The 64,876-nt window shown below is 62.5% G+C and overlaps 4 protein-coding genes and 1 long non-coding RNA gene across 7 annotated transcripts in view; 2 read left to right on the forward strand and 3 right to left on the reverse strand.

The window, feature by feature from the left end:
* Positions 1-7,014, forward strand: part of TCFL5 (transcription factor like 5) — a 16,170-nt gene extending 9,156 nt beyond the window's left edge. For 2 of the 3 annotated variants that reach the window (XM_047068819.1, XM_047068820.1), the window contains exon 6: positions 6,244-7,014. In XM_047068819.1, coding sequence (XP_046924775.1) covers positions 6,244-6,366 — 123 coding nt within the window. In that variant the 3' untranslated portion in view covers positions 6,367-7,014. Of the gene's footprint in view, positions 1-3,629; positions 4,698-6,243 lie in introns of those variants that run through there. The other variant, XM_047068821.1, reaches the window with a different exon arrangement.
* A 527-nt stretch (positions 7,015-7,541) lies between these two features.
* COL9A3 (collagen type IX alpha 3 chain) lies at positions 7,542-14,536 on the reverse strand. The gene is made up of 15 exons (XM_047068822.1): positions 14,407-14,536; positions 14,268-14,321; positions 14,063-14,107; positions 13,905-13,958; positions 13,769-13,822; positions 13,251-13,304; positions 13,070-13,141; positions 12,118-12,153; positions 11,623-11,667; positions 10,497-10,529; positions 10,206-10,352; positions 10,017-10,071; positions 9,393-9,575; positions 8,391-8,468; positions 7,542-7,779 (listed from the first exon to the last, which is right to left on the reverse strand). Exons 1-15 carry the CDS (start codon positions 14,455-14,457, stop codon positions 7,589-7,591), a joined length of 1,152 nt encoding a protein of 383 aa, XP_046924778.1. The 5' UTR covers positions 14,458-14,536; the 3' UTR covers positions 7,542-7,588.
* A 14,622-nt stretch (positions 14,537-29,158) lies between these two features.
* On the reverse strand, positions 29,159-39,260 carry OGFR (opioid growth factor receptor). The gene is made up of 9 exons (XM_047068607.1): positions 39,143-39,260; positions 37,589-38,054; positions 37,028-37,225; positions 34,517-34,585; positions 33,813-33,891; positions 32,915-32,993; positions 31,815-31,881; positions 31,124-31,272; positions 29,159-30,395 (listed from the first exon to the last, which is right to left on the reverse strand). Exons 2-9 carry the CDS (start codon positions 37,712-37,714, stop codon positions 29,486-29,488), a joined length of 1,677 nt encoding a protein of 558 aa, XP_046924563.1. The 5' UTR covers positions 37,715-38,054; positions 39,143-39,260; the 3' UTR covers positions 29,159-29,485.
* LOC124503519 (uncharacterized) lies at positions 38,600-39,117 on the forward strand. The gene is made up of 3 exons (XR_006960193.1): positions 38,600-38,763; positions 38,891-38,951; positions 39,071-39,117. It is a non-coding gene; the product is annotated as an uncharacterized LOC124503519 (long non-coding RNA).
* A 1,646-nt stretch (positions 39,261-40,906) lies between the features above and the next one.
* Positions 40,907-45,609, reverse strand: MRGBP (MRG domain binding protein). The gene is made up of 5 exons (XM_047069391.1): positions 45,436-45,609; positions 44,762-44,883; positions 42,715-42,796; positions 42,327-42,401; positions 40,907-41,896 (listed from the first exon to the last, which is right to left on the reverse strand). The coding sequence occupies exons 1-5, from the start codon at positions 45,581-45,583 to the stop codon at positions 41,715-41,717; spliced, it is 609 nt and encodes a 202-aa protein (XP_046925347.1). The 5' UTR covers positions 45,584-45,609; the 3' UTR covers positions 40,907-41,714.
* Between the last annotated feature and the right edge of the window lie 19,267 nt (positions 45,610-64,876).

Here is a 64,876-nt window from a genome sequence, read left to right on the forward strand (position 1 = left end):
CCGTGCAGGACACGCAAGCTGCGGGGAACACAGGGAAGGCCCGCTCGCTTAGGTTTCAGGGGGGGATCGGGGCGGGTCGTTTGGGGCGGCAGTGTGCTGGAGAGGAGGGGGAGTCAGGGTTTGGGGCGGTTTCTGGCTCCGGCAGGCAGTGGCCGGGGCAGGGGGGCGGGGGCGCCGAGGCCTCCCTCGCCGAGGCTGGTCTCACCGGGCGGCTGTGGCGCCCGAGCCCCCGCCAAGGCGCCTGGCTCTGTCTCGGGGGGGTCTCCTGTGCCCGTCCCCACGGGCGCCATCTGATCGACGTTTCGCATGGGGCCCGCCATGGGCCGGTGGGGGCGGGGGGGCTCTGGTTTGTGTGGCCAGATGAGGGTGCTGCGGCCGGGGCGGCCTCCGGCATCTGGTGCAGACGTGCGAGGCTTTCAGCGCCCAGGAGGCACCAAGCCGCGTCCAGAGGGCGACGGGGAGATGAGTCTGGGGCTCCATCAGCAGACACCTGGTTCCCTCGCCCCCTTTCTTGTTTCTTCGTAAATTTATTTCACTTCCGGCGTAGTTACCATACAGTGTTGTGTTGGTTCCAGGCCAGTTTGTGTTGTTTTTCTAACGAACATACACGCAGTACAACGAACACCTCCGCGCCCGTCACCCAGGGTCAGCGTTTACCGTGTTTACGTCACACACTCGCGTGTCGGCTGCGCAGTTTCAGAGACGCTTCCAGGCGTCGTGTCTCCTCACCTCTAGATATTTCTGGACGCGTCTCCTGGAAAATTCTCCCGCGCAACCCCCGTGCCGTTACTGTGCCTTACGAGGTTGATCGCCATGCTGTCATCTAATGGTCCATCTTGGCATTTCCCCGGAATGTTTCAAATGACTTTCGTAGCGGTTTTTCTTTTTTCCTCCAAACCCGCACCCACCCATGGATTATGTGTTGCGTTTAATTACGCTTTTGAGTCTCCTTAAGCTGCAACCACTCTGCCCCACCTCACGTTTGCTTACGATGACGTTGAGGTTTGGGGGAGATGAGGTCGGGTGTCTGTAGAACTCTGAATTTAGATGATTCACTTTATATGGGGGATTTTGGTAGAATTTCAAACTTCGAGAAAACTTGCAAGATTTGTACCGAACTCGGCAGGTGCCCACCAGCCTCGCTCAGAGTCACCAGTTGCTAACGTCATAGGCCATTCGCTCTGTCATGCTTGATCTCTCATTATATACTTTCCTGAACCGTTTAATAACGACTTGTAGATACCTCAGGACTTGTGTATTTCTGAAGAACAAAAGCCTCGTCTTACGGAACCGGGATACGGTGCTCAGACTCAGGAAATGGCACTTCCGTACAAAACTGTTGTCCGGCTCAGGGGTAACCTCTGGATTTGCCTGGATTTGCCCGTTCTCCCGATAATGTCTTCTGCAGCTTCCCCACTGGTTATGAGGAGCTGTCGAGAGAGAGGACCGGGAATCTCAGCCCAGCCGCAGGCGGCCCCTCCCTCTGCACCTCCCGCCCCCTCCCCCCCCCCCCCCCCCCCCCCGCCCACTCTCCCGGCAGCACCAGCACTTGGTGCTGCAGGAATTCCTGCCCCCACGTCCGCCCGCCTCTGACCGGTTGGTTCCTGTTTCACCAGTGATGGGCACCCTGAGTTAGTCCGTGGCCCTGGGGGTGACGGCTGACAGGCTGACGGTCTCCCCAGTTGGTGCGCAGCATCCCCCAGTCCCCTATTGACTGGTGTCCCCCCCCCCCACAGACCCCTCCTTCAACCTTCCAGACAGGAACATACCCCCTCTTTGGCTCTGAAGGCGAGGACAGTCACCTGGCCTGGTGGGTGGGCCCTGGTGGCCCCGTTGCAGCTCTGTCCCCCCTCTGCTCCTTTGTCACTCTGAACCTGGGTGCCTGTGCCCGAGTCTCCGCGAGCCTTGGGGGACGGGCAGAGTCAGTGGTGGTATTTTCGCGTTTTTTCTTTTTTGAGAAAGGGGCGCAAGTGAGCAAGAGAGAAGCGGGGCTCACCCAGTTCGGGACCCTAACTCACGAACCGCAAGATCATGACCTGAGCCAAAGTCAGACACAACCGACTGAGCCACCCAGGCACCTGATCATGTTTTCTTCTATCATAATTTGCTTTTATGTCCGTTATTTCAAAGCGTTACCTATTCTGTCGTTTTTTTAAGGTTTTATTTTTTTCTGTCACACTGAGGTAAAAGCATTTGGTTTTTTACTTTTTCTGTTTTTAAAGCAGAGGTCTCTGGCTACTTTGTGTTTTATTTTATTTTATTTTTTTAAATTTTTTATAAGTTTTCTTTATTTTGAGAGAGGCAGAGTGGGGGGCGTGCAGAGAGAGAAGGAGACAGAGAATCCCAAGCAGACTCCATGCTACCAGCGCAGAGCCCGACTCAGGGCTTGAACCCACAAAACGTGAGATCGTGACCTCAGCCGAAACCAAGAGTCAAATGCTCAACCAACTGAGCCACCCAGGCGCCCCTGTCTTTCACGTTTTCGTATTACGTTGTCATCGATGAAGATGGTCTGTACAAAGAAACCATTTTTGAAAGTTTGTTGAGACTTCCATCGTGACCTCTTCGTCAGTTTTTAAAAGTTTTGGATTTATTTGGAAAGAATGTGTATACTCCATTCGGTGAATTCTGTGTTTGTTAGGTTGAGACTGTTCGTGGCGATTCAGACTTTCCCCTCCTGCTCTGCTGTGTGGCACGCCTGTCCCTGCCCCAGACAGGCGGCCGGTACTTTCCCTTCCCGACTTCCTGGTGCAGCTTCCTGATGGATGCTCGGAACCATCGCCCTCCTTCCTCTTAAGAAATACGCTTTGTTTTTGTAAGGTTATTTTTGTTTCTATAATCTCTACACCCAACATGGGGCTCGAACTCACAGCCCCAAGGTCAGGAGTCACTGGCTGTTCCTTACGGAGCCAGCCGGGCGCCCTGAGAAATGCACTTCTTGTGTTTGGCTTCTCTTGTATTTGCACACTCTGGCCAGACGTCATCAAGGTGTCTTGATGAGCTGTAAGACTCCCTTGAAACTCTGCCGTTTCACTTAGGTTTTGTTGAAGTAGATGCCGACTGAGAGGGGAGAGTGGCAGTCGCCCACTAACTTCTGGCCTACAAGGAGGCCTGGCGATCGCAGCCACCCCAGTGCCTCGTGAGTGAGAGCTGGGACCCCGTGGGCATCCAGGCCACACCAGCTTACCCGCTGCCCGCACAGATGCCCGGCACAAAGGCGGAGGCCCAGCACTAGTCTCGCGGCATGGACACTGGTCAGGAAATCTCTGGAGTGCTTTCTTACATCGGAAATGATTGTTTCCTTCTTTGTGGCTTTAATTATTCCCAAAGGGAAATTCTGCCTTCTCAGTACAGGCAGATATTTTCTATTTGGGCTTTGGGTGTCAGAATATAGGAAACTGTCAAAATATGGTTCATCTTAAATTGTATTGAGACCCTAAAACCTTTTAAAGTTTGGGAAGAAAATTAGAGATATGTGCAGATGTAGCAGCTGCTGAGTGGGATAGTCGTTAGAAATGACAGGTGGCCTTGGTCAGATGCCACTTTGAAGGTGGACAGGTGGCGTGCCCCAGCCATTCCAGATGGTTCCAAAGTTAAACTCGTTCAGCAGAGTACTTCTTCCCTTTCAGGACGTGAACTAAATATAAACCCACTACAGCCCAGCAACAAAAGCAACACAATACAAAAACAAAGGATTCGAGCACCTTTTTCCAAAGAAGGTGAACACATGGCCAGCAAGTACATGAGAAGATGCTCGCCATCTCTGACCATCAGGGAAATGCAGATCAAAACCACGTGCAAGTACCACTTCTCACCGTGACGTGTGGCTGTTACAGACAAAATAGGTGCTCACAGGAGGTGCAGAATTGGAACTCAGGGCTGCTGGTGGGGATGTCAGATGGTGCGGCTGCTGTAGAAAGTTGTCTGACGGTGTCTCAAGAAGTTAGCCCTAGAATTACCGCGCGATCCGGCAATCCCTCTTGGGGGTTATGCACCCGAGAGACTTAAAAGCAGGGACCCGGATGGACGCCTGTATGTCAGTGTTCACAGCAGCTCTGGTCTCAGAGGCCAGAATGTTGGAGGCGGGCCCCGTGCCTGGCAGCGTGCGTGCGGAGGGTGCTTACTCAGCCGTAGGCAGAGAGGGCGCGACACCTTGCTGCAGCACGGGCGTGCCTCGTCGCCGCTCTGAGTGACGTGAACCAGTCACAGGAGGACAGACACCCCGTGGGTCCACTTCCGTGTGGCCCCTGAAGCTGTTCCATTCGTAGGGACAGAAAGTGGGATGGCGGGCAGGGGCTGCGGGAGGGCGAGAGTCATGTTTGACGGGGGACAGAGTGTCCGTGTGGAAAGATGAAAAGCGGTGGCGATCACGCGACACTGTGAAGGCAGTTCGTGCGCCGGATAAAACCACATACAGCGGTTAAAACAAAATGTCACGTTATATATTTTTTACTGTAACAAAACCTTTAAGCCTAGACTCAGCGGCATAAGAATGCTATGCATAAAAAACTCGTGGAAATGTGTCCGTGCACAAACGTGGAGAGAACAGAATACCGAGCTCCTGTGTTCCTGTAACTCTGCTTCAGGGCCAAGATCGCCTGTCTGTACTCCTGTCCTGCCTCCCTTGTGGGACTCTTTTATTTTATTTTATTTATTTATTTTTTTTTTTTTTAATTTTTTTTCAACGTTTATTTATTTTTGGGACAGAGAGAGACAGAGCATGAACGGGGGAGGGGCAGAGAGAGAGGGAGACACAGAATCGGAAACAGGCTCCAGGCTCTGAGCCATCAGCCCAGAGCCCGACGCGGGGCTCGAACTCATGGACCGCAAGATCGTGACCTGGCTGAAGTCGGACGCTTAACCGACTGCGCCACCCAGGCGCCCCGGGACTCTTATATTTTAAAGCAGTTGCAGACCTAACATTTTAATTTAATTTTTTAATTTACATTCAAGTTAGTTAGCGTGTAGTGCAACAAGGATTTCAGGAGTAGGTTCCTTAGTGCCCCTTCCCCATTTAGCCCATCCCCCCTCCCACACCCCCTCCAGTAACCCTCAGTTTGTTCTCTGTATTTGTGAGTCTCTTAACATTTTGTCCCCCTCCCTGGTTTTATATTATTTTTGTTTCCCTTCCCTTATGTTTGTCTGTTTTGTCTCTTAAAGTCCTCATATGAGTGAAGTCATACGATTTTTGTCTTTCTCTAATTTCGCTTAGCATAATACCCTCCAGTTCCATCCACATAGTTACAAATGGCAAGATTTCCTTCTTTGTGATTGCCGTGTAATACTCCACTGTATGTATACCACATCTTTAGCCATTCATCCCTCGATGGACATTTGCTCCTTGCTCTTTATTTCCTGAAGAGACGGAACACTTTGTCCATGGGACGTCTGCCTTCTGCGTTGTGCAGACCCACGATCCCGTTTCCCAGAGGCTGACAAAGATCTGGCTCTCTGCACTTGCCTTCTTTTGTGAGCTTGGGGCTGACCCTGTGCTCGGGACAGCCAGCCTGCCCCAGCCACGAAAGCTGAGGCCTTGAAAAGTTCCTGGAGCAGGACAGCGTGAGCAAGGGCGTGTGCCGACGGTACCACGGGAGCCAGATTTTAGTCTTACGGGTGTGGAGGTAACCCCTGACCCCAGGCCTGCCCCGGAACACTTGCTGGTGTGTGTGGGGTAGGTCATGGGTACGGTGTCTGTGTGGGGTGGTGGAAAGTTCTGGAGATGGATGGTAGTGATGGCTCTGAAACACTGATGTCCTTAATGCGGCTGATTGGACACTGACACGTAAAGGGGTAAAGTGTTATATTATGCTACGATAGGAAATCTGTAAGTATGGCTGCTGCTTTTAAATAAAGAAGGCTTTATAATATATTCAGGCATTATGAAACTCTATTGGAAAGTTAAAAATACGTGTTAATGTAACGGAGAAAAATGTTTGAATCCTTTTTGTCCTGTACACCCCCTTACGAGATGCGACATGAATTTGTAGATGACGCCTACATATCTTGAAGTAATTTAGCTCATAATTTCAACCTTCTTTGTTTAATTTTTTAAAGGTTTTTTTCATTGTAAGTACTCTCTCCGCCCCACCACGGGGCTCGAACTCACGGCCCCGAGATAAGAGCCGTGCACATTGCACCGACTGAGCCGGCCAAATGCTCCCCCTAACACACAACCTTTTGTGTTGTGGAGATAGTTTCCGTGTCTGTAAATTCAGTGCATTAACGGTCATTTCTCAACTTCAGGAATTTGAGAGTGTGTTTTGCGGTAAGACTGGCAGAAGGCTCAAGTTGACCAGACCGGACTCCTTGGTGACGCGTCCCGCACAAGAGAGCCTACAGAGCAGCCCAGCCATGGACGTCAAGTGACCGGCACCGACCGCGAGTTCCCGGCAGTGGCGGCTGCCGCCCGGGGCCCCCAAGCGTCTGTGCAACCCAGGAGCCCCGGCGGTTTGACTCTAGGGGGACGCAGGTCAAGTTGATGGGCCTCCAGTTGGGGACGTTAAAGCACGTTGTGTAAAGATGTTTGTCTAGAACAAAATACTTACTAGTCATTCGTGTCCTCTTAGACCATTTGGGGATGAAGACGTTGCCAATTGACAAGAAACTTCTCAATTACCTGCCTGATTCCATCATGTTTCTTAACATGATAACTTTGAAAATTAACATCTTTTGTAATTTCCTTAGTCTTAAAAGGTATATTGCTTTTTACTTACTTTATCTGCATTTTAAATGTGCCCGCTTAGCAACTGGAACAAGTTAAATTTTTCTTAATTAGAAGTAGTTTGGAAATTTCACTCTTTTGTTTCTCCCTCCCCTTGTACCGACTCCATTCACACAGGACCATGTTGTGAGATGTGGTCCATTTCCAGCCTTCCCGCTGGACATTTTCCAGACTCCCTTTGAAGCCATTTTTGTCCATAAATGAAATATCGTCACAGTGGGTTACTTCACACCCTGATTTCCATATTGAGAGTCCCTACTTTCTGTGTAATAAACTCTAGTGTTTGGAACTGAGTTTTTCAAATGAGTGGCTTTATTTATCACAACAGGTAATAGCAGTAGACTTTCGTGCAGTACAAAGTCACCTTCAATAAATACTGTTAATTGGAGACGGTAAAAGTTTGTACACAAGAAAAGCGGGAAAATCAGACTAGACCATGTGTAGTGGGGATGCCGTACGTGAACTTCTTTATTTGTTACACTGTGGTCATTAGATTTCATAGATCGTCTCACCGGGACCATGTCTTCGTCCTTCCACAAATGCTGTGTAAACAAGCTGAATATTTTCTATCTGTGGAATCGTACAGAACTGCGTGTGCGGCCTGTACCCCCAGATGCCACGTCACGTAGGGCCTGGGCTGAGGTACGACGTTTCAGCTGTAAATACATGGGAGACAGAACACGAGGACAGGGCATTGGAGGACGCTCTCAGGGACCCAGTGTCCAGTCGCTGCTGTCGAGGACACGAGGGCCAGGCCGGGAGGGCCTCGGGGGACGTCACAGCGCGGCCCGAGGTCTCTTCTGGGACCTTCCGGAGCTCCCTGCTTGCAGCAGCCTCATCTTCTCCCTCACTTCCTTCAGTTGCGTTTTAGGAGCTTCTAGAACCGGATTTTTCCCCGCCCCCTGCCATCACGGCTCCTTGGCAGGCAGAGGTGTCACAGATGCCGGGGGTCCCCTGAGCACCAACAGCACCAGGGAGGCCGGGATCTCCCGGAGGCCCGGGCTCGCCTTGGGCCCCGTCTCGGCCGTCCTTGCTCACGCCGGGCACGCCCTGCGGTCCTGGAGACGAGTCGGAGCAGGAAGGTGAGTGTGGACGGTGGGAATGGACAGCCATTCCACCTGCCCCCCCACTTTGGTCTTAGAGCTTATTCCCCACTCTGGAAGGGCCCAGGGGAGGGGAGGGGGTGCGGGGAGGAGGTGAGGTGCAGTGAGAGGTGCGTGGAGGTCCGGGATCTGTCCCAGGGGTGGCGGCTCGGACTGGAGCTGAGCTCGGTCTGTGGTGAGCCAAGGGGGTGTGCGGAGTTGTCTGGTGAGCAGGGACGGAGGTGACTGGGCCCCCGAGCAGGTGGAGGCAGAGTGGCCGCTGCCTCGCGGGCAGCCCCAGGTGTGGGGGCCGGCAGGCCTCGGGCCCCCGGCCCCTAGGGCGTGGGTGCAGGTGAGACCAGGCCCGGAAAGCCTCCTGGGAGGCCCCTGTCTCTCCACAAAGCATCCAGGATACATACGGGCCAGTGAAGGGATTCTGTTAGAATTTAGCTGAAATAGATGGTGGGTGGCCTGCACTAAATAGATTCTCCTGAATGAGAGAACCCGTTCCTTTAGAAGGCCGTTCGTCGCCCAGGCACGCCCCGCGCAGAGTTGGAAGCAAAGCCGACAGCGGCCGGCACACGTACCTTGGAGCCCCTGGTCTCCGTCAGGCCCGTCCAGACCCGCGCCCGCCGAGCCTTTGTCTCCTCGGTCTCCCTGGGTCCCTGTGGGAAAGCAGCGGATGTGAGCCCCAGGTGCGTGACCCACCTTCTGACGCCCAAAGTGACACGCTCAGGAAAACAGCCCAAGCATCACAACCAGTCAAGGTGGTTGACGCTTGAATGCATCTCGGTTTGGGGACCACGGGCACTGGCACGGGGCGGGGCAGGACTCCGGGCCGCCCGCAGGGAACCTCGGGGGTTCCATCGGTGCGGATGGACAGCACGGCGTCTGGGAAGGGGGAGGAGGTGTGCGTGTCCGTCTCCGGGGCTCGGGTGGTTCGGCGTGAGGATGAGGGAAATGGCACCGCTAATTTTGGAATACTTTACGCTTCACAGATGAAGGAAGGGATTTACAGATTTAAGTTTCCCTTGGAAGTATTTTTCTTAGGCTACTTTTCAGAAACAAAATTATTGGATCAGTAAGTTGGAATGGACTGGAATCATGAGCGTGATCTCCCTCGTTTGGGCCGTGAGGCTCGCTGGCGGGGCCAGCCGGCCATGGTGGCGCAGCTTAGAGTTTGGAAATGGGGTGAGTGTTCGAGGCCGTTTTGGAAAAGGTTAGTGCCCACCCACTCACACACACGTGAGGCTCCGATCATGGGCACCGAGCACCCCGCCGCCAGCACAGGCCGGCCCCGGGGCCCATGGGGGGGGCGCGTCTGTGACTTGAGCTGGTTCCTAAATTACATCTAGTGCATCGTCGACCTTTAAAAGGGAGTTCCGTACAGTTTTTGCCTTTTGCCACAGAAACGTTCACGTGTCGGTTTTTACGAAGGCACATCCTATGGTGTATAAAGGGGCTTCTGTGTGCTTTTCACGTTTGTTTATCCTTCCCCCCAGATGTTCTGACGGTATTTGAGAAAAACATCACATTAAAAAAATGTTGCAGTGCTCGTGGGAGACAGAGGAAATGCGGGGGCCACTCACCTCTGGGCCCAGGGTCTCCCAGCTCTCCGGTGGGACCACGATATCCAGGGGGCCCTCGCGCACCGGGGTGGCCGATGGAGCCGGGGGGCCCCGGGGGACCTGGGGGTCCGGCTGGACCAGGCCGGCCCGCGGATCCCGGCGCTAAAGGCTTCCTCAGGTGAGCTGCTAACTGTGCAATTTGTTCTTTTGAAAAACAAAGGGGCACGCGTTTATTCAAAGCGGATTAGCGGAAGTGTTCTATGCCGCGGCTAAAACGTCAGGGCTGCCCGCCTTCCAGAAGGAAGTTTCACAGATTGAAAGTGGCCCGAACTTGGTGTGAGGGCACGAAACTCTAGTGCTGCCAGAGTACCGAGCAGTGAGTCAAGGCCCAGAAGGAGGCGCTCCCTTTGCGCGAGCTCCTTAAAAGCCCTGTGAATCAAAGTGGCCAAAAGATGCCACTTAGTTCGGAAGGGCTGAAAGGGCACAGTCCCCGTCCCTCATGACTGATTCTTTGAGCAGACGTTTAGAGCGCCTGGCCCGGTGTTAAATCCCGGGGGAGGGAGCCCCCACCTGGTGCACATGGACAGAGCGGACCCCCAAGGACCCCAGGCAGCTGGGCAGGGAAGGGGGTGGGAGGGCACTCACCGCTGAGCATCGCCCCACACAGCTCCCGGATGTGCTGCTCGCTGGCCTCTCGCCCCTGAAACGCACCCCGTAAGCTGGTCAGCGGACAGGGGGGCAGGCCGACACCTCCAGAGGCACCCCGCCATCACTCTCGGGAAGGTGACCCCCGCCCCCGGACGCCGACCTCAACACAGGGAAAGAAGCACGTACCGGGACTCCGGGCTTCCCAGTGATGCCAGGCACGCCTTGGATGCCCTGGAAACCCACGGGGCCGGGCGGGCCTGGGACGCCATCCACGCCGCTGGTGCCGTTGGGACCCGGGATGCCCTTCGGGCCCAGCTCCCCTCGACTGCCGGACTAGGGGAGAACGGGACCAGTGCCCAGCAGCCCCGCCACGCACACTCCTCCCTCTTGCCCTGCTTCTGGGCAGAGCCAGCTTCGCGACCTGCAGGCCTGTGTCTCCTTTGGGCTTTACTGTCGGGACGGCTGCCAGCCACTTACCTCTCCTTTGGGACCGACGGGACCACCGGGACCCTGCGAGAGAGGAGCCGTTGCGTGTGCTGCTAGGCAGGCGGGCATTTGCTTCCAGAGAACCAGGCCAGCACGTTACTGGTCAGGGATGGCCTCGAACAGCCGGGAAACTACAACTTGACCGCTTCAGGATCTCTCGTAAGTACGTTTTTATCTCGCTGGGGTTGTGTTATGACCACTGATGTTTTTGTGACTTAGTTTTCCTAAAGGGTGTTTTCAGTAGCTGCTTCGTACTTTTTCTCACACGTGTTGACTTTGCTCCTGGCCGTCATGATCATTATAATAAATGACGCTAAGCTGACAGTCTGTCCCTAAGGTTCCCTTTCCCCAGCTGTGTCCTCCTCAGGAAGCTTCCTGGCTGCCTGTGAACAGGCACGTGGTCCCAACCAGACAGCAGATGGCCCAGGACCCATTCTGCCATGGCGCCATCGGCGAGAGCAGACACCTCTGGGCTCCGCAGCCGGCAGGAACTGCCACCCCCATCAGATTATCAGGGACGGGTTCCCAGGGTCCTGCTGGGTCAAGGTCATCCGGGAATTCCCCAAAATAAACCTCGAGCGCGCGCGCGCACACACACACACACACACACACACACACGCAGCCCTGACCACGTCCTGGCTACTGTCACAGGGCTGTGGGCTGTGCCAGAGACGAGGGTCCCCGGGGCCGGGTCGTCGCCATCTCCCCCAGACACCTCGACAGCCTTAGTCACTGAACTGAAACCCTGGCCACGTGGCAAAGACCCTTCCCCCGAAACCCCACGACCGTCGTGCCCCAGCCTCCAGGAAAAGGTCCACCTGTCCAGGAGTTCAGTCAAGGATTTTACTCTAAACATAACTTGATTTTTAGCTCTGTGGAGGCAGAGTTTCCTTGAGTTTTATCTGAACCGTGCCCCAGTTCCCGCCGAAAGTCACCGGTGACGTGACTGCAGGCAGTATCACGTGGACAGGAGCCCACAGGACCCACAGGGACACATGGGCCCAGCCCCTGGCCTCCACGTGGCTTCCCCCACTCCCAGCAGAGACTGGCCTCCCCCGGACGTGGCTAGTTCACACTCAGCTGTTAACACAAGTGAGGCAGACTCGGTCACACTCACCAGCTCTCCTTTGTCCCCAGGAAGGCCGTCAGAACCTGCAATGCCCTGGGAACGACACGCCCCAACGTTAAACCATGTTCTCAAGCCTCGGGAGCTGGTTCGCGAGACCCCGGACGAGGGGGACGCAGGCTGACGTCCCTTATTGACCTGACACGAGGCTTTCTTGCCAAGCAGAATCCTCAACCAATATAAAGAGGACCTGGGGCCACCTGGAGGTCACAGGCCCAGCACCCTAGCCTTTCCAGAGAGGACAAATTTTTGACCTACAAACAGGCCTGGAGCCCAGATGCCGCCCTTGACGAGCTCACATTCCCAGAAGGTCCGCAGGAACACCCCCTCCCCCGGGGGCCCCAGGAGCCGAGCCGGGGAGTTGGGCTGGGTGTCCAGAGCGGTCACCTCCACTCAGAGGGAGCAAGGAGAAGCCAGTCATGAAGACAGCGGGAGGGAGAGAGGAGCTCCAGCCTGCATGGACGGGACCAGCGGGCGCCCACTCACCTGGTCTCCCTTCGGGCCTGCGGCTCCTCCGGGGCCCTGGCAGAGAGAAGGCTCGGCCTCAGAGGAAGCCCAGGGCCCCCGGGCGCGTCCCCCAAGTGTCTTAGGGACGCCAGAGCATCGCAGCACGTGGGGTGCCGTGGGTGTTTAATGGGCCTCTTTGGGTTGGGTGTTGCTTGTGCCACCAGTGACCGTGCGGGCAGCTGGCACCTGTAACCCTCGGGTGGCGTCCCGAGTGGGACCGGACGAGTCTGGGGAGGTGCAGGCTGGGGTCGCCCCGAGAACGGAGGACGTTAAAGTAGCAATTGTCCGTCTGCTCAAACAGCAGCAGGAGCCAGGGCTGCTTGGGAGGGGATGGAGGAGGCCGGGGGGGCAAGGTGGGGGGGAAGGCGAGGACCCTCTGTGAGCACAGCCCCCGCCCCCCCCCCCCAGAGGCCCTGGCCCCTGGGGTTTCCCACCCGCCTGGAGGCTGACGAAGGGCCGCCTTCTCGGCCAGTGGTTTCCGTGGCCCCCGCCCTGCCCTGCCCGCCTCCCCGGAATGAAGCGAGGTCTGGACGGCAGCTCCCGGGCCTTCCCGTCCGCAGGGGTGATGGCAGAGGCAAGCGCGGCCTTGGCAGGGCCTGGGGCGCGCGTCCAAGTGGGGCCCGGTCCTGCCGCGCCTGGGCGCTCTGGCCCGACCGTCCCGGGACCACGGGGACCCACACTGAGCCCACCGTCACAAGACCGCTAGGAAAGTTAGAAGCAGTGACGGTTGACGGCAGCTGTGGTTTTCACACTTGTCTTAAAGCAACGTAACCCTTTGTCCGACCCTCAGCTGAAACCCGACGGGCGCCCACGGAGCCAGGAGCACCGGCCTGCCGGCCACCGGCAGCATGTGGTCCTCTCCTGTGGGTCCCGGGGACTGTGAGCAAGGGCGGGGCGGGGTAGGGCACCCCCTGCCGGGACAGCCACTTACCCGGTCACCCGTGACACCTCGGAGGCCCTGGGGGCCCGGCAGGCCGGGGTCTCCCGTGTCGCCCTTCCGGCCCTGCAGACAAGGACGCAGCTCGTCAGCACCCACAAAGGAGCCCAGCGGGGACCCCTCCCCTGCTCAGCTGGCCCCCCTGGGCGTAAACCCCGCCCCAGATCTCACCCACCTGGAAGCCTCGGACGCCAGGGGCTCCAGGAGGGCCTTGCGGGCCCAGAGCCCCCTGAAAGACAAAAGGAAGGTGTGGGTCCAGCTCGCCTGCCCCCAGGGACGCCGGGCAGACACGGGAGCTGGCCCGCTCGCCGGGGACAGAGATGGGGGGCGGCCGGGGGTTTTGGGGGTGAGGCGTGCCCTCAGACCCCACGCGCCCGTCAGCCTTGGGAGCCAGGCACCCACACCCAGGGCTGCCCGGGGCCCTGTGGCCAGTGTCCCCACGATCCCATCTATCCACCTACTCGGACGTGAGGGGTGGGAAGCCCCCACTGCACCTCACGGAGCCTGCGGCGGGCGCTGTGACTTCCTCCCTCGGCAAGGATGGGACGGCTGGGCCTGGCCCTCGGTGTCTTTTGGCTTTCGTGGGCTCAGCTCACTGACGTGTCCCAGATGCCTCCCCAGCCCGCACGGCGACATGGCGGTGCCTCCCTGCCCTTCCCCCCCCCCTTGCCAGGCTCCACCCGCCTCACTCACCGCCGAGCCCCTGTGGCCAGCCTCACCGCGCTCCCCAGGCACGCCAGCGTCTCCCTGCACGAGGTCGGGGGGAGGGGGACAGGGGTCAGCAGGGTCCGTGGACTTCGGGCAGGGAGGGGGTACGGGGGACACTTACCGGGATGCCAGGCTCTCCCGAGGGTCCGGCCTCACCCAGCTCTCCGGCTCGGCCCTGCACGAGAGAGAGAGAGAGCCCCGAGTGTGCGCTCGTCCCTCCCTCCGGGGCCCGGGCACCAACCCCACCCCCACCCCCAGCAAGATGGAGAAGCCACCTACCAGTTCTCCCTTCTCGCCCTTGGACCCTGCTCGTCCGGGGAGGCCCTGCGCAAGTCAGAGGTCCGGGCTGTGAGCCCGTGGCAGAGCACCCCCAAAGCGGGGCTCCCCCTGCACAAACTCCCGCTCGGGGACGCGCAGAAGACCCCGGTCCCCGAGGCCCCACCAGCGTAGCCCCGGCACCACCGAGGGAAGCCCACACGCTCACCGGCAGCCCATTGGGACCCTTCTCTCCTGGGGCACCGTTGCGACCGGCCTCTCCCTGCGGGAGGTCGGGGGACAGGGTGCTGAGGCCCGGGAGGCCCAACCCCCACAGACCCCTTCTCCCCTGTAGGCCAGATACCAACCTTCTCGCCATCGAGTCCGGGCACGCCGTCCCGCCCGTCCTTGCCCGGCATTCCCTGGGGATGGGGGGTGGTGTGAGGCCTGGGGCGCAGCGCGTCTCCCGTCACCCCACCCTCCCTCCCCAGGCCGGTGTGTCAGTCCCCGCAGGGGGCGTGCGGAGAACGCCGCCCTCCGCGTCTGCCCGGGGTTTTCACCACGCCCACAGCCAAGTTCCGTTGCGGCCCGTTTTGCAGATGAGAAGACAGAGGCTTGGGGGCTGGGACGTGGGCCTTCCCGATCCCACACTCTGGACCGATGTGGGAACAGAGAGCACAGCCCGGTGTTGGGAAACCAGCAGGAGGGCAAGCTTTCAGAGGAGGCCCCCAGGGGCCCGTCCTCGTCCCCGTGGGTTGGGGCTGAGCAGGGGACCGGGCGGTGCGGGTGCCCCAGGACCCTCAGAATGCCCCACACCTGTGCCCACCGGTCTACCCAGCCCACCCTTCTGTCCCCTGCGGCAGATGCTCTGCCTCCTCCGCCCGGTCGGGGCCGCCCGGAACACGTGGCCCCGTGCCCTGCTCAGCCACTGCTAGGAGGCTCCAGACGGCGACAGCAGCGTTCGGCCAAGTGAGGGCCACACGCCGGCCGCGGACGGCCCCGGGCGGCTGAAGGAGAAGGGTTCTCCCGGGGGCAGACACTTGCAGAAGATGGGAGGCCAGCAGGGCCAGCAGGGGCCTGCTCTGTGCAGGGACACCAGGGACACCGGCCATTGTCCGACACCGCGGCAGCCGCGGGCACTCACCGGCTCTCCGCCCGGTCCGGCCACTCCAGGGGCTCCTTTGGGACCAGGTCTGCCCTAAAAGACACATAAGCCACTGCATTTGGGACCTTGAGGAAGAGGAATGCTCCCCCCCCCCCCCCAGACTGTGTCCCTGATCCCCAGGCAGGCTCAGGCCAGGAGCCCTGCACGCGCCCCGTGCCCATGACTCCCGGGCACCAGGGGCTGTGCTCAGGGCTGGGGGATGCCCAACCACGGGGGGAAGGGCTTGTGGACTCGGGACCTGTCTCAGCATCACGCGGCCGCCTCCTGGGCCTCTGGCCACGGGACTCAGCCTGGGGGACGACGAGGTTGAAGGCGTCTGCAGGCAGACGCCAGCTTGGGGCTGTCCCCTCATTGGTCGATCATCTCTCAGCTTTACTCACGGTCACTCGCTCAACCTGAGAGTCATTTTCTCTGTTATTCCATTTCACAGTTGGGCAACATTGGCGCAGGGCCCAGGGCCTCTGGCGGGATGAGTGTAGCAGCCGAAATGCGCCCCCAGGAGTCTGGTCCTACAGCCTCCGCCCCGCTGCTCCCGGCACGAGCTCGTCAGAGCCACTGGAACTGCCGGTGACCCAGCTGCTGGCCAGGGGCCACCCCACCCTCCCTCCCCAGAGGTCGGCGTGTCTGGAGGAAGGACGCAGAGAATCAAGGTCGCTTTACTTACAAGGTCGCCCTTGGGGCCACGGAATCCGTCTGGGCCCCTCTCGCCTCTGTCACCCTAAAATGACAGGGGGGAGGTATGGAAACAAAAAGTTAACTGCAGGGGGCGCCTGGGTGGCGCAGTCGGTTAAGCGTCCGACTTCAGCCAGGTCACGATCTCGCGGTCCGTGAGTTCGAGCCCCGCGTCTGGCTCTGGGCTGATGGCTCGGAGCCTGGAGCCTGTTTCCGATTCTGTGTCTCCCTCTCTCTCTGCCCCTCCCCCGTTCATGCTCTGTCTCTCTCTGTCCCAAAAATAAATAAACGTTGAAAAAAAAAATTAAAAAAAAAAAAGTTAACTGCAGAAGGTGGGAGGGCTGGATGGAGGGTCACAGGGGCCAGAGGGACGTTGACCATACCTCACACACGTCCAGAGGGAAGAATATCAAAGTCCCAGCGAGAACAGGCCCTCGCGGTAAACTCAACCCCCCCAGGTGTACCCACTCCTGCCCCCAGGTGTGCCCAGGGGTGCGTGCCCACAAGAGGACTCCGCTCCCGGAAGGGCCAGCCCGGCACAGCCCAGGGGACTGAGGGAGGCGTCTGAGTGAGGAAGAGGAAGGGTACAGAGAGCCCAGGCCTGCGGGGGGCCACCCTCCACCCCCAGACACACACATACCACTTTCCCAGGGGCTCCTGGGATCCCCAGCGGCCCTCGGAATCCGATGGGACCCTGTAAAGGAGGCGGGGGGCCATCCGGGGCCTCTCATCTGGAGCCTGGCCAGCATCCCTTGGAGGACGTGGCTCCAGCCAGAGAGACCCTGCCTCCAGCACCCCCAACAGACACCCCCAGCGGGGCCCTCCCCGGTCAGCCACCCAGGGGTCCCAAACCACCCCCCACCCCCCTTTTCCGAGGCCTCCACTCCGCTTGCCTAGGGCCCCTCTCCACCTGAGGCGGGGCTGACTTACCCGATCCCCGGGGGGCCCGGCCGGCCCCGGCAGACCTCGAAGTCCTCGAGGCCCCTGTAAGAGGAAAGCTGGAAAGGCAGGGCCTGGGCCAGCAGCACCCCCAGGACCGCACGCCCCCCGGGAGCCACGGAGGGCCCTAGGGCCTTCCCTAGAAGCACCTGACCTCGGGCCAGGTCCTGGAGGGGCAGGGCCACAATTCCTAGGATCTGCAGCCTGGCAGAGGCAGGACCCCGGCCCGGTCCCTCTTACAGGTGTCGGTGGACCGTCCCCTGCAGCCCTAAGCAGTCGAGGGGCTCTGGCCCCACATCCCCACCCGCGTCTGGCCCCTTCCCCTGCTCACCTGCAGCCCTACGGTGCCTGGGATGCCAGCGGGCCCGGGGGGGCCAGGATCACCCTGCAATGGAGATGAGGTGCCGTGGGCTGGGTCAGGCCTGAGCCCTCCCAGCACCTGTCCAAGCCCACTGGTCCCCCAGATGAGCCCGTGCAGCGGGGGCCGTGGCCCCGTTCACAGCTGAGCCTCTGCGGTTAGGGGGGTTCTGGCCTTCCTCTGGAGGGCAAGGTCCCTGTGGCTTCTGCTCCTGCAAGGCCCCCAGCCTTTCCCAGACGCCTCTGCCTGGCTGGCGTGGGCGCATCTACTGCCCGAGCGGCGACCTCACCGTGCCGGACATGTACCCAGCCTCACCTGGTGCCTGTGGGTAAGGGCAAGCCAAAATCTTCCGCAGCCAGGGGCCACGGGGGGGGGGGGGGTGGCAGGGGCCTCCAGGAGACCTCTCCAGCCACCAGCGGGGCCCGCCTGAGCTCAGGGAACTTCCACGTGAGACCAGGCAGGTGGGGGTTCGTCCAGGGACCCTGCCCCAAATCACTTGGCTCCGACTGGCCAGGCCCCACAGAGGAGGCGTGCATAGCGTGCCCCAGAGGCGGCCGGCACCCCCTCCCTGACCCACCGCCAGCGGGGCCCTGGCCCCCACCCCACCAGGCGCCCCTCCCTCCCTCCCACCCCCGCCCAGGCCGACGGCCCTGCCGCGGCCCACATTCACCTTCTCGCCATCCTTGCCGACCTCTCCTTGCTCCCCTTTGTAGCCGGTGGGCCCCTGAAAGCCAGTGGGGGCGAGGAGTCACAGCCCACCCCCAGCAGCCCTGAACAGAGGCCTGCGTGGCCGCCAGATCAGGTGGGGAAACTGAGGTCCGGTCAAGAGGGGACAAGGCCGGGCCAGGGAAGGGAGTTGGTGGCCTGACACCAGCTTCCCTGGCTGCAGCTGTCGCCATGCCGCCCGGTCCCGGTGGCCACACCGGTGCCCAGCCCGTTAACAGTGCTGAACAGGGGGGTGGGGACAGAGCAAGGCCCCCAGGCTGGGTCGGAGGCCAGCTCTCCCTTCCTCCTGGAGCAACCAGGGCGGGCTTTGTGGAAGCCACCTCCCCCCGAGTCCCCTCCGGATCTTGAGGCTCGGGTCTGAGTCACCCTGTGGCCGCCGCTCACCTTGAACCCTGGCATTCCTGGGGGCCCGGGAGGGCCTGGGGGGCAGATGGCCGGGCACTGTTGGAAAGCAGAGTGGTCAGAGCGGGACCTGCCTCTCAGGTCAACACCCAGGGGCCCTGAGACGGGCCATTCCAGACGAGTGAAGGGACCTCAGGCCACACCAGGGCCTCCCGGGGAGCCCGGACGGGCCCTCGCTCAGCGTGGCCGCCCGGGGTGGGGTGGGGGGTGCAGAAAGGCACTGCCCGGAGCAGGATGGCGGCTGCCTGGCCCCTCGCGGGCTCGCGCTGGGAGCCAAGCTCCCCTTTCTCCGTACTCAGCGCAGCGGCTTCACAAAGGGGCCCTCATCCCGTGTTCCCGCAGCAAACCTCGGGCCGGGGCTCCTGTCAGCGCACAAATGTGCTCTAGGAACGGACAGGTGTCCTGCAGACACGGATGGGGCACTCCGCGCCCAGGGCACCGTAACCCCAAGGGATGGCGCTGGGTTTCCTAGATCATTCCGCAGCTCATCTCTGCCCCTGCCTGGCCCATCGCCAGGGGCCCAGCCATTCTCCCGATTCTGGAAGGTTCTGGAAGGTCCCTAAACCCTCCCTCTGGGACATGCCCTGGTCAAACACTCCGGACACAGGGGTGGAGCCAAGGGCGCTGGCAGCGGGGAGGTCACATCCTTCGGGAGCACCAGACGCCGACCCCTCTGCACACATAGCGGAGAAGGACCTGGGGCTGCCCCAGACGCGGTCTTCGTTTTCACGGGAGCGACAAAGCTCATAGATAAGAGTGAGTCCCAGACGCTAGTCCAGAGCCTTCTCTGCTGGGGAAACCCTCTGTGCCACCCGTTGTAGCCGACACCCGCCGAGTGTGGCTGAACGGTCAGCGCCCGGCTGTGCCAGGCTACAACTGGATTCTGTTTCACTTCGATTCACATTCACACTCCTGTGAGCAGGGGGTGGGGGTGAGGGGACCCGGGGGCAGGAGCGTGGGAGGGAGCGGCTCATAGCCAGTGGGCAGAATTGGCGTGGCGAGGCTGTGCCCAGAGCTGGTGCCACCCACGCGGACCCAGGGGGTAGGGAACGAGCCACGGGGTCCCCGAGGCGGTGGGCTGGGCTCGTGCCCCCTCCCCCCAAGACAGGCAACCTTCACGGACGGCTGCAAGGGCCTACCTGCAGGTCAGTGGCGCCTTCAGGGAGGACCCCTGGGTGACCCTGGGACACAAAGACAGCTGCCTTGGATGCTGCCATCCCCCGCCCTCCCTGTCACCCACCACTCCGGACTCAGTCCCTTCATCCCTCCCGTGGCCAGTGCTGGGCATTAACAAGGACAGAAACCACCTGTCCTGAGCCACTGGGCCTGAGCCCTGCCTGTCCCCAGGTCAGCTGACCCGGCTGCCACTTTGGCCCCGGACTCCGCCCGTGTCTGAAAAGGGGATGGGAGTCCACGTGGGTGCGGCTGGGGGCCCCGGGGACAGGAGAGCCACGTCATCACTGCCTGGCACTACCCCAGCGAAGCCCTGGGGTCCCCTGCCTGGTACTTACAGGGGGTCCAGGAGGTCCCGGGGGGCCAGGGAGGCCCGGTAGTCCAGAGGGTCCCTGGGGGGTGGGTTATGACGTTAGGTGAGGGTGACCAGCGGTCTCCCTCCCTGTGCCCTCACGGGGACGTTGCCACCTGCCCGCCTTCCCCAGCCTGGCCTGTGCATGTGCCCACAGCGCATCTCAAGGCCTAGCCTGTCCTTGTCCCTGAATGTCACTTGGGGTTTCCATCAAGGGCCATGAGAAAGGAAATGGGGGAGGAGGAGGAGGAGGGTGGAAGGGGTGAGGGGAAGAGGGAGGGAAGGGAAGGGAAGGAGCAGAGGTGGGAGGAAGCCCTGGGGGTTGAATTGGGGGTGTCCCGGCGGACAGGGCTGCTCTGAGCAGGGGGGAGGGTCAGGGCCAGCCACTCACCGGGGGGCCCCGGAGGCCAGCTCCACCAGGGATGCCGCTCACTCCTGCCTCTCCCTGGGGGGGGAAGGACGTGAGAAACAGGGGTCTGCACCCACAGACCCACACAGGGCTGGTCTGCCCCCTCTGGAGGGACAGGAAGTCCGGTGGGGGGCGGCTGGCCCCAGCCCCGGTTTGGGACCTGGCAGCCCGCCTGGCCCGGAGTGTGGTGGGCGTGCTTGGGTGGGGCCGCGAGGGTGGTCAGTACTCACCGGGGGTCCGGGGAGGCCTTTGCCCTGCAGTGACAAGCACGGGGTCAGAAGGCGCTGGGGACAGCCCACCCCCCTCCCCCCGGTCCCCCCCTCCCCTGAGACAGGCGGGCTGTACGAGGGGGACCCCCAGACTCCTGGTGCAGGGGGCCCTCCCTGGGGGAGAGAGGACACAGCCCAGATGGTGTCCCAGGACCCCGGCCCAGGCTGGCTCGGCCCCGGAGGGACAGCAGGCAAGAGGGCTGGACGCTGCCTCTCAGGGCTCCCGAGGGCACCCCACCCCGGTCAGACCCTCTAGCTCCTCAAAGTCCCACGCGAGGGGGAAATGACACTCACCCCCAGCCCGGGGGGCCCCGGGGGGCCCAGACTTCCCTGCAGAAGGAAAGAGGGTCAGGAGTGAGCTGAGCCCAGGCGCCCAGGACTCTGTGAGCCAACCTGTCCCACCCGCCCCCCCCTCTGAAGTGGGAGCTCTCCGTTTTACAGCAGATCGAGGCCCCGGGGGGACCTCTGAGGCCCAGCGGCCCGGACAGGTCTTTGCCAATGATCTCGATGAGGAAAATCCATCCAGACTGTTGGAAATGAACGCAGGAAGCAGCCCAGAGCAGGCAGGACACGCCCCCAGGAAGGCCCGGCGCTAGGGCTGACCCGAGCCACACAGAAGGGCCCTGTGCCCACCTCTCCAAGAAGCCTTCCAGGGAGCCTCCCCCAAAGGTCACGAGAGCTTTGGCCCCTGCCCTTTCTGCCACTCCCCTGTACCCCGAAGACGCAGGACCGGCCCGGGGGGCCCCCGGCAAGAGACTCCCTACAGAAAGCCCGGAGCCAGCCGCCCTGGCGCGTAAGGCCGGTCGCCCCCGCCGGGTCTGAACGCTAGGACGGCTGCGAGCAGGGGCCCGTGTGTCGTCCCCCTGAGCCCACCTGCCCTTCTGTGGCCTCCACCTCACCGCACACGCGGTAGGACGTCCCAGCGGCCCTCAGGGCCACCAGCCTTGTGGACAGTGCTCAGCACCGGGGGTGGGGTGGGGACCTCACTCCCGAGTGGAACCCATTCAACTTGGGGCAGGCACTGACCCGTTCTCCAGGTGCGCCCTTGGGGCCCGGTGGTCCGTCCTGTCCTGTCAGACCCTGGGGAGAGAGGCGGGGGAGGGGGGGCGCGAGGGGTCACGCTGGGACGGTCCACCTCCCCCCAGAGGGCACTCTCCTAACTAAAATGGGTCCGGACACTGGGAAGAACCTTGCATGCGGCCCCTTCCTCTCCGAGAGCCTCTGGGGGAGGTGAGGAGCTGATAAGCCCAGCAGGTGGGAGAAGTCCCTTCTCAGAGCCCTGCCGCGGCCCCCAGGGTCCTGGGGCCAAGGCCTTGAGCCCCGAGGACAAACGCAGCCAGCCTGGGGCTCAGAGGGGCCCAGGTATCCAGAGAAACGAGAGCTAGGAGCATTTTCACCCCTGCCGCGCGAGCTGGCTGCGTCCTCTGCCTGGGCTGAGGGGTCTGGGATGCAGGCCAAGGGACCCCCGCTGGGGGACATCCGGAGACTCTTGGGACGAGCAGGCCCAGCCCCAGCGGGAGAACTGCAATTAAACTTGACTCCTGGGATACAACCCCTCGGGGTCCGGCTCAGGGGAGGAGAAGGGAGGGGGCTCACGTGAGGGGGCTCTCAGGAGGGGAAGGGGGGAGGGGGAGGAAGGGGCGGGCACACTCACGTCCACACCGGGCAGTCCTGGGAGCCCAGCCTCCCCTGGTTTCCCTGGCTTCCCCGGGGCCCCTTTTGGTCCCTGGAGGGAGGAGGGGGAGGGCAGAGGCGTGAGGGCAGGTCCAGCCCAGAGCCTTGGCCTTCACCAATAAGGCTTGTGTTTTCCAGCTGCGGCACCGCCCAGCAATTAGAGATTGGCTCTTCTCCACCGGAGGCCCAGCTGCCGGCTTTGCTGCAGACCCCCACCCAGCTGGGCCCGGCGCCCACCCTCACTGGCCCCAGCTGGCCGCCCTCTCCAGCCGCCTCCCCCCGCTTAGTCACCTCTGTAGGAAGTTCACCTGGATGCTTCGTCAGCCGCCCGGGCTAAGGGCCTGTGCGTCCCTCTGTGGGACCCCCGGTGTGCCCTAGAACCCTCAATTTCTGGGCCTGAACAGCTCTGTGAAAGCCCAGGGCCCCCTCGCCGGCTGTAGCAACCTGGCCTGCCTGGCACCGGCCCAAAGACCGTCTCAAAGCCAGCCGCCACCCAGGGACACGCTGAATCCCACACGCTCCCCTCCCGCCCCCTTCCCGCCTCTGAGGCCTCCTGCCTGGCGGGCAACCCAGGGCCCAGTGTGGTGGGAAGGGGGCGTCCTGACCCCTCGGTTCTAGGTCCACCCCTCCCCTCGCCGTAGCTGGACACTCACCGGGGACCCTGGCAGACCCGGAGGCCCAACTTCTCCCTGTAGAGGGGAAGACACCCACATGTGACCAAGCGTCTCCTGAAGACCCCGGCCCAGGGGAGCAGAGACCCAAGAGGTGACACGGGACCCCCCCCCACATGCGACCTCATCCACATCTAAGGGGCCCCCTCCTCTCTGGGTCCAGGCACAGGGACACACCCCCCACCCCTCCACCAGCCTGAGAAGCCTCGGAAGGTGGGCCACAGCCCCTCAGACTTGCAGAGGCCCAGGGGGAACGCCACCCCCGTGACCACTAGGCCCGAGACCCTTGGCGTGAGGCTTCCAGGCTTTTAAGTGGAACCCTCCCCAGAAGGAACGGCGTGACTCCCGAAGGCCTGGGGCTCCTGGGGGGCCGGGCGCCCGGCCCCAGCGGGAGGGGTGTGGGGGCCCTGGGTCCAGGGCCCAATGTGGCCACCATGACCCGCCCCGCCCCCACCCTGCGGGGCTGTCGCCGAGCACCCTGCAGGTCGAGATCAACCAGGGTTGGTGTGGATATGAGACTCAGGGCCATCTAGGGCCCTGGGGGCTCAGAGAGAGACTGAGGACTGGTCAAGGGGGGCTCTCGCGGGCGAGGAGGTCCTGGGGCAGGTCTCTGCTTTACATGGAGGTGGCCGGATGGGGGGGGTTCACCCAAGACGGTCCTGGGGGAGGCTGGCCGCGGGATTTCAGCTGCTTGGATTGGGCCACACTTGACCTGGGGCACCCCTGGAGACAGCATCTCTGGGGCGGAGCCAGCTCCAGAGCCCCCCCAAAGCTGGCTCCAGCCCGAGACCCTCAGGGGACAGCCCTGCACCTCCACCCCCAGGGCCTCAGGATACAGGAGCAAGGGCCCCTCGGGGACCCGGAGACACGCACATCAGTGCCCACATTCCCAGGCCAAAGACTACCGTGCACCCCCCACCTGCTCTGGGGACGGGATCCCTGAGGGCTGAACCCTGAACAGGAACAAGGACCGTCTTTGTCCCTCTTCACACCCCACACCCCGCTTCGCCCCAGCCCCGACGAGTGGGACTTAGTTTTGTCTCCATCAGGTCTAGAGGCTCAGGGAGGTTGCAGCCAGACTAGAACCCCACGGAGCCCTCCCCACCCGCAAACTCACATCAATGCCGTCCTTGCCCGGTTTCCCAGGTGGCCCTTGGGGGCCCGGAGGGCCTTGGGGTCCCACTTTCTGAAACGGAGAAGCGTCATCACGGAGTTGATCCCTCCCACCCTCTCCCGCGGGTCAGCCCAACAGAGCGTCCCCCGTTCCTGGGTCGGGAGCGGCACCGGGGGCCTGGTCCCGGGCCCCTCCCCGCCCAGGCCTGCCTCAGAGATCCCCCAAAGCCCGGGGCTGGCAGCGTCTGCTGCCTGGATCCTCCAGGAGGGGCCGCACCGCAGGGAGCCTCGGGGAACAAAGGCGACATTGTGCCCGTCTGGTGGCAGCAGCAGCCGACCAGGCCAGGCGAGGACAGGGCGACTCCTGGGCTCATCCACGAAGGGTCGCGCCATCCACGAGGGCCCCGTGGGGCGACCGGTCTCTGTGCTCCACGGCGAGGTGGGCGATGGGCCTCGAGGCTGCGCAGGCGGTCCCCAAGCGTCCCGGGTTCCGGGCTCACTCACTGGCCCAGGGTGGCCGGGGAGGGGGCAGGTCGGTCCCCCGGCTGTGCTGCTCGACGCCCCGTCTCAGAGCCCCCGGACTCCCACCCTGGCCGCCACTCTCCGGCCCGCGCTCACCTGCGCCTCGGTCACGGTCGCGGCCAGGAGCTGCCCGAGCAGGAGCAGGGCCAGGGTGGGGGCTCCGGCCATGGCTGCACTCGCGCTCTGAGCAGCGGCAGCGCCGGCGGCGGCCTGGGCTCGGGGCGGACGGCGGGCGGGGCGGGCGGCGGGCTGGACGCCAGTTCCCGCCCCGCCGGCTGAGCACAAGCCCCCCATTCAGCAGGGCCCACCTGGGGCTTCCGCGCCGCCCCACGCCTCCCCGCCGAGCCGGCCAGGGGGAAGAAAAGAGACCCAGTGGCATTTTTTGGCCAGCCTCGGAGTTAAAATTATCCCCGAGACCGATGAGTTACACACATATACCTTTTAGCAAAAAAGAAAGAAGTTCTTTTCACCCCTTGAGCCCGGAGCAGGGCGTAGAGAGGGAACAGTCCCGCATTGAAGGGCTCCTTCCGAGAAGGGGCAGCCCCAGCCCCAGCCCCAGCACAGGGCGACCTCCTCGGGATCCTGAGGGCGACCGAGGCTGCCCAAGGCCCAGCGAGACCCCCAGCGAGGGCGAGCATCCCTGTGCCAGGGGCCAGACCAAGCCACGCCTCTGGCTCCCGCGCCGTGTCCTGCCATGGGCAGAAGTCTAGGGCCATGCCTGCTCGGCCGGGGACATCGCCCGTGCCCAGGGGCCTCACCCCAAACTTTAGCAATCCTGAGTGGCCCATCCATGTTGCCCATCACTGGCAAAGGGCAGACTCTTACCCAGCGCTCCGCACCCCAAGAGAGGGCAAAGTGGCGGCCTCGGCCGAGAAGGAAGCCCCACCATGAGCCCGGGCCTGAGCACGAGTGGTGGACGGGCCCCCGAGGCTGGTGTTGGCTGTTCCCGTTTTTCACAAGATTCGGGCAGCTCAGGGCTCGCCAGATTTAGGCAACCTCTGCTTCCCCCTGGGAAGGCACGGGAACAGCACGGTAGGGGGCAGCACCTGGGGCCAGGGGCCTCCATGGCCACCCTAGGGGACTCTCAAAACTCCAGGTCACCCACAGGCCCATTGCATTTGCAGGATCTCACCCCCCCCCCGCCCCCCCAGGTGTCTGAATGTTTAGAATCCCCTAGGAAATGCTGCTTTAGGATTTAGGGTGTGCTGTATGAGCTCGGCTTCTCTTTCTCTTTTCTTTTTCCCTTCCCTCCTTTTCCCTCCTCTCCCCTCCCTTCTCCTCCCATTCCCTTTCCTTCTTTTTATTTTATTTTATTTTATTTTATTTTTTTAATTTACATACAAATTAGTTAGCATCTAGTGCAACAACGATTTCAGGAGTAGATTCCTTAGTGCCCCTTCCCCATTTAGCCCATCCCCCCTCCCACACCCCCCCCAGTAACCCTCAGTTTGTTCTCCGTATTTGTGAGTCTCTTCTGTTTTTTTTTTTTTTTTTTTTTATAAATTTTTTTTTTTCAACGTTTATTTATTTTTGGGACAGAGAGATACAGAGCATGAACGGGGGAGGGGCAGAGAGAGAGGGAGACACAGCATCGGAAACAGGCTCCAGGCTCTGAGCCATCAGCCCAGAGCCCGACGCGGGGCTCGAACTCACGGACCGCGAGATCGTGACCTGGCTGAAGTCGGACGCTTAACCGACTGCGCCACCCAGGCGCCCCGAGTCTCTTCTGTTTTGTCCCCCTCCCTGTTTCTATGTTATTTTTGTTTCCCTCCCTTATGTTCATCTGTTTTTTCTCTTAAAGTCCTCATGTGAGTGAAGTCATAGGATTTTTGTCTTTCTCTGACTAATTTCACTTAGCATAATACCCTCCAGTTCCACCCACGTAGTTGCAAATGGCAAGATTTCATTCTTTTTGATTGCCGAGTAATACTCCATTGTATATATATATATATATATATACACCACATCTTCTTTATCCATTCGTCCATCGATGAACATTTGGGCTCTTTCCATACTTTGGCTACTGTTGATCGTGCTGCTATAAACATGGGGGTGCATATGTCCCTTGGAAACTGCACCCCTGTATCCCTTGGATAAATACCTAGTAGTGCAATTGCTGGGTCATCGGGTAGTTCTATTTTTAGTTTTTTGAGGACCCTCCATCCTGTTTTCCAGAGTGGCTGCACGAGCTTGCATTGCCACCGACAATGCAAAAGAGATCCTCTCTCTCTCTCTGCATCCTCACCAGCATCTGTTGTTGCCTGAGTTGTTAACGTTAGTCATTCTGACAGGGGTGAGGTGGTATCTCATTGCGGTTTTGATTTGTATTTCCCTGGTGATGAATGACGTTGAGCATCTTTTCGTGTGTCTGTTGGCCACCTGGATGTCTTCTTTGGAGAAGCGTCTATTCATGTCTTTGCCAATTTCTCTAATGGATTATTTGTTTTCTGGGTGTTGAGTTTGAGGAGTTCTTTATGGATTTTGGATACCAGCCCTTTATCTGATATGTCGTTTGCAAATATCTTCTCCCATTCTGTCGGTTGCCTTTTAGCTTTGCTGATCGTTTCCTTCGCTGTGCAGAAGCTTTTTATTTTAATGAGGTCCCAGTAGTTCATTTTTGCTTTCGTTTCCCTTCACTCCGGAGACGTGTTGAGTAAGAAGTTGCTGTGGCCAAGGTCAAAGAGGTTTTTGCCTCCTTTCTCCTCTAGGGTTTTGATGGCTTCCTGTCTTACGTTTAGGTCCTTCATCCATTTAGAGTTTAGTTTTGTGTCTGGTGTAAGAAAGCGGTCCAGGTTCATTCTTCTGCATGTTGCTGTCCAGTTTTCCCAGCACCACTTGCTGAAGAGACTGTCTTTATTCCATGGGATATTCTTTCCTGCTTTGTCAAAGATCAGTTGGCCATACGTTTGTGGGTCCATTTCTGGGTTCTCTATTCTGTTCCGTTGATCTGAGTGTCTGTTCTTGTGCTGTCCCTTTCCTTCTTCCTCCCTCCCTTCCTTTCTTTCCTATACTAGTCAATGCGAGCGGTGGGGAAAGAGCGGCATGCAGAATTCCATCTGTAACTGACCGTGGACGAGGGGGAAAACTCACAACCTCCGGCCCAGCCTGTAGGAGCTTCATTTCTGTGGGTGGGAGCTCAGGGCTTGCAGGGGGCTGTCGGTTTACCCGGGAGCAGCAGGTGGGAAGCGAAAAGGATAGAGCAGCGAGGCAAGATGACTGCTCACCGCTGGGGTGGACCGGCCGCCCCTCAGGTGCGAGGGTGTGTGTGAATTCCATCCAGAAGGGCCGACAGACGCTCACAAGAGTTCTTGCCCCCCCCAGCAGAGTCTGGGTCATCCTGGGACCCCCTCAGACAGCAGGGTGGGGCTTGGGGCCAGCCCCCCCCCACCCCGGCCCCTGCTGGACCAGACTCAGAGGCAGCCCAGCTGGCCTTCACCCGGGTCAAGGGAATGAAACCCTGCTCCACCCTTCACCCCCAACCCATCCTTAGCTCCACTCAGCCCCCCCCCACCCCCCCAGCTGTTCCTGCCTTGAAGCTTGAACAGCCGCAGTGGGCTAGGGCTGGAGGAGGCCGGGCAGGGGGTGCCTCACATCTGGTATCACCAGGCAGAACCAAAGCATCACCCGTGTTTTGGGCCATCACTCTCCGTGATGCTTGGCGGGTCAGAGCCAAGCACGGACCCGCCCCCCCGGAGTTCCTCCGATGGGATTTTCCTTCCTCTCTGCGGTTCCAGCTTCCCCACCGAAACTTGCTCCATACTGGTCTACACTGAGGACTCTGACCCATACGGGCTCACACTCATCTTGGTGCCTTAGTTTCTCCCCTCTGTGGTGGAAACGGCATCACCGACCAAACCGGAGTTCAGGCACCTGGGGTCCTACCCCTCCCAGCAGATCAGGGGTGGAGGGGGGCGGGGAGGGGAGCCAGCAGTCCAGGACATACGCCTCCCCAACTCCAGCTCTGGGGAACATCAACTCAGGGGCCCTCCCTCCCAATGACTTCCAGTTTGTGCAGCCCTCCCCCCAGGACGGGAGCGGACCGTCGGCGCTTTTTGTGAGAATGGAGCCCAAGTCGCAGCTGGTAACTCTCGGGGTGAACCGTGCTCCCTTCTCCCGTCCCCAGGAGAACTGTGACCTTTGTCACTTTGCTTGTTCAAAGGCAAACGCGTGGCCCTCGGCAGTCTCCTCACCCCACTGGTGTTGGCGCACAGGAGCCAGCGTGTCAGGAAGGGGGATCCTCAAGGAGCGGGAGGTGTGCTGTGCCCACACCAGGGCAGAGGGTCCGGAGGCCCCGGGGAGGCTGCGTCTTGATGCGGAGGGCTACCAGGGTAGGGACAGAGGGCACGGAGCCAGAGAACGCCGCTGACCTTGCTCCCCGAGGCACGACACTGTGCCCCACATCAGCGTGGGCACAGGTCCTGTCTGGACCCGGGCCACGCCACGCCCCTGCTCCTCCCGCTCAACCCACCCAAGGGGGCGGCGCGTGGGTCCCCAGACTTAAACTAGTGACAAAAGGCAGCCAAGGGACAGAGCGCCCGGCTCCAGAGGCCCCGGGAGGCTGCGTGGTCAGGGTGCTCGTGTGTTGGGGGGCGCCCAGGGGACACCACCCCCGGATTCCCGAAGAGCAGTGCCCCTCCCCTGCCCACTCACGGGACTGCTGCCCATGTCCAAACACTCAAAGTCAAATGAGTTTATTCAGAAAAGGTTTCGGCACCAGACTAAGAAAATGAGCCCCCATTCCCACCCCCACCCCACCCCCCGACCCTTGAGGGCCAATTTACAAAGATGGGGGGGGTGGTGGCTTGGAGGAGGGAGGCAGGAAGTGAGCTGGAGGTAAGGATCCCCAAGTCCCTGGCCTTCCCAGAGCGGGGATCTGCTCCTTCCACGGCTGCGGTGACCAGGAGGGACAGACCAGTACTGCTCCGTGCTGACAACAGCTGACCACGTGGCTCCCCAGACCCGCGGCAGGACGGAGGGCAGGATGCCCAGGCGGCCCTTTCCCTTAAGGCTTTCTGGGTTTGGCCTCAGGCCCCGCCTCTGCTTCCCTATCTACCGAGGGTCCCGCGGGGGCTGAGCTCCCAGGGGCACCCTGCTCTAGCTCTGCCCGGCCACCGGCCTCCTCCACCCCACTATCCTTCTCTCTGGCCTCGGGGCACCCTGGCAGGGCGCAGCGCGCGGCGGGGGCTGGGGGCTCGGCCCCACCACCGGCACCCACCGAGTCGCCGCTCCCGGGGCCCTGGTCCACCTTCCTTCTCTTCCTCACCTCCTCCACCACCTTGGCCCCCGGGGGGGGCTGGGGGCAGGGCTGCTCGGCCTCCCCCGGGGCCCGGCCGCCCGATTCCCGGGTCCCCCCGCTCAGGCCGCCCTGGCTGAGGGCGCAGCCCTCCAGGTTCAGGGCGATCTTCTCCACGTCCGAGGCGCTCCGGCCGCCCCGTTCCCCCGGGGCCTGCTCCCGCCGGCTGGCGTCCAGCTTCCTCTTCTTGTTCTCCTTGGGGCTCGGGGGCTCCGGGCCCCCCTCCCCGCGGCCCCCCGCCTCCCCTTCCTGGTCCCCGGCCCGCCCCGGCGGCGGCGCGCCGGCCCCGGGGAGGGGGTCCGGGGAGCTCCCCTCCCCCTCCCCCTCCCCCGCGGGCAGGGGCGGCCGCAGCCTCCGCAGCTTGTCGTGCGGCCCCCACACGAACTTGCGGCGCGGCCGGAAGTGCTCCCAGGCGAAGCGCAGCAGCTTGCGGCGCTGGCGCGGGCAGCGCACGGTGAACACAAAGTAGTCCAGGGCGCTCTGGCGCACGGCCGGCAGCTCCCGGCGCACCAGCGTCTCCTCCAGGAAGAAGCGCGCCAGCGGCGCCTGGTAGCGCTCCAGGCCCAGCTCGCCCAGGGACTTGAGGATGCGCGTGATGCGGAGGTTGTTGTGGCTGTGCCTGGGGCCGGGAGGCGGAGGGGCGCTGGCGCGGGGGGCGGGGCGCCCCGCCAGGCCCCTCCCTCCTCCTCCCCCTCCCCTCCTCCTCCCCCTCCCCTCCTCCTCCTTACTCCCCTCCCCCCTCCCCCTCCCTCCGCCAGGCTCCGTCCCACCCTCTCGTCCCCCTGGCGCCCTCCCCCTCCCCCTCCCTGTGCCCCACCCCAGTCCTGGAGAAAAAGGCCTGTGTGCTGGACCCCGCAGGTGGGGATTCTGATGCATCTTTTAGAAGGGGGCTGCCCCCTGGGCCCCGAAGATCTCCCCCCACCCCCCTGCATGGCTGGAGAAGAGCCGGAGGGGGGACCCCCCCCCCCCCCAGAGCACGGGACCTGTTACCCACGTGCAGGGGCGCTGGTGTCGTCAGCAGACCCACCCCCTTTACCTCCTCCCCATCCGGTGCCTCTCACCAGGGAGGAGGAGGGCCGTGCCTGCCAAGGTGAGGGTGCTATGGGCATCCTGGCCCACACCCAGGCGGACCCAGCGAGCGCGGCTAGCAGTGAAACTGACCGGCTCTCACGCCCCTATCAGTGGCACCACCCCCACCCTGCAAACACGGAGGGTGTTCAGAGAGCCTTTAGTCACTTGCCCCAGTGGCCCTGGAGTCCCTCCTCCGCCGAAGTGCTCCCCCCACACCTGCCTGAAACCTAGCGGCCCCATCCTCCTCGGTTGTGGTGGGGGAGGGGCGGTCCTCACCAGTTGAGGTTCTGGAAGCGCTTCTGGTAGTTCTGTGCTCGGCGCACCTGACCCGAGCTCCTGTCTTCTAGCTGGATCCCGTAGAACCCCAGCATGAGCTCGTAGGCCTGCACAAACCGCTCCCTGACCTCCTTGCAGCTTTTAAATGCCTGGAACACACCCCCGAGGCCAGTGGGGAGCCCAGGGGTCGTCACCCATACATCCGGCTGGCCAGCGCCCCCCTCGGGCCCTGATTCTTCTAAAGGGCTGGACTCAGACTTTCAGGGTAAAACGCCAGGGCGCAGGAGCCCGGACAGGAGTGAATGATGAACCTCTCTAAGCTGCCTCAGAGTCTCTACTGGGGCCTGAGGCGCCGGCTTCACCCCCAGGGGATTCTAGCTCCTGGGAATCATGCGCCCCCCACCCCCCACCCCCGGGCTGAGCACGTGGCAGGAAACACGTCCTGTTCCCCCCCCCCCCCCCGACCCTCTTGTCCCCCCAGGAGCATCTGCTCCAGCCCCAACCAGGTGTGATGAAACTCCCGTCACCATGATTCTGCTCACAGCCCTGACTCTGGGCTCCCCGATTGGAGGCAAACTGCCGGAGAGAGCCAGATTTCTCTAGAAGCCTGTGAGAGCACCAGGGGCAGAGGCAAGGGCCAGCGCGGAGGGGAGGGGCTCCCCGGGACGGCTTCCCAGCGATCAGAGCTCACCTCAACCTCCCGGAGCGTGAGGGGCTTGGCATGCCAGTTCACTCCAGGTTCACGCAGAGGAAACAGCCTGTAGGAGGCACGGTTACAGGTCCGTCGGCGGCAGGCACGGGCTCCCAGCCAAGGCGCACACCCGCGGTCCCGGGAGGCTCACCAGCCTCTCTGGGTTCATGGCTCAACTCTAGGAGGGCCTGGCTGGCTGAACATGTGCGTGCGCTCTCACGAGGCAAAGCCGAGGCGTGAGGCGGGGAAGGCTGCAGGGAACCTGTTACGGGCCAGGGCACCAGATGGGTGCACACGCGACTAGAGGAGTCGTGCGCGTGCTCGGCAGCGAGCCGGTCTGCCAGTGCTGCCCAGGGCGTTCCAGGCAGTCCTCCTAATTCTTATGTTCTCCTTGCGTCTAGTCGTCAGTGCTGCACAACTATCCCCCACGATGCGCTGTGCCCAGGAAAAGGCCCCCGACGTGCCATTTTCAAACGCACACTGTGTTTGTGGGGCAGCGTCAAGGCTCTCCAAGGCAGCCATGCCGGCAAGGATCACCTCAGGCCACTGTTCGAGGCCTGTCACTGTCAGTGTCCAAGGGGCTCTGCGGGCCCACGAGGCCTCTTGGCACCGGGGCCCGTCCCGTCCCAGGAAGCCGGCCTAAGGCTCTTCCTGCGCCCCACACCCACCTACAGCCTCAGAGGCCGCGCACCACGGCTGCCCTGCGCCGCCGGGTCGCCTGCCCAGTAAACCCCGCCCCGCCAACGGTACCTGCTCAGTAAACCCCGCCCCATCGAGGGAGCCTGCTCAGTAAGCCCCGCCCCATCGAGGGCGCCTGCTCAGTAAGCCCCGCCCCATCGAGGGCGCCTGCTCAGTAAGCCCTGCCCCGCCCCGCCAAGGGCGCCAGCTCGGTAAGCCCCGCCCCACTGAGGGCACCTGCTCAGTAAGCCCCGCCCCACCGAGGGCGCCTGCTCAGTAAGCCCTGCCCCACCGAGGGGGGCCTGCTCAGTAAGCCCACCCCACCGACAGTGCCTGCTCACAAGCCCCGCCCCGCCGAGGGCCCCTGCTCAGTAAGCCCCGCCCCACCGAGGGCGCCTGCTCGGTAAGCCCCGCCCACTCACCACTGGATGTAGGAGTGATTCTCTTCCAGGACGTCGTAGTCCTCCCTCCAGTTCTGAAGAATGTCTTCAATGAAACAGCCTGGGGGCCCCACGGGGATAAGTCAGTGAGGAGCTGCTAGAAGTCCTCCCACTTTCCCTCCCCTCCTCTGTTGAGGACCTCGGGGCTCTGAAGCTCGTGTCTGTGTCATGTGACCGTAACCCCCCAACCGAAGCCCTCGGTTTCTTTGCAGTCCGACACGGGCTCTCCGTTGCTGCCTGAGCACAGACCCGAGTGAGAAAGGCCACGCTGGGCTCGTCGGGCCGGAGGGCCCAGGAGGACATGGGGTCCCAGACCCCCACCTGCCTTTGCAGAAAGGGGGCCTCACTGCCCCCTCCAAACCACGGCTGGTTAGCTGGAACCCGACCTCAGACAGAACCTCCAGCGGAGCCCCACCCCCCCATGGCCTGGCCTCCTGTAGGGCGGCCACTGTTTCCAAGGGCCAGTGACTCTCTGAGGCCACGTGTCCTCTGCTGCAATTGTGCTGCGTTGTAGTGGGAAGGCGGCCACGCCTGAACGAATGCGCGTGGGTGGCTTCCCACGGACTCTCCCTTATGGACGCTCACAGTTGAATTTCGTGTCACTTTCACATCACAGAACATTTTCCACCTTGAGTTGTTTCCAACCACTTGGAAATGGAACAATCACTCTTACTCGCCACTTTACACGTGCGGCGTTCCCACCAAGGCAGCAGTAGTGAGCGACACGGCCCTTCCCAGGGCGTCCCCGCAGCAGCCTGCAGGGGGCGCTGCGGGGCAAGCCGAAAACCGCGGGCCCAACAGGAAGCCGTCCCCAACAGGGTCCTAGTGGGGCCACAGACGCCCCCCGGGACAGGGCGCAGGCGGCCCAGCAGACGCGCACCGTTGGGCAGGAACCGGATCTCGTTTCTGTAGAAACTCAGGTTTGGCATGTCACCGTTGCCATCCCGTTCTATCAAATCCTGAAGAGCCAGAGAAAGTTGCCGGTGGAGACATCTCCAGAAATAGGCTGCCTCCGAGGGCCCCTCACACTAGAACGTTCGGGGAGCGGGCGTCCGCTCTTGGGTCCGTGAGCCTCGACATCCTGAAGGCTGGCGAAGACCCGAGTCCCCAGCCGGGGCCCCTCGCCCTGCAGGCGAGGACCAGCCTCCGCACTGGGAGGACGGCAGCTCCCTCTGACCGCCACCTTCCCTCCTCACCAGCGCGGGCCGGGCGGCAGGTCCCCTCCATCTGTACCCCTAAAGTAGCCTAGGGGTTGGCTGACACTCGCAGTGCAGAGGGCAGGGGCGAGGGCCACGGGAACGCCACCGACATGGGCCCCGACCCGCGGACCGACACGCGGGGCCACATGTGGCTGCGCCACTAGCTGGCGCTGCTCCCCTGCTCTAAAGGCTCCGAGACAGAGGCGGTCCTCCTCACCCCCCTCCCCCGGGGGGAAGGAGCCGCAGTCCCAGGTGGGCCATGGGACCTCGTCTGAGGAGGGGGGTGACGGGACGTCTTGTCCCGATGGCCTTCTCCCGGCGGAGGGCGGGAGACTCCGTCCCGGGCGGGCTGCCGAGGTGTGCGGGCGCCGAGGCGGCTACGTACCGGGTAGTGGTGCCGGTACCTGCGTGTGTCGCGCGCGGCTCGCCAGTTTCGGGACCCCGTCGTCCTGGCCTGGGGAGAGAGGAGATGGGTGAGACCCCTAGGGGAGGCCCACCCCAAGCCAGCCCCTGTCCCAGTAAGGGCAGCAAGGACGGGGTCGCTAGCAACAAAACCGGAAGGGACCAGAATGGGAGGAACAAGCCCTGCCCCCTGCTCAGCCCCTGCCGCAGCCCCCGCTCCCAGGATCCCAGGCTGACCGGCACGTTCTTGGGGCGCAGCACCGCCCCCGGGCCCTGGCTTCACTGCCTCCTCCGGTACTTGCCGGCTAACTCCATTTGGACCGCAGCCCCGGGACTTGCCCCTGGTCCCCCTGCCTTCGCCAGTGCTTTCTCTTTGTACGGTGCTCTAAGTTGTCACAAGGCTTGTGTCTCGAAGGGCCGTGGCCTCCCAGCCTACAGCCCCAGGAGGGGCCCCAAACACTTGCCTGACGAAGAAATGAATGACCAAGGCCCAGGGAACCAGCCTGGCCCCCGCCCAACGCTCGTCGACCAGACCCCGTGTCTCCGGGCCTCTGGCCCTATGGGAGAGCCTGTGCAGGGAGACACAGGGGCTCCTCGCTGCCCCCCAACACCTGCAGCCCCTATCTCTGCAGGCCAAGCTCCCCGGGTCCTGGGAGGGATAGAAGGTAACTTCACAGCTACGATGCTGGGTAAGGGCGGCTTCACCCACCCTCTTATAGGGTGGGAGGCGTGAGCGAGGCTGAGCCTGGCCTGAGGTGCGACAGAAGCCGGGGCAGGAGAGAGGGCCGAGGCAGGTACGGCTCCTGGGCGTGACTCCACAGGAGACCCACCGCTCGTCCCAGGGAAACACCTGGGTCCAGGATCCTGGAAGGAGCACTACAAGGGGAGTCAGGAGGCCAGGCCTGTCACTGTGTGCCTTGGCTCTGACCCCCTCCCCACTCCCCAAGATGCTCCAAATGGTTCTGAGCTCCAGCAGGGGCCTGGGGGTGCCTCTCTGCCCAATTTATAGACCAGGGCCTGCTGGTGATGTTCTTGCCTACCAGCCAAGGGCCCGAGGAGACACCGAAACTCAGCAGGAGCTGGCCCCACTCACCATCCCCAGGTCAGCCCCACGGGTGCACAGCCCAGGACAAATACCAGACAGCTGGGCCCCGTGAAGAAGTCAACGACTGTGGCGCCTCTCAGTGGCCGAGGGGCCGGCGCACTGCTGTGGGAGTGGGGCTCACGGAGCTACAGCAAGGACAGCATCCTCTCTCAATACGTGCCCCAGCCGGTGGGCATCTGCCACAGGAGAGCCAGATCCCTGCCCCGTGACCCCTGGCCACTGCCCAGCCTGCTGCCTCCAGAAACTCATGCCTGCCCCGAACACCATAGATGTGCTCCGCCTTCTGGCCTCCCTGGCAGGCCCAGGAGCCCGTCCGGGTCCCTCTCCCTGACCAAGACTTCACCACACAGCCAGCTAAACCCCAAACCAGAGCTCTCATCTGTCTGGGGGAGAACGCAACCCAGAGATCACACGGGATGGAATTCAAGACCCCATAGACACGATGCCGATACACCATCCTCCAAAAGTGACAGCTGTCACCTAAGTCCCGATAACACCTAGAACCCCAGCTGGGACCACCCTGCACTGGGACAGAATGTGAGGCTCAGGGAGTACCGGCCCCTGGTATTGAGTGACCCTAGTAACAAAAGTAACCAGTGGTGATGAGAAGAAAATAAATCCGTGGCAACAAAAGTAACCGATCCTAACAAGGAGTATCACCAGTGAAGACAAAAGTAACTGCTGGTCACCTAGGTAATCAGTAGTAACAAAAGTAACGGCTGATCATGACAACTCAGCAGCCATGACTGCCAGTAGCTGGTGCGAGCAGCCCTGGCTCAGGCAGGTCACATAAATGTGGCCTCCAAGGCCACTTTCCAGAGGGTGGGAGGTCCCGCGGGTGGGCGCTGCACCCAGCGAGGAGCGGTGGGGGTGAGGCGGGCCGGGGGTGGGAGGGAGCAGGGCGGGGCAGAAGCAGGGGGCACCCAGAAGCAGAAAGGCAGGCAGAAGCGGGCGGCCGGCACGGAGAGCTGGGATCTATTCAGAGGACAGAGCCAAGGCCCCGGAGGCGGGAAGTGACAGAGGCGAGTCCAGAATGTGCCCAGGGCATCCGCTTGAGGAAGTATCATCACTCCGCACGGATCTGAGGGTGGCCCTGGTTCTCCCTGCGAGGTCCACCCCCCCCCCCACCACCCGGGCTGGGCCGGAGCTGGGAGGCGCGGGACGGGGCGGGTCTCAGGGTGTCCAGCGATCCGGAGGGGGGCACCAGGGGGCCTGGGTCGGGGAGAGGGCAACAGCTGGAGAGGGAGAGCCAGGCCCCAAGCCGGGTGTCCGGGGGCCGGGAGGGGGGGCGGCCTTCCCGGAGCGGGGCCTCACCCCCACCTCGCGGCGGCCGGGCGGGCGCCCCCCCGGGGCTGGGCGCTGGGTCCCCGGCGCGCGTCGAGGCTGCACCTGGAGCGCGCCGGGCCGCGCCGCCGGCGCGTCCTCTTCGTCCTCGTCCTCGTCCTCCGCGTCCGCGTCCCCTGGGGCGCCGGCCTCGCCGTCCTCGTCGCCCCCAGCGCTCGCGCCCTCGCCGTCCTCGTCCTCGTCCTCCTCCCAGGTCGAGTCGCAGTCCGGGTCGTCCATGCTCGGGCGGCGGCGGGACCCGCGCTCCGGCGGAAGCGAAAGTGAGCGAAGGAGGAAGCGCGGGGGAGGGCCGGGGGCGGGGCCGGGGCGGGATCGGGGCGGGGCCGGGGGCGGGGCCGCCGGCGCCGTCCGCCCCGAGAAGGCCCCCCACGCCCCGAGCACAGCCCCTCCCGGAGAACGTCACTCCGGAGGGCGCCCGCCCCCTTCCTCGCTGGGATTGCCCCCAGGGTGTCCCCCCAGGACCCCCCCTACACGATATCCCTTCCCTTTGGGACAAGACACCTCCCCCAGGATGCCCTCTGGAGTGTGTCCCTGGGGGATGCTCATCCCAGAGAATCACCCCAGAATGCCCCTGAGGACAACCTCCCCCCAGAGGAAGACGCCTACCTGCTGGAAACCCCCTCCTCCAGAATATCCCTCTTCCCAGAGCATGTTCTCCTGGAGGAAGTCAACCCACCCCCTGGAGGATGCCCACAGGAGGATGTCCGTCCACAGGGCTGACCCCAGGAGCATAACCCCTGGGAGCTGTCCTCCCCAGAAGGGAGGCCTCCCCCCCAGGGTGCTCCCACGCGGGATGCCCTCCAGGTGTAGGCTGGGGCTGTGGTCTCATGAGAGGCTCCTTTGGAGAGCAGTCTGCTTCCGCGGTCCCCCAGCCTGTGGGCAGAAGTCATTCTCGGGCGGTGGGACACGGATCCTCGTGTCCCTTCACAGACGCTTCACAACTGGGCAGTTTGCTTCCACAAGGCCAGCAGGAGGGTGTCTTTCCAGTGTGCCGGGAGTCGTCTGCACCGTCACCGTGGGCCTGGCCTCTGCCCCTTTGCCACATCCTATCAGCGGTAAGGTAAGGTGCTGCCTAGAGGGAGGGGACGCATGAATGACTGGGTGACCGGGGTCATCCTGAGGCTGCTCAACACAGGTGGCCCTGGTTAAACATCCCCTCGGGGGCCTCTCTGGGCGCTGGGGGCAGCCGGTGGTGGCCGCCCTCTTCGCACACATTGGCGTGTGTCAGACAGCTGAAAATCACCTGCATTTGCAAATTCCCCAGTGACCTCCCACAGATTCCCTTAATCTGTGCCCTCACATCTGCTGGTGGCCGCGGGAGTTCCAGCAAAGTTGGAGACCCGCCCCTCAACATGCAACTTGGGAGTGGCCCGCCCAGGTGGTGTTTGGACTCTGTGACCACCGTGCACCTTCAGTGTTTCACAGCATTTTCGCTAAAACCAAAGTCTGGCCTTCTGACGGATCTAGCCAGGAGGGTAACTCCCGGGGTCGACGGGGTAGAGGGTGAAGGCCAAACCCAGCCCCCTGGGGTCGCTGACCTCTCCCAGCCCCGCCAGCGGCCCCTGGGCCTCAGGGCTGCCTGTGACAGCTGAGAGGGAGCACAACCTTCCGACCTTGGCTGTGGGCACAGCTGAGGGCCCTTCTTGATGCGGGCCGTCCTCATCCATTCTCCGGGTACAGTCTCACCTGGCTGGAGCCTGTGTACACACGACCTCACTCTCCAAGAGGACGGAGGTGCCCCCCCCCCCCCCGGAACGGACATCTGGGCATTTCTGTAAAAGGTGTGCCACCGGTGGGCGGGCTAGGTTTCCTGGGCAGCGGGCAGCCGCCGCGCCTCTGGCGGGGGCCGCGGGGGCGGATTGCCTCCCCCACCCCCTGGGCCTCACCTCCCGCTTGCCTGACTTGCAGGTGGCCCCGCGAGGCCCCGGCCAGGACATCGGGCAGATGACACCGGGAGGCCCTGCCGCAGGTGTCCGCGTGTCGGGGGCGGAATGCAGGGGTTTGGCTGCTCTGAGGGGCACTGCGGTGGGGAGGCTGTGCCTTTCCACGGGCCGAGCGGCAAGCCTCCCCGCCGCTGCCTCCCACCAGGGCCGGGACGACGGACCCTCCCAGACGCTGCCCGATTTCCGCTCGACAAGGAAGAGTCACCCCGAACCGCACCTCCGGCTGCTTTTGTGCAGTTTGCCTGGGGCTCCGCAGGGCGCGTTAACCCGGGAGCCCAGATTTCTGCTGCAGAAGTCTTGTGCTGTCTCCTCCCCTCTGCAGCCTGGGGACGCCCGCTGTGGGCTCAGGGCTCTGGACAGCTGGCCGCCCAGGCTGGGGCGGGGCTGAGCAGGGGGGGGCAGGACTGGGGGGCGGGCCAGGGGGGCCGGGGCGGGGCCCAGAGGAGCGACGGCGGCGCGCTCGCTCCGGTTCCTCCTCCGAGCACCGGCAGTAGGTGGCGCGCCCCAGGGTGGCCCTGCCCCTGGTGGAGGAGTCTTGCAGGAGCTGGGCAGGGGCAGGTTCAGGTTAGACCTGCCTTGACGTTTTCCTCAGGCGAAACCAGTTGCAGCCTCGTTGTTTGGCCAAATCCCCACGCCCTCCCGCCCCGCCCCGCCCCGAGGGAGCCCCGCTTGGGAGCACACTCTCCTCCTGCATCAGCCCTGGGGGCCCTGGGCTGGGCCAGGGCCGGGAGGGCTGAGGCCGCACCCACCTGTCCCCGCCCAGGGAGGCTGCGCCGTCCCGTTGTCGACGACCCGGCCCGGCGTCCTCGGCACGAAGCACCTCCCGGAGGTTTCTGGTCTCAGGTCAGTGGCGCCTGTGTCTCCCAGTGTCCTGCAGCCGCTCACACTGGTTTCTCCCCAGCGCCTCTCCTCTGTCACACTCCGTCTACCTACGTGGTGGGGGCACAGCTGTACCCCATGTCACAGAGTGGACCCCTAGGCCAGGAGAGGGTACGGCGGGGATGTGAACTTGACCTGCACAGGCCACACGCAGCACATGAACCGGACCCCCTGTGTGAGCCTCACTCCGGCTGAGGACTCCGGCCTCCGCAGGCCTAAGGGCGTGGGGAGTGGCCCCAAACCGGCACCTGGGGTGGGAGGCCATCTACCTTGCTGGGCGGCCTTGCGCGCCCCTCCCCCCACATCTCCTGGAAGGGCAGCGAATGTTCAGTCATTAGGAAACAGGTTTGACTTATTGACTAGGCTTTTCCAGCATGTTCTGAGGTCCCTGAAGATCCTGCTCCAGACCAGGGTCTACGTCTGTAAGGGAAAGACCCCCGTCTTCATAGACAACGTTTGCCCCATGGCTCTGCCGGTTCTGACTCCCCAGGGACCGGCTCCTCTCGGGCAGCAGGGTCCCAGCGACAGAAGCCGGCGCAGAGTGGGCCTTGAAGGAGGGCTGCCGGCGATGCGCTCCAGGCCCCGCGAGAGACGGCGGGCCGGGTAGAGCAGGCCAGCCTGCATGGGGCGTGGGGCACCGGGTTCCTGCCCTTGCCTGGTGGGCCGAGGCCCGGCCTCCTGCTCCGAGACGGTGGGGGGATTCAGCTTCCTGGTGACTTGTCCAGATGAAGGACCCGGGGCGCGGAGGTCAGCCGGGACTGAGGGCGCACCCTTCTTGCTCTGCCCGGACTCTCCTGTGCGGAGAGCAGACTGGGCCCCGAGACTCGCGTTGCCAGGGGATGAGCTCCCGGACATCCGGGCTCAGCCAGCCACCGGCTCTGCCTTGTCCGCAGTCCTGGCATTTCGTATCTGAAGGACTTGTCACACTCGACCACATTTCCACTCTGGCCTGATTTCCTGTTGGTCGTCAATACATTGTATCGAGGGAATGCTACGAAGCCCACTGAGTGTAGGCTGCGGTTATAATCCTTGGAAAAATAAATGCTTCCTACCGTAAAAAAAAGGGAACTTACTTTGGTATCAAAATCACACAACGCCAGGCTGCTGCTTTTGTGCTTTAATATTCCGCACTCAAACGAAAGTATTTCAGGCAACCCTGGGCCCCGGCGCCCCTTCCCTCCACTCACTCATTTGGTCTGTTTGCAAGTTACCGGAGGATACAAAAATAGCCGCTACAAATCCTCTGTTTCTGGCATATAAAAACTGAGCGAAAAGGGTCTCAGCAGTCATGACCTTAACACAAAACATCTCAGGAAAAATACAACACAGGTTTCACTTCTGCAGTGTTGTTTTCATATAAAACACTAGTAAAATAGGCTTCTTAAAAATTAAATAGTGAAATACCGCCAAATTATATACATCGTTACAGTACAAGCGAATGAGGCAAAACGTCCAGTTCTCAGTTTCTCAGGTGGGGCGACGGTCCGCCACGGGGTGGCCTGAGTCTCTCTCCCGACGGGGCAGCCGGTTAGGAAGAACGGCCAACAGACGGACAGACGGACAAACGGGCAGCACTGAGCCGCCCGGCAAGACCAGCGCTCCTCAAGGACACAGCAAGAATGGACTTCCTGCTCGCTGGCCCAGGTCTCCTTGCCCGCGCCCCTCGCCCTGCACCGCGGGGCCTGGACCGCGGCCCGGCCGGAGAACTAGCACGGCTGGAGCTGACCCGGCGTCACGGGAGGACGGGGAGGACGCCGAGGACGCCTGCCTCCCAGCTCTCCGCCCCCGCGGGAGGTGGTCGCGGTCGGGCCCTGTGGGAGCCACAGGGGCGGCGGGTGGGCGGAGGGGGGCGCAGCGCGTCCGGCCCGGTGGCCGCCGTCCCCCTGCCCTGTGCCCTGGCTGAGCGGCGTCTACGTTCGGCGCCGCTTGGCGGCGCTGGGGCTGGAGGGGTTGCTGTTGGCCGTCAGGACTTTGTCGGTGACGCGGCTGCGCTTCCGCTTGTCCACCCCCTCCTTGGAGCCCAAGTCCGAGGGGTTCTTGTCTTTGCTGGCCTTTTCCGTTGCTTTGCCCAAGCTTCCTGAAGACGAAAAAACTGGGAGACAAAATCATTTGGCTGAAAACAGAATATCCAGAATTTTACTTCATCTTCCCGCTCAGTGATAAAAAGCCGCATCTACACACACGACGCTCCGAGCTGGGCTGCCGTGCGGCCCGCGGGCGGCTGGGTCCTCCTGAGGACCCGCCGTCCCTGCCGCGTGGAGTGTGTCCCCTGCACCCGCACCCCCTGCACCACGCGCTTTACGTGCCGCGGCCCGGGTGCCAGTGCCCCGGGCCGCCGCGGGGCTCGCTCACAGTGTGGGCCGTGCACCAGGCCAGGTCTGCCCAGCAGCTCGCGCCCAGGCAGGTGGAACCAGACGGCGCAGCTCCGGCCCCAGGCGGACTCAACGCGCGGGCTGGGGGTGCGGAGCCGCCCGGCTTGCTCCTGGGGCCCAGGGCGGGGTCGGGGGGCGCTCCCCACTCACCATCGTCCGCCCCGTTGTGGGGGTCCACATCTTCCTTCATTTCCTCCTTCATCTCTTCTTCAATGACCACTTTTCCTGTGGGGCGACAGCTGACGTTTACCAAAACGGTGGGAGACGCGGCCCTGCCCAGCGCTGCGGACGGCTCAGGCCGGGGACGGCTGTGTGTGTGCTTCTCAGCTGCCGCCAGGCCGCTTTTAAAGAGAGCCCATTGTTCTTGAACAAGTTCCCGCCAGTCCCCAAGACTCCCCAGACCTCCCAGTCCACCTGGGCCAAGAAGCACCCCGCCAGCAGCCCTCACTCCTCCCCGAGGCTCGTGACCTTCGCCCGACGCCACCGCCCTCGGCCCACGTCCTCCTTAATTCCCGAACCTGACCCGCCCGAGTCTCACCTTCTCGGACTTCGTGAATGATTTCTTCCGGAAGGACGAAGTTCCTCTCTGGATTTGGGAATGGAAGAATCTCAGATTCGTGCTGACGGCAAGTAGGGCCATTTTTTAAAGAAACAAAGAAAAAAATGTGATTTTAGTAAGTCACCAAAAACGTGTAAGAGCCAACTTAGGAGCACCTGAGGAGCAAGCACACGGCCGGTCCCCGAGAGCCGAGGGGGAGGGCACCAGCGGGGTGAGGACACTTCCTTCTTTCTGCCGGCAGTCTACCAGGAGCTGGGCTTCTCCAACAGGCCACAGAAGGCAAGGCTATGGCTCTAGCCACCAGGAGTCCAGCCACCAGGAGTCCAGCCACCAGGAGTCGTCACCTGACCTGAGGCTGGGGCAGCCCCACTTCCCAGCATGCCGTCCCTACCCCCAGGGCAAAAGCAGGCTACGGCTGTCCTGCTGACCCGTCCTGCTCCCTCCCCACAAGATGACAGTGACAGTGGAGCCCGCAGACACGGAGGGTGCCGGACGGGAAAGCTACTGCCTCGGAAACCAGGTAAGGACTACACAGTGGTGTCAGGGACATTGCTTATCAGAGTCCCACTTGTCCTACACGTCACACAGGCCCCATGTGCCAGAAGGGACGAGACCCTGGAGGCACAGGACCACCAGAGGAAAGGAAGGTGCGCTGGCGGAAGGGGTCTAGACAGGGAGGGGCTCAGCGGGAAGGGCCTCCTCTCCGCAGCTCGTGGTAAAGCTCAGTGCTTAGCCCGCAGACTCCTGGAGCTTTGGAAACCCTGTGGCTCTTGGGGCTGCTGGTATCTCCGTGGTGGGGGCCACAGATGCACATTGCCAGGGTCCCGGGTGACTCTGGCATCAGCTCCAGAGGGGCACTGGGGTCCGGAGCAACAGCCTCGAGGTCGTGCCTGGTCCCGCACAAGTAATAGGCCAGACTGAAGTTCCGGCAGAGGGGGGACCGGCTGCTTGCCCCGGACTACAACCTCTGAGAGGCGCCCTGCAGCTCCCAGGTGCAGCGAGGGCCTGGTGCCAGCTGTGTCTGTGTCCCTGGCTGCACTGGGCCAGGGACCCTGCCACCCTGATGTCTGTGTCTTGCTTGGTGTCCCCACTGGCCTAGAGTCACGGCATGGAAGTCTGGGGACCAGGTGACCCCACAAGATGACAGGTGTGGGGTGAGGCCCCTTCAGGATGACAGCTTGTCCGTGATGAGCTGGTCCCAGCAACAGGGACTTCACTTTCCAGGGTGCTTCCTACAGGCCGGGCAGTCAGTCCCCAGAGCACGGCTGTCACCCTTATCTCCTTCCAAGAGTAAGACAAGGAGCTGCGAACCACCTGCCCAAACCCACAGGAAGCAAGGGTGGCACCACGTTCGGGCAAGGAAGGCCTCAGCTGGGAGGGCTGGCGTGGCCCTAAGTCAGCCAGGGGGGCAGAGACTCAGCCCTGCCCCGGCACTAGTGCCTACCCCTTTGCTTGCCTGTAGCTCCCGCTGCCCCCCAGCCCCAGGGGTCCACACCTCCTCTGAGCTCCTCGACCCCCCATCGCCTGCTGCCACAGAGCCCTGACGCCTGCTGTTCCTCTGCGGGGAATGTCCACTGTCTCCTCTGGCCATCCTGGCTTCCCAGCTGACCTGCCTGCCTTTCGATGAAACTGGCCGGGGGTTCTGTGGCGACAGGGCCCCGGCCTGCCTGGTGCCCACAGAAGCCACCATATTCACCTGAATGTGACTCGGATCCAGTCAACTTCCTGCCTGGCGCGCCGTGGGGCCTCCCGTGTGACTGCCGGGGCCTCACGCCTCCTCCACGGGCCTCAGCTCCGCACTTATCTCCCCGGAGAGACTTTTGCTAACCACCCCACATAAAGAAGGCTCCTGGAGGGCAACCAGCTACCCCCACTGCGTTTGTGAACTACTTGAGGTGCCTTGTTTAGTTACTGGTGCCCCCCCCCCCCGGGGAGGTCCACAGGCCACAGGGCTCCCTGAAGAGCAGCTCTGTCTGGGGTCGGGGGGCCCTGGCCTGAGGACCAGGGAGGGTGGGATCCAGCTCACCAGTGCCTGCATGTCATACATGGTGCTCAGGTGGTCCCAGATGACCTTGGATGGGACCTGCCGACCAATGTTCTGGCTGAACTTGTCCCGGATACAGATCATGTGGAAGTGTCGATTAACACCTGTGGGAAGAGGGGGTCACCTGTGAGGAGGGGGGAGGTGGAAGGCAGTGAGGGAGCTGGAAGCAGGGGTCAGCAGGGGAGAAGTAAAGATGGGGGCAGGAGGGTGGGTGTAGGAGGTGCGAAAGGAGGGTATTGGGGGGGCAGGGTGGAGGAGGGCGAGTGGGTGCAGGAGGGGCACAGCAGGGGCCAGGGGGAGGGTGTAGGGGGGGCATCAGGGGCCAGAGGGAAGGTGCAGGGGGGCGGCAGCAGGGGCCAGAGGGAGGGTGCAGGGGCGCAGCAGGGGCCAGAGGGAGGGTACAGGACGGGCAGAAGGGGCCAGAGGGAGGGCAGAGGGGTGCAGGAAGGGCCATAGGGAGGGTACGGGAAGGCGGAGGGGCGCAGGGGAGGGGTGCAGGAGGGGGTAGCGTCAGCGGAGGTGGGGTGGGTGGGCGCAGGGGTCGGAGGAGGCGCAGGTGGGTGGGCGGGCGTGGGAGGCCCCGCCCCGCGCCCCGGCCGTTGCCCGGCCCGCCCCGCCCCCACGCGGGTCCGCGGCCTCGGCGGCGCTCCGCTCACCGACGGGCTTGTGGCCCAGCATGGCGTGGAAGAGGCACACCTCCACCTCGGGGCTCCACACCACCGTCTCCTCGGCCGGGCTGGTGGCCGCCTCCCCCGGCCCCTTGTCGCCCGGCGCGCCGCCGCCGCCCACCTCAGCCTCCCCCATGGCCCGGCCGCCCAGCGACGAGCCCCCGGCGGGAGCGGGCGCGGCCACGGCCTCGGCGCAGGCGCACTTGCGGGACGGCCGCGCGCGCGCGCGCGCGGCGGGCTCGCGCTCGGGTTCGCGCGCGGCGCCGGCGCAGGCGCAGCGGAGGGTTGGGCCCCGCGGCTCCCCCTGGCGGCCCGGCCCCGCGGCGCAGCGCGGTCGGCGCGGGCGGGCTGCGGAAGCGCGGGGGAGAGGTTGCGGCGCCTGCGGCGCGGCTCCGGGTGAGGCTCCTCTGAGCTGTGCGCTCTTCGAGGCGGGGCTGCCAGCAGCACGTCCCCGTCTGAGGAGCTTAGGAAGAAGAACGGGCCACTGACAGCGCCTGCCGGCGTGGGCTCCCTGCGACCGCCGCTGCCCCGGCCAGACCTGGCCTTGACCGCGGGCTTCGGTGGGGTCCACCCCCCCCGCCACCGCCGGCCACGGAGGGGGCAGGGCCAAGGCGGGGCAGCCGACATCACCCAATCAGGGCCGCCGACTCCGCCCCGTCCCGCGGACGGCGCCCCGCCCCTCCCCAGGCCCCGCCCACCGCGCTGTCAAGGCGCCGGACCCGCTGCGGCCTGCGCGCTTCCCCTCCCGCCGGGTTGTGGACTCTCGGTCCCGCTGCCGGGACCCCTTCCGGGCAAGGCGCCGAGCGTCTCTAGGCCTCAGTTTCCGCCTCCGTGCAATGGAAGCAACAACGGCGCATTCCTCAGGGGTCCTGATGAAGGCTGGGGGCCCTTCCCGCTGTCTGCTCTGGTGCCCCAGACCTGGGCCTGACGCGGACGCACGCCCAGGCTTCACAGTTAACTGCTGGTGTCACATTGCTGAGCGCTGCCCCTTGGCCGGCGCAGGCTCCGGTCAGCCACACCCCCGGGGACAGCCCGGAGGAGTCCAGGCTCAGTTGCCTGGGGCCTGAGTCCTGCCTGTGAAGGGGGCTGCTGATGATACCGGTCCCCTCAGTGGCACATGGGAGCTGTGGCCCTCTTGTCCGGGGGGTCGGGAGAGGCCCCTGGGGTGGCAACCTTGGACATGCGGGACAGGCAAAGGGACGGAAGGAGAGGCATGTGTGGCCCTGGGCTGGAAACACAGCGGGCCTGGCCTGGCGGGCTAGGGTGGGTCATGGGTGGTGGCTTCTGGAGGTCAGTTCCTCCTCACTCAGTCCTTGACCAGGGACCGTGGCGAGGCGTCTCACCCTGACCCCCAGACGAGAGGATCTCACTTGTTCCCTCGTGTTCATACCCCTCAGCAGGGGTTCTGCCGTGCTCCCTGCCTACTTGTCATTGCAAACCATTGGTGACAGCGTCGGTCTTCCCTGCCAGGTTATCAGTCAGATCCAGGGGACCAGGGCTGACCTGGCACAGAGCAGGTGGACAGTGACCGTTCGTGGACCCAATGACCAACTGACCAACTCACTTTCTTGATCACTAGGGCTAAATGATCCCCCCCCACTGCCCACTGCCACTTGTGATGTCCACATCTTAAAAAGATGCATTTGGCCGCCCAAGCCTCTGAGTCCCAGCAATGGGGGGGCTTGGACCCCCAGATGGGAAACATCTAGGCCCTGGAAAGGGATTTCTCCATGAGCCATCCGGTTTATACATGAGCCATCTGGTTTATACATCAGTCTTGTATGAGTTTGGCTACTGTGAATTATTCCCAAGACCAGGTCTGGGTTCTGCCCAAGTGGAGTTTCTTGCCCGGGAACTGATGTCATCTCTGGAAAGCAGTGACCATCACTTATAAAAGGGTACCTATCTTTCACTCCTAAGGGGACACCGGGCTCTTAGTTGTGAGAGCTGGGTTCAGAGGAAGGAGTGTTTGGAAGGCTTTGGTCAAACATCCCCTTGTGTGTCCACCTTCCCTTGGGCGCACTGTCCTCCCCTCCGACGGAGTCTCTGGGACAGAAATAGAATTCCGCCCCAGCATGGCTGGCACTGGCCCCCCTCTGCTGCTCTCACACTGGAGCTCACACCCGAGGCAGTGGAGGGATACGCTCATGTGGGAAGCGCAGCCCCCACTCGCTCATATCTGCCTGCTCTACCATGGCCGCCTCGCGCCTCGTCCTGACCTCTGGACATCAAGGACAGCAACATCATCCCTGTTCCTGGGCTGAGGGACCTCCGAGGTGTGAGGTGCCCCAGGGACCCAGTGGCTGCCAGCCAGGGCGGCTGAGACTTCTCCTTCAGGGTCAGCTGTGGCTTGCGGCCCCACATCACACCTCTAGAGGGCGTCTCCCACCCATTGTTTGGACTCAGACCGGGGCTCCTGTCTCAGAACCCTGCAGGCAGGAACCACACTTCGTCTTCCCTTGGCAGCTGGCCCAGAGGGCCGGTCACGGCCTTTTGAAAAGAAAGTCTAATTCTTCCGATGGGCATCATCGCCGGGATGACCCCAAGGACGTTTATCCTGCCCACGGCGCACGGCTCTGTGGTCAGCTCCGTGGATCCTCACAGATCCTGTCCCGGTACCATTACCGTCCCCATCATGTCACCTGCATGGCTAAGCCTGGTCCAGGGGAGGAGGGGAGCCGTGGGGTGCCAGGCTCAGCTGCCGGTCACTCCTGACTGGTCAGGGGGGTGTTGCCTTCTCTGTCGGGTTGCCAGATTTGACATATAAAACCAGGGGCACCTGGTGGCTCAGTCGGTTGAGTGTCTGCCTCTTGATTTCGGCTCAGGTCACGATCTCATGGTTTGTGATCGAGCCCCACATCGGGGCTGCGCTGACAGTCAGGAGCCTGCTTAGGATTCTCTCTCCCCCCTCTCTCTGCCCCTCTCCCACCCTCCCTCTCTGTCTCTCAAAATAAATAAATAAACTTAAAAAAAGAAGATTCTCTCTGCCCCTCGCCCCTACTCGCACGTGCTCTCTCCCTAAAATAAAAAAATGTGATGATGCTCAGTCACATTTGAATTTCAGATAAATAATGAGTCATTTTGCAGTGAAGGTATGTGTCAAATATTGTGTGGGATGCACTTACATTCAAAGTTACTCTTTGTTTATTTAAAGCACAAATTTAACTGGATGTTCTGTATTCTATCTGACGATCGCGTTCCTTTTGCCCGAATTACTTTCTGGTCCGCAGATTTTTTTTTTTTTTTTTAATGTTTGTTTGTTTTTAAGGAGGAGAGAGTGTGCTCAGGGGAGGGACAGAGAGAGAGGGAGACACAGCACCCGAAGCGGGCTCCAGGCCCTGAGCTGTCAGCACAGAGCCCGATGCCGGGCTCAAACCCACGAGCCGTGAGATCATGACCCGAGCCGAAGTCGGACGCCCAGCCGACTGAGCCACCCAGGCGCGCCTGGTCAGCAGCTTGATTTGTCTTGACATATGGAGACTGCTGGGGCCACAGTGTTCTGTCCGTCTCTCCCCAGACTGAGCCTTGTGAATTCGAGACAGGCAGGTCCTGTCACCGCTGGGAGCTCATTAGGATTTGTAGGCGGAGTGAGCCACTTGGGCTGGGATGGCCAAGGGCAGACCCCGGGCCCTGGCTTCCCAGGCGCTGATTTTGTGGGTGCAGAGGGCCCCCAGGTAAGAGCACACGACAATCGATTTCACCACCTCTGCCTTGAGGGATAGGCCCCTTGTGCGTGTGTCCACTTCATGTCCCCGCGCTCGGGGCTGGACCACGAAGAGGAGGGGTCAGCTCTGGCGGCCTGGTGCCCTGGCAGGGCGCGGCCCCTCCCAGCAGCTCCTGTCACACGGGGGCTCGTCAGAACGGCAGATTCCGCAGGGTGGGCCCACGCACACGTCCGTGACACCCAGCTAGCTCTGCCGAGTCAGCCGGGGGTGGGGGGCAGCCCGCCAGGGTGCTCAGGTGAGGACCACAGAGGGGTTCCGCCCAGCAGCCTCTCTCCAAGTTCTCAAGTGGCCGTGACGAGGGGTGGGGTCAGGCTGAGCTGCTCTCTATTGTGTTTTCTTGTTCTGATTTCCTGGGGGAGGGGAGCCTCAAGTTTACTGCCTGTCAGGGGACAAGGGGCCTTCCCAGCCTGTGACAACCGATGGCTTCACCTGTGACTGCAGGGACCAAACAGTCAGGAAATACCCTGGTTATCATCATCCCCCTCGTGGGCGCGGAAACTGAGGCACAGGAGCGCCGGGTAAGTGATCTGCTATAGCAGCTGGGAAGCTGGCTTTGGCCCTGTGTCCTCACCTTCCCTGAGAGCGGGGGTCCCGGGGGAGGACACTCATTTCTTTCTCCCCCTTCGGGGACTGACCAGTCTGTCCCTCCTCCTCTTCCCACGGCCCCGAGGGAGCCTGAGGACCAGTTTGCAGGAATCTCCCCCCCGCCCAGGACGGGCGTCACCACTGAGGGCAGTGGGGAGTGTGGGCAGGGGCGCAGGGAAGGGGGCCCTACCGCAGGCAGGACGTTCTGGGTTTAGTCTCAGCTTCTTGGCTAGACATGGCCCAGCCCCAGGGGACAAGGAGCAGACCCTTGGCTCCCGAGGCTGGTAGCAGACTCCCACCCCCGAGAAGGCTCTGGGCCGACCCAGCACGGCCCCTGCCCCCTGCAGCCCCAACCCCCGCACTTTTCAAGACGGAGGACCGTGCCGTAGCAGTCGCCGAGTGCCATGAAGGCTGCGCCTGGGCTGCTGGTCGTGGCAGCCCTCGAGCCAGTTTCAAGGGGACCAATGAGGGGCTGAGTTTATTTTTAAAAGATAGAATCTTTCCCCATCAGTTCAGCTCCCAGTGGCCAGCATGGCTTCCTTGTGCAACAACAGAAGGAAATGATTCATCGGGTCAATGTGGAGAACGTTCTCTTTGTAAAAGGGAACAATTCTTTTTTTAAAAAAGTTTATTTACTTATCGCGCGCGCGCGTGTGTGTGAGAGAGAGACAGGGAGAGAGCACGTGTGGGGGAAGGGCAGAGAGAGAGAGAGAGAGAGATTGAGAATCCCAAGCAGGCTCCACGCTGCCAGCACAGAGCCCGACGAGGGGATCAAGTTCATGATTCGTGAGATCACGACCTGAGCCGAAATCAACAGTCGGACGCTTCACCGACTGAGCCCCCCGGGGGGGCCCCAGGGAAAAGTCATCCTGAAAGAAACCCCCGATGGCCCACACTTCCCCTGAGCCAGGCTCTGCCGCATTCTGGCCTCGGTGTGTTTCTGTCCCCCATGGGGAGGTTAGACGCGGGGCTTGTCAGCTGGAACCCTGGGGGGGACGAACCAGAGAGGGGACCAGGAAGTGAGCCCCTGGGCTCCCCGTGTACCTAGCGGCACTGAAGTGGGAGGGTGCACCTGCGGGTGACGTCTCAGGCCCCGGAGATAAGGAGAAAAGGCACGAACTTCCGGGAGAAACAGTGGAGTGGCCCCAGGACAACTCAGGGCCAGAATGATGGCGGGCTCGGGCCGGCAAAGGTCACAAGGAAAGCAGTGCTGGGCCCAGAGCCCCCGGCCGGGCCACAGCCTCATCCAGCGTGGGGACCAGGTGCTGTGAGGGCACCGGCATGAATGGAACACGAGGTTCAGGATGCAGCCCGGTGCACGGCCAGGAGACCATTACCCTGTGCCTTCTCCCCCTCTAACCCTTCCCGACGCTTTTACTTTTATTAAAAAAAAAAGAAGAAGAAGAAGAAGAGGAAAATACAGGGGCACCTGGGTAGCTCAGTTGGTGAAGCATCTGACTTCAGCTCAGGTCATGATCTCACGGCCCGTGGGTTCGAGCCCCACTTCGGGCTCTGTGCTGACCGCTTGGACCCTGGAGCTGCTTCGGGTTCTGTGTCTCCCTCTCTGTCTCTGCCCCTCCCTTGCTCCTGCTTTCTCTCTCTCTCTCTCAAAAATAAATAAACGTTAAGAGAAAAAACAAAACAAAAAACTCCCTGAAAATACAGAAAGGGGATTATCTCCAGGGATCCAGAGAAAGTATTCGTGGAGGGAGGGATTGGAAAGCAAGTAAGGTGAGCAAGAGATAGGCCTGATGGTACGCGGGGCTCCTGTGTAAGTCCTACCACAAATTATTTAAAAGTAAAAATTTAAAGACATATATGAAGACTGCAGAGGAAGACAGGTGCGTCAGGGAACCCACCACAGCGGTGGGTTTTTCCCAGCAGCACTTGCGTAATTTCATATAGGATTAATTCCCGGGTCCCGGCCTCTCTCACTGCTCCAGAGCAAGCATTTCCGATTAAACGAATTCCCAAACCTTCTTCTGAAAATGAAATCTGCCTCATCTCACTTGAGGTCCGCAGAGCCGGTAGACGGAGGTGGTGGTCAGGGTGCGCGTGCGCCTCCGAGCTCTTCTCCGAGCGACGTGGCGTCTCTGCCGGGGCCACATAGACCCAGAGATGGGGCTTGGGGGCCTTTGGGGGCAGGGCGTGGCTCTGGGTTCCTGGGGACTGGTGTAGAGAAAAGCTCCGCACTGGTTGGAAGGAAGGCACTCACAGAGAGCCAGCAGGAGGGGAAAGACCCCGTCGCCCCGTTACAGGGGCAGCTGAGGACCCCCTACAGCTCCTCGCGGTGGCAGAAGGTCCTCCCCTGGGGCCACCTCGGTCCTGGCCGCTACTGCGGTCTGTCCCAGGAGGGAGTATTTGCAGACAGCTGTCCCCAAACGGTGACACGCTTTCCGCCGCGTCAGGAGACCTGGCCGTCACTCTTGTCCAGCTCTGGGCACTCAGCCCCCACTGGCATCCGTGGGGCCGCTCTTGCCCAAGACGGGCCGGGAGAGGCAGGGGAGGCGATGACGAAGGACGGCCCCGGCGGGACAGGTTCTGACCAGAGTCCTCTTTGATGGCCATCACTGCTCTGAAAATCCCCTGTGTGTGCAACGGGCTCCTGTCCTGTCCCTGGCTGGAAGGATGTGCCCCCCTTTCCAATCGTTCTCCCTTGGTTTCCGTACGGGCAGGGTCTGGGGGGCAAGCAGCGGAGGGGACCCTGGCTGGCTTAGGGGTGGAGAACGACTGGAGGGCCCTGGCGCCCACAATGCTGATGGGAAGCGGGGGCACCCTGGGACAGGTGAGGTCCCCGTTCTCTGACTCTGTCCCTCTGGTCTGGGCTCAGAAGGGGGCGAATGAGCACCCAGCTGCTTGGGTCTTGGTGGGAAGAGGCTCTTTCCTCAAGGAAAACTGAAGTGTTGGGAGAGAGGCCGAAGGCCCCGCTGCACCCACATGACTCCGGGTCACATGAGAAGGAGTCTCCCCGCCGCCCTCACGTGGGCTTGAAGGGCAGGGGAAGCAGGACCACTCCGGGGAGCCCAGGAGGGCCCTATAGTCCCCACGTGAAGCAGGCGTCTCTGAGAGCCCTCCCACCTGGGCTCCCTGTCCTGAAGTCTGTGCACCGGGTCCCGGGTTGGAAGGCGCCCGCGTGGGCCCGGGCCGAGTGCCCCTGGTTAGCTAATCGCTGAGGCCGGTGGGTCTGGCTGGGTCCCCGGGGCCAGTGGGGCTCATGCTCACGCTGGCCCTTCCCGAGACAAATCCAGCCGTGCAGCGAGCGAGGCAAGCGGGGCTCCGAGCCCAGCGCCTCTTGTGGCTCTGAGGAGCCGGTGGCCGGAGCCAAGAGCTGTCCTCGGCCAGCAGAGCTCCAGGCAGGGTGGAGGGCTGCGAGCCGGAGCAGAACAGCAGGCTGTTCAACCCCAAGCCCAGAAATGCCAGTCGGGGCCCGGCCCGCCGCTGCCCGGCGAGCTGATTCCCAGAGCCCCGCCGTTGTCCTGGGGCCGCGAGCTGCAGTGCACAGGCCCTGCGAGCCCCGCGCCAATCTGCTCTCTGCGGAGCTGCGGGAAGGCACCGCGTGTCCACGGCCAGGTACCTGAGCCGGGTCCGTTTCCCGGTAATTCAGCCTGGGGAGCCTCGCCGGCGTGGCTGATGCCTCTGGCTTTGGTAAAGCAGCCTGGCTTTGCTCTAGGGGGCCGGGCAGGTGGACAGGAAGTCTGGAAAGTGCTTCCTCCGGGGCTCGGCGCCGGCCTCTCCCATGGAGCCTCCGCGGTCTGAGCGTGGCGGACGTCCCTGGGCCAGAACTTGATTGCCGATAACCCCCCTGCAGCGTGCTGGGCCTCTGGGCCTCTGTCTGGGCCAGAGGGGAGGGTTCGGGGTAGCCTACTCCCGGCCGCTGCCCTCACGGGCGTCGCTTGGTTACTCGCAGGGCCTCCCAATCCCGAAATTCCCGGTGTGGGACACGGGGCCCTTTTCTTCCTCCGTGTCGGGGAGAGATTATAAGCACATGACCTTGACACATCACACGGCCCCATGAAGTCACCGACAGACACATGGTCACCCCTGGGCTTCAGCTGGGGGGGGGCGTCCTTCATTTTCTAGTTCAGGAGCTTCCCCAGAGGAAGTGAGGACAGTGCTGCCCAGAGCTGGGCGCGGGCTGCTTGCTTCGTCACCCGGTCCTGGGTTGGGGTGCCGGGGCGGCTGCCGACCTCCTCCCCCACCCCACCCCTCCTCTTCCCCGCAACTCCCTCCTTCCGCAAGTGCTGAGGGACACGTGCTTGTCCTCTGAGCTCGTGCCCGTTCCTTGCCCGACGTGGTCCCGAGGCGCGTAGTCTCTCCACACTCGGGTGGCCTGTGGGAGGGAGGTCCCTCCCGTGCGAAGCCTCTAAGTGGGGGAGGAACCATTTAGAAGCAGCAGGCGGACGGGGTGGTGGGAAGGGCTCGGACCTCCAGCCTCTGGGCTGGGCCTGTCCGGGGCTCCCTGTCGTGGCAGACCACATGGAGTCTGGGGCTCGGCCCGTGGCTGATTCCCCATGCTCACGTTCCGTGGCCATATCACGGTCCCACCCTCACTTGAGGCTGCCGGCAGGAAGTCTAGTTGTGTGTGTGCCCTCAGGTACCGGATCCTGTCAGTGTCCTCCGTGGCGCAGCTGTTCAATCCATTGCCACGATGCAGCCGCCACACTGAGCAGAAGCCTCATTTCCAAATGGAAATCTCCTTGGCAGTTTGGCAGGCACCGACCTTGCTATCGGCTGCTTTTGTGGCTCTACACGCAGGAAGCTTCCTCAGGTTGCCTCTCTGCAGATAGAGGGACAGGATGATCAATGAGAAGAGCAGCGTTTTCTTCCTGAAGTGTGCCGCACATCTCCTTCGCCATCCATCCGCCACCCATCCATCCATCCACCGTCCATCCGTCCGTCCGCCACCCATCCGTCCATCCACCGTCCATCCGTCCATCCGCCACCCATCCCTCCATTCGTCCATCTATCCATCCACCATCCGTCATCCACCCACCCACCCACCTGCCCATCAACTCACCCATCTATTCACACATCCACCCACCCACCTAGCCACTCAGTGATTCATCCATCCCCCCATCCATCCATTCATCCACCATCCATCCATCCACCCATCCATCCGTCCATATGTCCATCCACCATCCATCCATCCATCTGTCCATCCATCCATCCACCATCCGTCATCCACCCACCCACCCACCTGCCCATCAACTCACCCATCCATTCACACATCCACCCACCCACCTAGTCACTCAGTGATTCATCCATCCCCCCATCTATCCATTCATCCACCATCCATCCATCCACCCATCCATCCGTCCATATGTCCATCCACCATCCATCCATCCATCTGTCCATCCATCCAACCACCATCCGTCATCCACCCACCCACCCACCTGCCCATCAACTCACCCATCCATTCACACATCCACCCACCCACCCAGCCACCCATCGATTCATCCATCCCCCCATCCATCCATTCATCCATCCATTCATCCATCTGTTCATCCATCCATCCATCCACCATCCACCCATCCATCATCCATCCCATGAACATTTACGGGGTGCCTGCTCTCCATGTACCAGGCCCTGCGGAGTGAACACAACTCACACCAGAGAGAAGAGAGACAGGTGATCGGAGAACATAATGCGTTGGTAATGAGGAGAAGCGTAACAAGACTTTTCTTGTTGAGGCAGGTGTGTTAGCAACAGTAGGAGGCCCATTGCCCTGAGGCCATACAGGACTCCCGTGGGGTCCTTCTTCGGTGTCGCCGTTCTGCACCCCTGGCGGCTATTTCTCCCGGTCGGGACTGTACTGTCCAGGAAGACCCAGCTCGCCTGCCTCAGGGCAGCAGCATGGTGAGTGACGTTAACATTTTTCTGCGTGCCGTTGTTTCCCAACCACCCTCTCAGCCACCGAGAATTCTGTTTCCCATAGAAATCGACGCTTGACGTCTCCCGAAGCCTTCTCTTTCTTCCTCCGTGGGGATTTGTTCCTCTGTGGAGTCTGGGGCCATGCCCTTGTCTAAATCAGACAGCCCGGCATCTTCATGTGCTGCGTCCAGGAAACCCTGAGCAAAGGAGGGAAGGAATCCAGCCTCACGGCGTGGTGGGCACAGGCCACGCCAGGACGTTGGACTGAATGGTTTCCTTAACATTTTTGACCTAACCTCTCAGTTCCAAGACTCGGAGACCCGGCGTATTCACCAGAGGAGTCTCCCTCCGTGTTGATGAGAAATCACCTGGAGTGTTTTTCCGCAAAGCAAACCCTTCCTCCCGGACTTGACTAAGAAAGACCCAGGACGTTCAACTCATCTATACACAATCCTTCCGGTGACCCCAGGCCCGAGCCTGTGTCAGAGCCGGACCCTGGGGTCACGGTGGCCCCTTCCAGGGAAGCCGAAGGCTCCACGGGGGCGGCCACCGGAACAGGTGGGCACTGGTGAGCCAGCAGCCACGGTGTGAAGCAGGAGAAGGAGGGGGCTGGCAAGGCAGGGGCCCCCGCTGGGGTCTCAGCCAGGCTGGAGTGCATGTCCTCCCATATCTGCCCCGTGCCTTCTCTGCCCACTCACCAGTGACCACGCTATGCTGGCCCATCTCGCCCTATGGCCTTCTTCCCAAGAGCAGTGCTCAGAATGCCACGGAGGGCAAGGCCTTTCGGTTTGGGAGCTCAGACCTGTCCCTGCCTTGGCGGCACGGATCCGAGACCCCTGCCCCATGTGACCCACGGCCCGCAACTCAGGTCCAGGATGTAGTTGCTCAGGACCAGGCCGGTGACGGCTGCAGAACTCCCGGGACTGGAGCGCACCTGCCGGGAGGGCCCCGGGCATTCCTGGCCGAGCCAGGTCCTGCAGCACCATGGGAGAGGACTGCGTGCAGACACAGCCTCTGTGCCCGGCCGGGGCGGGGCGTGCTTGACTCAGGGTCCCTGAGCAGGGCTACCCTCTGCCACACGTGCACACAGACAGACGTGCTGGGACAAAGCGGAAGACTGACAGTAACTTGCATCTGGATGGCCAGGGCACTAAGGACGCACCGCAAAGCCGCACGGCGGGGCACTCCACGCTTTCCTGCCTCAGCACATCGTCCGGTAGCACCCACTCGCACCCCGTGTTCTGTGGGCCCGGCCGGGTCCTCCGCTCGGGGTCCCACGTGCTGAAGCTGCGGTGTCCCCAGCTGAGCTTGTCCCCGGAGGTTCCGGGAAGAAGGCGCCACCTGCTCGCCCAGGCTGTGCTCAGGGTCCAGGCCCTTGCGGCTGTAGGGCCGGGTGTCCTTTCCTCGCTGGCCGTGGTCGGGGGTCGCCCCCAGCATCGCTGGCTGGGGGCCTCTGTTTCCATCTTGGAAGCCAGCAAAAGCGGCTGGGTCTTTCCCACGCACGAGTCTCTATGACTTCCCAGCCTGCCTCTGGAAATGCCCAAGAGAGCGGAAAGCAGACACCGCTGTGCTTTTAAAAGGTCGTGTGACTATTTGGGGCCTCCCTGGAAATCCAGGATAGTCTCCCCACCTCGACGTTTACGGCCTTAAACACACCTGCAAAGTCCCGCGCCCTGCCACATGCCGCGGACACACGCTCGCGGGTTCTGGAGGTAGGGGGGTGGACGTGCCGTCTCCCACAAGCACCAAGCAGCCCTCCCCTGAATGAGCACGTCTGCGGTGTGATGACAGAGGGCCCGCTGCTGCGGGTGGATGCGGAGGACCGCGAGCTGACAGAAGGGGGACCCGCTGGCCCGAGTTCCCGAGTTCCCGTGCTCCTGGCTTATCCCGCCCACAGAGCAGAGGCGCCCCCGCCCCGGGGCCCTTTGGGGGAGGCCCCGAGGGGCAGCAAGGGCATCTCTCCGCACCAGCTCTGCCCCTCTTTGGTGCCGTCAGTACGGGTTAGGGCTCACACGCAGACCCGCCGATTGGGAAGCTACGCTGGGCTCCCTGGCACGTCATAACGGAAAGTCATTTAAAGTCACCTACAGCCACTTGCCTTTGAAGAACGGGAACTCAGCCTGGTGTTCGGGGCGGCCAGCCGTGAGGCCATCGTCACCGTCCCTCCGGTTCCGCACGGCGTGGCTTTCTGGGTGCGTGAAAAGCCATTACGTGCCGGCTCGCCTCTCCTGCCGCCTGGGAGGTGTGCCGGAGCGTGCCTGGGGCAGGGGGGGGCTGTGCCGGGCTCCCCGTTAATTTTGGGGGCGTCCGCATCTTGGGGTGCAGCACATATCACTCCCCCCCCAGTGGCACGTGGGCTCTTCGCTGAGAAGATGCCGCGTCCGCGGGTGTGGGAGGAAGTCGAGAATCAACCACTCAGTAGCTTCAACCGGAAACCGGCCAGGGACCGTGGGGAGGCACCGGACGCCAGGCACGCGGAGCCGGTGTCACTCACGGCATGTTGGCGAAATACAACCAGAAACACAATCTGCTAGCCGGGCACACCTCTCCACGAAGGTGGAAGAGAAAGAGAACAGTTTTATTATCAAATGAGCGTGCAGCTTGCGTCACGGGCCATCCGCCAAGGGCTGCCAAAGACAGAAGAAAATGCACCCTTTTCCGGAGCCGAGGAAACACCCCCATCACCACGTTCTTCAGCTCGCGTAGACACTTCTCAGGTAGGGCCTGACAGCACCTGCCGTCACGTATGGCCCGTCCCCCTCCACCTCTAACTGCGGTGACCGTCTGTGTTAGCTCGCCGGCTTTATCGGAGGAAAAATAAACTCCCGCACCCTCACGACAGGACAGTTTGGGGGTGAGGCGCCCGTGGACGCCGGGCTCCTGCCTCTCGGGGGCTGGGGCAAGGGGTGCTCCCTTCCCTGGGGATTAATTTCAGAGAGACGGCTCCCAGGTCCTTGAGAAAGACAGTCCTGGGTTGTAAGCTGGAGGGAGGTTTATTCAGCTTTTAGAAAGATTTATATACCTCTCAAAGGAATGCACACCTCCTTTGAGAGAGAATTTGCAACTCCCAGTTTTCTAGAGTCGACGCTGGAAGGAAACGGAGGGAGTCTCTCCTGTTAGCACTGGGGGGGGGGGTGTGATTTCTCAGTTTCTACCTGTGGAGCCTGCAGCACGGAGGACCTGGGGGGAGGAGCTGGGGCCGAGCACGGGGGCGGCGGGTGCCGGTGGCACAGGGTCCCGTGCAGACTGCCCGGCATCCGGGAGCCTCAGTGGCCCCGTGATGCCACTGTGCTAATAGTTCCTTCTTGGGGGCTGCGGCAAGCACAAAATTGCAGGAGGTTGGTACGCACAGAGGTCCCGCGGGAGAAATGCTGCTGTTGTCACTATGCCCACGGTTGGTGGCCGGATGGGGGGGCCAAAAGCTGGCACATGCTTATGGGGCAGTGCGGCAGTGGGGGGGGGCCCAGAGAGCGCCCTCTGAGGAGGAGGGGATGGGAGACGGGGAGCAGCAGGGACAGGGCATCCTAGGCCCAGCTAGGACCCCTCCCCCCCAGGATTCAGGGACCTTCATGGTCACCGTTGTGAGGGACAGAGACCTCCTGATCACAGACACCGCCTCATCATGCAAGAATCTCAAGCTTCTTAGTGCTCCGATTGGGTGAGGCCAGGTTGGGGGTGGGGTAGGGGGCGAGGGGTCAAGACCCAGGGCGGAAAGAGGCCCTTAAAGTTCATTTCCCGCCCACCCCCACCCAGGCTGGATCCCACGGCAGCAGGGGACGGGGCGACAGACTGCCTAGGGCTCCCTCTCGGCCCCTCCCCCTCTGTAAACTGGACACTGAGGAGGGGCAAGTGTCCTGGGGCCGTGGGGAGCCTCCGAGGGGGCCGGTCCACACAAGACTTGCCGGCTCCCTCCTGGAGCCCTGACACGGGGACGGCAAACAGGCACAGTCTGGTGTTCTGGGCTGCCAAGGCCTCCCACCACAGACCCCTGACTTTCTGCTCCTTGCCTGGCTTGGTACATACAGTAGGCGCTCATTAAGTGTGCTGGGTGGTGGAAACAAAGAAGCCCAGACTGGGCTAAGGGGGCAGGTGGGGGCCGCAGGGGGACCGCAGCGGGTGTGGGGGAGCCCGCGGTGCCCGGGGCCCGAGGGGCCTGCCCTCAGGGGCCCCGGGGTCAGACCAGGGTGGGTCCACCTCACGGGACGGCAGGGCCGTAGCCGGGAGCGGGAGCGGGGCTCTGCTGTGCTGGGGAGGCCGGGTGTGGCCGTGCTGGTCAGAGCCTCTCCCTCCCCGTGCCCCACTGAAGTGTCACTTTCTAATGTAAACGAATGACAGGGACGCTCAGAGGAGCCTGCCTGCCGAGGGGGAACATGATTAGAGTAATTTGGGCCCAAGAGAAGTGACTGATGTGGAGAGACAGGGCCAGCGGGGCCGACACCCCGTCAGACGCCAGGGCCCCACCTGCAGGGCTGGGCCAGCTCCCGCGGTGGGGGGCCCGCTCCTGGGGGGCCGTAATGAGCCCACCACACGTCCCCAGGAAGCTCAACATGAGCCCCACAGCCGCACGGTGCCGCCCTGCCCACCTGTCCCCCCTGCTGCCCTCGGCTGTCCTCCCCGCGATAGCGGGTCACTGTCCCCACCGGGGGAGCGTGCCCCTCCCAGCCACCCTCTCTGTCTGCTCCTGACTGCTCACCCCAACCACCTCCTTTCTGTTTTCCGGGCTCCCATCCGCCCCCCCCCCCCCATGGGAGCCCCACGGCCCACGCTGCTCAACACAGTGTCCCCACACAGCCTGGGCCGGCAGCCAAGGGGGGCTCTGGTAAATCCGTCCATGGGAATCTCCACGTGGACGCCGGGGGAGCACGGCCCAGGCTGCCCCCTCCACTGCCTCCTCCAAGCAGCCTCCCCGGATTAGAGCCACCAGCCTGCCTGGGGGAGGGGACTCTGCTTCCTTGCTGAGCCGGAGGTTCTATCCCCCATGGGTGGCCCAGGCTGGGCAGGAGTCCCTGGAGGACCCCGGGAGGCCGGGGTTTGGGTGGGAATTTGATGTTTTCTTGGGTGCCGCTGAGTCACCCAAAGTGACACAGATGATTTGAAACGGGGTTTTCATGTCTCCATCAGGTCCTCAGATGACTTGGGGCCGGAGAGGCCATAAGCTGTGTGCTTGTTGGCCATCGAGGAGAAGGACCGTGGGAAGGAGAAAGGACAGTAAAGAGACCCCTGGCTGAGTGCGGCTGGAGTGGGGGCAGGGGAGGGTCCCCAGGGGAAGGAAGCCCAGTCCTTGGGCTGGTGTTGGGGGACCAGAGCGTCCTCTGCTTTGCTGCTGGCCCTGAGGGGTCCCACAAGGTCTCCCTCTCAGACCCACACCCTCATCAGTAAAAGGAACTGTCCCCTTCCTGCTTAATGACCACTGCGAGGTCCCACAACTGACTGAGCATAGCAGGGGTTTTCGTGTCCCTTCTCTGCTGTCCCGGCCCCCTTCTGCTGCCCCCCCCACTGTCCCCTCCTCATTGTGCCTGTCCCTTCCCTGATGGTCACCGGCCTCACCTGCACTGCCTCAGAGGTGGCTGCACGAGGAAGGGTGGGTATGCAGGCCGAGCCCCCCGTCCCACCCCCCAGGACACCTGCAGGGCCGTTCTGACGCCTGAGCTCCCACAGGGTCAGCCGAGGCCTGTGGAGACACAGCAAGTCCTCTGCTTGGGCGCTCTGGGGACAGGGACCTCACTTCTGCACAAGACAGCCTGTTTTACCTTCGGGAACATCTGAATGTCAAAGATGTATTTTAACTTCGTGTGCAAACGTGCGCACGAAGGGCCGAGCACGGTTCGGCCGGCGTGGCTGCGCCGTGCGTGTGCGTGTGCACGTGCGCGTGCATGAGAGAGAGCGCGTGCGCGCGTCCGGGGGCTGGCTTCTGTGTCCCGCCACCGCCGGCCCTGCCGCAGCGCGGGGCAGCGCGCTCCCCCCGCCAGCGGCGGCCACCCCCCGGGGGGACTAAGCGGGGACCTCACTCGGTACCGTGTACTCTTTTCAAATTTTCCCTCGGAGACTGGACCACCTTCTACCGAAAGGGAGAGGCTTTGCATCCTGAAAGCGCGCACACGGCCAGCCAGGCAGGCGGGGAGGCTGGGGCCCGATCCAGGAGCGTCTTCCACACCTCGGGCCTCTCTCCCCCGTTCCGCTCGCTCTTGCCGAGTCTTGTCCCGACAAGAGCCTGAGCCCACGCTCCTCGGACGGTAAAGAGGCAGACAGGTGGGCGTGTGGGGCGGCGCCGGGCAAGAAGCGCTTTGTCACCCAAGCAGCGAAGTGACGGGACAACGCCACGGGAGTCGTCTGCCCAGCTGGAAGGCGGGCGCCGGCCGGGGGCTCCCGCGATGCCCACTGCTGCCCTTGGGGCGCCAGGTCTCTGGCGACTCCAGCGGTTCAGGATTCGGCCCGCGGTTTCGCGTTTTAGAGCCGGCACGTCCCGTGTAGACGAGGCACGAACGCTCAGAGGGGAGCAGCGAGGTCTCCCAAGGCCCCTCCTGGGGAGCGTGTAGGGTCCGGGAAAGTGAATCACTGCCTGGGGGGCACGGGGGCGGGGGGCGCTTGGAAGGGGCAAGGCAGAGGATCATTCCCGGGGGCGCCCGAATGCTTTGGTTGGGGCCGCCGTTCCCCTCACCCCTGCAAATACGCCACACGCTCAATCGGACCCCCTTTCGTTCCCAAAGCAGATCTGCCCACCGGAAACCCCCCAGCGGAGAAGCCAGCGGCCGCAGCGCTCCAGCAGCGGCCACGAGCACCCGAGCCGTGGCCCTGAGCGCCGGGACGGCTCAGATCACAGGAAACCGCTCGTCCTGAAGGGTCGATGAGGCTGACGTTTTCCTCCGAACTCCCGGTGACTAATGTGGCAGGGAGAGAATGTCGTGGAATATTCAGCCAGAACCTTCTTTCGAAGGACCTGAAGGGTTTCATCACCAACACTCGGCACTCGTAGGGGTGTGCTCCGACAGCTCTGCAGGAGGCATCGGGCTCTAGCGGTTAGAAGCGCACAGACCGTGTGGCCCAGACTGTGGTGGGGGCCGATCGTCCACTCCCAGAAGCCGGGAGGGGGATGGCGAAGGCAGGCGGAGCCCCGGCACCTCCGTCCCAGCCCCCTGTCCGGGCCCCCGGTGTAGAGTATCTGTGGGTCTCGGGAGGCAGACGCGCAGAGCGCTGAGCCCTGAAGCTGCTGGGCTCGGCTGGCACGAGGCCGCGAGCCAGACGGCCCCTCCGGAGGCTTGTTCAGACTGGACACCAGGAGGCAGAGCCCTGGGGAAAGTCTTGCTTCCTGAGAGCCCGGGAGCACCTCAGGTCTCCAGCCAGCTTGCAGGGGCCCCTGGGCTCCCCGAGGGGACACCGGGGGTGGGGGACTTGTGACCTCATGCCCCGCCCTGAGCGCTCGTTCCGAGGAGCACCCACACCTGCCTCCCCGGTGGGTACCCCCCCATCAAACGCTGCAGGATCGTGTGGTCACAGGAAAGGCCTGCCGTGTGTGTGTGTGTGTGTGTGTGTGTGTGTGTTTCCGTCTGCTGCCCCTTCTGCTCAGCGGGGGTTTGCTGAGCCGTGCGGGGGTGGGGGTGGCACAGATCTGGGAGGTCTGTCATTCTGGGGGTCCACCTTGTGTGTCTGTGAAGTTCCTGCCCCTGGCCCCTGTCTCCTCTCCGCAGGGGCCCTGCCCCCACACCTGGTGAGGAAGGCGGACGTTTGCTTATTCGTTCATTAGATTTTCTTTAATGTTCTTTTTCGAGAGAGACAGAGCATGAGCAGGGGAGGGGCAGAGAGAGAGACGGAAACAGAGAATCTGATGCAGGCTCCAGGCTCCCAGCTGTCAGCACAGAGCCCGACGCGGGGCTCAAACCCATGAACCATGAGATCATGACCTGAGCCGAAGTCGATGCTTAACCGACTGAGCCCCCAGGTGCCCATCGATTTTCTGGGTGTTAAGTCCCAGCGTCCGTGGGCAAAGATGAGCGAATCACGGCGGAGGGCTGGCTGGCCGAATGGCTCTCAAATCCAGCAGCTGGAGTTTGAATTTGTCATTCCATCACAAGCGACAGCCCCAGGGTCTCTGGTTCAACACCCACCGGGAACAAGAGGGCAAGAACCCTGTGGGGGGATGAGCACCAGACTCCACCCCCCCCAACCCTGAGCCAGCAGGGAGAGTGAGGCCGGGCCCTGTCCCACCGCAGCGCCCCGAGGGGCCCCACCAGGGTGGGCAGGGGCTGAGTGGAGGCTCTGGCCCGGGGCGTGGCTGGCCATGCCCTGGGGGGCTGCAGAGAGCAGGACAAGGCCCCCCCCATATCTCTTCATCCCCAAGGGGGCGGGGAAGGTAGGGGCCCGGAGGTCCAGGCGGCCAGTGGTCTGTGCCTCCTGAGCTGGGCTGAGACCGGTGACCTCTCTGAGCTGCAGGAGGAGCCCCAGTGGGGCCGGGGGCCGGTGCCCTCGCGTGTGTGTGCTTGCACGTGTGTGTACGTGAGCGTGCATGCGTTGGGGCTGGCCTCCCCTTGTCCTCGTCTCTCCACACGGCCATTTCTTTTAGACGTTCAGCCTGGACGTGGTTTCCATGGAGTTCTGACAAAAACCGGGATTCAAATCGTCGTCACGGGCAGCAGGAGGGGGAGGGCGGGGCCGGGAGCTTTCCCCGCAGTCGGGATCCAGGAGCAGGCCTGGGCCTGTGGTTTTTTTTCCTCCTTCCTTCAAGGGTATTTTAAAATGTATGGAATTCTCTCCCAAGCCCTCCTCCCATTCCCTGGCGGTGCGACCAGAGATGCCTCTAGTAGAACCTGGAGGGAGGATTCCTCCCTATGCATGTGCTGGAATAGGGATCCAGGCTCAGGAACTTGCAGGAGGGGCTTCTCCAGAGCGCTGGCCTCCCGGGGCAGTGGCACTGAAGTGTGGTTAGGGTTCCAGACTGCCTTCCCACTGACCCCAAAGTTTTGTCTCCTTGACTGGCCTGAGATTCCACCATTAGAGTTTTATTCCTTTGGATATTCTCGTAAAATGTCAGTGCACCTACTGGAGCTTGCCAGTGAGTCTCTCACATCTGGGAGCGAAGGGGTGTCCCGAGCCATCCCTGCCGGGAGGGCGGGACACTCATGAGGAGAGGCAAGGGAGTGTTTGGAGCCTCACCCCTCACCCCCGTGCCAATCAGAAGGGAGCCGCGAGTCAGCTGGAGGCAGCGGGTGAACGAAGGACTGCAGGAACGGAAGGGGGAGGGCACGTGGCCCGGA

Source organism: Lynx rufus, unplaced genomic scaffold (assembly GCF_022079265.1).
Source record: "Lynx rufus isolate CCGP_SWC_20201006 ecotype Redwood Valley unplaced genomic scaffold, mLynRuf1.p SCAF_8, whole genome shotgun sequence".
Classification (NCBI taxonomy): domain Eukaryota; kingdom Metazoa; phylum Chordata; class Mammalia; order Carnivora; family Felidae; genus Lynx; species Lynx rufus.

Bases quoted from the DNA above. Each gene is read 5' to 3' on its own strand.
- COL9A3 (XM_047068822.1), bottom strand. From the start codon at position 14,457: ATGCCGGGCAAGGACGGGCGGGACGGCGTGCCCGGACTCGATGGCGAG. The intron at 14,108-14,267 runs GTGAGCGTGTGG...TGACTTGCGCAG, and splicing joins AGGGTCCCAATGGGCTGCCG to GGCCTCCCCGGACGAGCAGG. The intron at 7,780-8,390 runs GTACGTGTGCCG...ACTCGTCTCCAG, and splicing joins CGGAGACCAGGGGCTCCAAG to GACCGCAGGGCGTGCCCGGC.
- OGFR (XM_047068607.1), bottom strand. From the start codon at position 37,714: ATGCTCCTGGGGTCAGCCCTGTGGACGGACATCCTCCTGTGGGCATCC. The intron at 32,994-33,812 runs GTGCGCGTCTGC...TGGGGCCCCCAG, and splicing joins GATCCGGTTCCTGCCCAACG to GCTGTTTCATTGAAGACATT. The intron at 31,882-32,914 runs GTGAGTGGGCGG...TGCCTCCTACAG, and splicing joins AATCACTCCTACATCCAGTG to GCTGTTTCCTCTGCGTGAAC.
- MRGBP (XM_047069391.1), bottom strand. From the start codon at position 45,583: ATGGGGGAGGCTGAGGTGGGCGGCGGCGGCGCGCCGGGCGACAAGGGG. The intron at 44,884-45,435 runs GTGAGCGGAGCG...CTCTTCCCACAG, and splicing joins GCTGGGCCACAAGCCCGTCG to GTGTTAATCGACACTTCCAC. The intron at 42,797-44,761 runs GTGAGCTGGATC...ACTTGCCGTCAG, and splicing joins TGTATGACATGCAGGCACTG to CACGAATCTGAGATTCTTCC.